The 72,089-nt window shown below is 41.2% G+C and overlaps 3 protein-coding genes across 10 annotated transcripts in view; 1 reads left to right on the top strand and 2 right to left on the bottom strand.

Moving 5' to 3' along the window:
- Positions 1-140, top strand: part of edar (ectodysplasin A receptor) — a 26,291-nt gene extending 26,151 nt beyond the window's left edge. For both annotated transcript variants that reach the window (XM_010880145.5, XM_010880146.4), the window contains one exon: positions 1-140. This exon is cut by the window's left edge and continues 529 nt beyond it. The gene's annotated coding sequence lies outside the window, so the exon portion shown is untranslated.
- A 5,026-nt stretch (positions 141-5,166) lies between these two features.
- On the bottom strand, positions 5,167-20,983 carry LOC105016365 (coiled-coil domain-containing protein 138). Of its 4 annotated transcripts, none has more exons than XM_013137811.4 (14): positions 20,711-20,983; positions 20,315-20,534; positions 19,705-19,859; positions 19,489-19,580; positions 18,973-19,241; positions 18,772-18,891; positions 17,875-17,952; positions 16,870-16,977; positions 16,248-16,403; positions 16,001-16,120; positions 14,971-15,133; positions 11,691-11,864; positions 5,762-5,900; positions 5,167-5,512 (listed from the first exon to the last, which is right to left on the bottom strand). In XM_013137811.4, the coding sequence occupies exons 3-14, from the start codon at positions 19,797-19,799 to the stop codon at positions 5,374-5,376; spliced, it is 1,653 nt and encodes a 550-aa protein (XP_012993265.1). In that variant the 5' UTR covers positions 19,800-19,859; positions 20,315-20,534; positions 20,711-20,983; the 3' UTR covers positions 5,167-5,373. The 4 variants fall into 4 exon arrangements, with proteins under 4 accessions (XP_012993265.1, XP_019910122.1, XP_012993264.1 ...); XM_020054563.3 differs by having other exon boundaries at positions 20,707-20,983; XM_013137810.4 differs by lacking the exons at positions 20,315-20,534; positions 20,711-20,983 and adding an exon at positions 20,076-20,291.
- A 4,362-nt stretch (positions 20,984-25,345) lies between these two features.
- Positions 25,346-51,389, bottom strand: htr1fa (5-hydroxytryptamine (serotonin) receptor 1Fa). Of its 4 annotated transcripts, XM_010880327.4 has the most exons (4): positions 41,769-42,278; positions 27,498-27,683; positions 27,131-27,415; positions 25,346-26,946 (listed from the first exon to the last, which is right to left on the bottom strand). In XM_010880327.4, the coding sequence occupies exons 3-4, from the start codon at positions 27,412-27,414 to the stop codon at positions 26,079-26,081; spliced, it is 1,152 nt and encodes a 383-aa protein (XP_010878629.1). In that variant the 5' UTR covers position 27,415; positions 27,498-27,683; positions 41,769-42,278; the 3' UTR covers positions 25,346-26,078. The 4 variants fall into 4 exon arrangements, with proteins under 4 accessions (XP_010878629.1, XP_034153554.1, XP_034153555.1 ...); XM_034297663.1 differs by lacking the exon at positions 41,769-42,278 and adding an exon at positions 51,341-51,389 and having other exon boundaries at positions 27,131-27,683; XM_034297664.1 differs by having other exon boundaries at positions 27,131-27,589.
- Positions 51,390-72,089: the final 20,700 nt, after the last annotated feature.

Genomic DNA, 72,089 nt, shown 5'->3' on the forward strand with positions numbered 1-72,089 from the left:
TTGTAAAATAATATGTATAATATTGATTACATTTTGTGCATTTCAGTTTTGATATTTCAAAAATGGCATGATGGACTTCTCTGCCTGGACCCCCGTGTCCTTAGACCCTCTCCTACCCCGCCTGCCAACCCCCAGTTCCCCCCCCACCCCCAACCCCCCACCCCCCACCCCCCCACCCCCAGCGGTCAGCTGCTGCAACTGGCCCTAATTGGTTGATGTGTGGTGGTGTGGCATAGTGGCAGTGTGGGTTGTGGTTTACAGTCAAGACTTTCAGCACCTAATTAACCACTAAAACCAATGAACCAGTAAAGACCAGATGCCGGCTACTATTAAAGAGACTGCTAACCGACTAGCCTGCTGCAGCCTGAGGAATGTGGGGAGACGGGAGTCCACAAGACTCAGCGCTGCTATAAGCAACAGTCTGCCAGGCTCTGACGCTGTGTAATGCCAGCGACCATTTTGTGTCAGCACATAATCAGCTAATGGTGATAAGCTCCTATCTACAGACATTTCAGGAACAGGAGAAGCCTGAGCTTCTCTAACACATGAGAATTTGTTTAGTGTTGTCTACATCATCAATGCTGTTTCTGCCGGTGAGGCACTGGTGTTTTAAGTTAGCCTTGTTTGTAAGGGCTGGACTCCGGTAGTGTGTATGAATCATAAATGTGCATGTACAATGTTTATCATTAGCATGTATCCATAACAGCTATGTTTAGTTTGTTCTCGTTCATTTTAATCTAGTGTCAACTGACAACTAGTGGTTTAGGTAGTTAGACAGCAGACAACTAACTGTATGTAATGTACAGAACCTGGTTCTTTTACCTCAGTATCACAACGCTCCGCAGATTAGACTTTAGAAAGAAACTATTTTTAAAAATATTAATGTAAGTGTATATATAACTTATTATTGTAAATATTGTATGCATCAATAAAGAAGTATAAATTTGAGTTCACATTTGACCGCTCTTTTTCCCGGTTATTGACATAAATGCTGTCATGTGATGTATTCTGGTCCGTCCAACAACTGTCTCAAGGAGGAATCTCTTGAAACATCTGATGCTGCTGAATATAAGCGATTTACGCTACAACCAGATCTTGGTGAAAATCTGATTACTCTTTATCTATTTAACTTTACATTGGGCCTTGAAGCATCCTATGTACACCAACCTGCTTTTCTGTCTGCCAATAAATGACACAGCATTGGTTTGTGAGTAGTAATGACAGCCATCTCTGTCCTGGACTGAGATGTGATGTCTGCAGAGAATAGACTGTCCGCTGTGAATAGGGTGGAGTACACTTGGATCATCAGATTTCAAACAGCTACAGAGAAACCTCTCTAGTTAGGTGGGTGTTTATGTGTATTTTAGACCCCTGAGGGCAACATAATAGCGCTTGGCTTGGTGTGAGTGAAGCAAGATGAGACAGAAAGCTGGACTCCTGAGGGCAAGGAGTGCTAACAGCTAGCTACTGTATACCTGCTTACACATCACACACACACACACACACACACACATTTGTTTTTCTATCCTTGTGGGGATCTGAAACCCAGAAATCCATGTTCCACATCCATAAACCAAACCCTAAAACCTACACTCAATAACCTAACCTTTATAACTAAACTGGACCTAGCCCTAAGAGCTGATCTGTAATGCCTAAAACAAATCCCAGTTCTAACAGTATGCCCAACTGTTTCCCCAAAGCCTGACTCTTAAAACAGAAATTGCATTTTCCCTGTTGGGGCAATGACAGAATTCAACTGATTTGTCAGGTTTTACTTTCTTTGTGGATACCTCCAATCCCCAAATGTACACATTGACTTGGATCAAACAAACTTTATTAGCAGATTCCTTCCACACTGTGAGGACATTAACAGTTTCCCACAGCAGATTTTCCACCATTAGCTCCGTACTTACTCTTAAATGGTTGAGCTTGTTTCATCTCACATACATCCTCTTAAATTGGTGTTACAGTCACAGGACTAATGTTGCTCTTACTGCTGATGGAATAATGAAAGCTGATTGAGGTCCCATCCCAGAGCGTGCAGAGACCTGTCCAACACTGTGGATGTCATTAATCAATCAGACAAATATGGGAAACATTAATTTCCCAAGCCAGCCACGGTATGCAGCATCAGAAAGATAATAACAAACAACACACTGACTTGTTATTTACCAGCTAGAGATGCACAGACCAGACATTCACCAGCTATAGATATATTGACCAAAGTCATTTACCAGCTATAGGAATATTGACTGTGTGTTCGGGGTCACTGTCATGCTGGAATACCCATCCACGACCCATTTTCCATGCCCTGGCTGAGGGAAGGAGGTTCTCACCCAAGATTTGACGGTACATAGCCCCATACATCTTTCCTTTGATGCAGTGAAGTTGTCTTGTCCTCTTAGCAGAAAAACACCCCCAAAGCATAATGTTTCCACCTCAATTTTTTACAATGGAGATGGTGTTCTTGGGGTCATAGGCAGCATTCCTCCTCCAAACACAGCGAGTTGAGTTGATGCCAAAGAGCTCGACTTTGGTCTCATCTGACCACAACACTTTCACCCAGTTCTCCCCTGAATCATTCAGATGCTCATTGGCAAACTTCCGACGGGCCTGTACATGTGCTTTCTTGAGCAGGGGGACCTTGCGGGGGCTGCAGGATTTCAGTCCTTCACGGTGTAATTTGTTGCCAATTGTTTTCTTGTAGTTCTGGGCTGATTCCTCACCGTTCTCATGTTCATTCCAACTCCAAAAGGTGAGATCTTGCCCGGAACCCCAGACCGAAGGAGACTGACATTTGCAAATAATCGCACCAACTGTTGTCACCTTCTCACCAAGCTGCTTGACAATGGTCTTGTAGCCCATTCCAGCCTTGTGTAGGTCTACAATCTTGTCCCAGACATCTTGGACAGCTCTTTGGTCTTGGCCACGGTGGAGAGTTTGGAATCTGATTGATTGATTGCTTCAGTGGACAGGTGTCTTTTATACAGGTAACAAACTCAGATTAGGAGCACTCCCTTTAAGAGTGCTCCTAATCTCAGCTCGTTACCTGTATGAAAGACACCTGGGAGCCAGAAATCTTTCTGGCTGAGAGGGGATCAAATACTTATTTGACTCATTAAAATGCAAATGAATTTATAAAAATTTGGGCATACGTTTTAATGGATTCTTTTGTTGTTATTCTGTCTCTCACTGTTCAAATAAACCTACCATTAAAATTATAGACTGATCATTTCTTTGTCAGTGGGCTAACGTACAAAATCAATCAAATACTTTTTTCCCTCACTGTACCATCTACAGATATACTGACCATAGTAATTTACCAGCTACAATGTCTAAACCACTGGCAACAAAAGTGAGTACACCCCTATGTGAAAATTTCTAAATTGGGCCCAATTAGCCATTTTCCCTCCCCGGTGTCAGGAGTGAATGGGGAGCAGGTGTTTTGAATTTGATATTATCGCTCTCACACTCCCTTATACTGGTCACTGGAAGTTCAACATGGCACCTCATGACAAAGAACTCTCTGAAGATCTGAAAAAAATAATTTTTGCTCTACATAAAGATGGTCTATAAGATTGCCAAGACCCTGAAACTGAGCTGCAGCATGGTGGCCAAGACCATACAGCGGTTTAACAGGACAGGTTCCACTCAGAACAGGCCTTGCCATGGTCGACCAAAGAATTGAGTGCACATGCTCAGCGTCATATCCAGTGGTTCTCTTTGGGAAATAGACGTATAGAGGGTAAAGGTGATGGACTGGCCAAGCATGTCTCCAGACCTAAACCCTATTGAGCATCTGTGGGGCATCCTCAAACGGAAAGTGGAGGAGCGCAAGATCTCTAACATCCACCAGCTCTGTGATGTCATCACGGACTCCAGTGGCAACCTGTGAAGCACTGGTGAACTCCATGATATTGACAATTTGGGCCCAATTTGGACATTTTCACTTAGGGGTGTACTTTGTTGCCAGTGGTTTAGACATTAATGGCTGCGTGTTGTGTTATTTTGAGGGGACAGCAAATGTGGACTGTTATACAAGCTGTACACTCACTACTTTACATTGTAGCAAAGTGTCATTTCTTTAATGTTGTCACATGAAAATATATAATCAAATATTTACAAAAATGTGAGGTGTGTACTCTATTTTGTGAGATACTGTATACTGACCATAGTAATTTACCAGCTATAGATACTGTGATTCGGTCAGGTAAAGAACAATGGGCCCATACTTTCACCCAATGACCAGAGCTCCGGTCCAGACATCCATGAATGCCCAGTTTAACAGGCTTCTCTGACCATGCTCTCTCTCACTTAACGCTGCCCAACTCATTGTTCCACTCTCTCAAAGTAGCTTTCAGGTGCAAAACTGCTGCACACATCACTACCGCACTCTTAACTCAGCCAGCCCAGATAAATATTATACAGTATATTTGATGGTCTGTAACATCCAACATGATTTACTGGCTTCATGTCTGTGGTAAAGTGCAGCCACTAACGTCAAACAGGTAAATAGCCTTCTAATGAGGTAGACTGGGCAGTTTGGAGGCCAACATTTTACTGAGTTTCCAGAGATCTGCTTCACTGGAAAACACAAACATAAATTACTGGGACCGCGGCTCAGAGCCTGTAGCTGTGGGCTGTGGAAGACACACAGCAGACCCAAAGTGTGCCCTCAGTCAGTAATGTAAGTAATGAAAGTCAATAAATCAGTTAGTGACAGGTCCTGAATCATTAAGTGTTCGGACTGTTACAGAGCCTTATTAAAGTAACTGCTACCAACACTCCCACAAGAATGTTCTACTACGCTCGTGTGCAGACTTCTGCAGGACTTATTTTGCGAGGTGCTGAAGAACTTAATGCGCAGACCAATATTTTTTGAAGTTCGTATAATAGGCAGACTTTCCTGTAAACAGGGATTGACCTGAACAGGTACCAACACCAAGAGAGTCACATTGTACTGGATGTTGACATTTATTTTCTTCAACATTCTGCCTTGATAGATCTGTCTGTGCAAAATTCACCACACAGAAACATTCTAGTTAGGAAACCCCATGAATTTTCAGCATTAGTCTATAACAAACAAACGGGCTTACAGAAAACATATGAGACATACTGTATCAAACACATGTGTCTCATAACTGTGACAGAGAAGTCAAACAGTGGTTCTGGAAATTTCTTTGTTTATTGCTGTTAAAAGCTACCTAATGAAATCATCTGATTTGCTCAGAATGCCTGGAACAAACATCATAGCCACTCCATCCCAACATGATTCTAACTTCAAAGCAAAATGGAAAATTGAAAAATTATGAATAAATAAAACACAAAGAGAATATAAAACCTACATAAACCAAAAGAACAACACACATTGTATTATAAAGTGTGTGTGTTAAGGTTGAGTAGTATAGAACTGAGGTTTATTAACAGGAAGGTGTGTGTTGGGTCAGTACTTCTGTGCATCTCCTGCAGCAGCAGATGCAGAGAGCAGAGCTCAAACAGACGTCTGTTTTTCCTGTTAAGACAGAGGTTGACATACTGTTAGTACCCCTTGAGAACTTTAACTAATACCACGCATGTTCTAGAAACCCCCTGGATCTTGTAATAATGTGTCATGGAACTTAGAGGGAAACCAGGACCTATTCCACCAACTCTTGGACAGCTACTGAGGGTGATGGTTTTACTTCTAACCTTGCAAAAACATGCCTGATTCAGCTAACAGCATTCACAGTACAAACGGAAGACCATTATCAGTTTGTCGCACCTGATCTTGGAGAGTTTCTGGAGGATGATCGAGAGTTTCTCCAAGAGAGGAAGCTCTAGTCTGGGCTTCTTCACAAGTAAAGCTGCCATTCGGAAGAAATCTTCAGTGCTGCATGCAGACAGGAACTCATGCTGATACCCTGTACAGAAGGAACCACTTAGATAGGCATACAGCCAGATTTCAGTTCCACTGAAGAACATTATCGACATTTCCACAGACGAACCCCGCACACGTGCAGGGAGCTCCACAGACGAACCCCGCACACGTGCAGGGAGCTCCACAGACGAACCCCGCACACGTGCAGGGAGCTCCACAGACGAACCCCGCACACGTGCAGGGAGCTCCACAGACGAACCCCGCACACGTGCAGGGAGCTCCACAGACGAACCCCGCACACGTGCATGAACCCTACACTTGCTAACTGCAAATTCTTGCTTATGCTTTTGGTGACCCACGTGAAACTTTCACGGTTAGCCCACCATCTCTAGGGCCGTATAAAATCAGTTATGTTTTGGACAATTCCATTTTCTTTCCAAATTCCGTGATATCCGTTTCATTTTTGGAAAACTCTTTTTCTAATATCACGCCTCCATTGTAACACCAACCACGCAATCCCATTATTCAATATCATAGAGAAAACACTGCGGAAACAAAGTTGCTTGGATAAAGAGCTTCACACTTGAGGCTGAAATGTATCTAACTGTGAGGCATACTATCGCCTAGCTCCCCGGTTTTTATTGATTGCAAAAAAACTATGAATTCAACCCATCCGCCAACCCAAATATTTTAGGAACCTAAACCCGCCAGAAACGTGGATATAACCGCAGAGGGGTTCTGACGAGTCAAATCAGCACATCACGACTATGGGCAGGTAGACCTGTTGGAGCGAGCCCTCAGTTTCTGGCAGCACGTTCCCGCAACGACGTGATGAACTTAAACACAAACTCGGCCGTTAACGTCGCTGCCAATGGAAGGGCGCGTTGAGATTTTTCAGCGAACTAACGCCATGCAGTGAGTGAAAACACGTTCCACATAGAGATCCATGTGACACTGCCACCACCGCATATACTGCATGTATAATACTACATGCGGCGACATCAGGAGGATGCAAAATGCGGTGGTAATTATTATTAATATTACAGGACTATATTAACTGGATTATTATTTTATGCAGAAAAATACTTGTTATTTTTCTGTTTTGTTGGATTCCGTCCGTGACCTCCAAAAAGAGAAATGATAAGGCCCTACATCTGGCCTATAGCTGTACAACCAATTTCAGCTGTTCGTGAACTGAAAAACGAGCAGCGATGAAGTCTTCCAGTCATACAGATGGCACTCAACTCCACTAATCCAACAAGAGTAAATCTACATGATTTCACATCAAGAAGAATCCATATTGTCAACATTAAATCTGTCATTGGGTACATAAACACAGATGAAACAAAAGGAGGGAGGCATAGATTTCAGCAGATGTGAGCTGCATAGATCTCTGAGTTGAGTCAATAAATACAGTGTATGCAGCATCAGCGCTAGTCAGGTCTATACGGGCGTCTGGACATACTACAATCACAACAATGTGCAGAATAAGAGCCAAAGTCACTACCTCAATAGAACATAGTGCTTCTCATAACCAGCCTTAGAGATACATACAGTTGTGCTCATAAGTTTCCATACCCTGACAGAAATTGTGAAATGTTGGAACTGATTTGGAAAATATGACTGATCATGCAAAAAACCTCATATTTAAGGATAGTGATCATATGAAGCAATTTATTATCACAAAGTTATTTCACCTTTTTAAATAATAATGATAACAGAAATAACCCAAATGGCCCTGATCAAAAGTTTACATAGCCTTGAATGTTTGGCCTTGTTACAGACACACAAGGGTTTTTTTAAATTACAATTAGTGTCTGTGTATAAACAGTAAATTAGTTTGTTAGCTCTCACGTGGATGCACTGAGCAGGCTAGATACTGAGCCATGGGGAGCAGAAAATAACTTTTTCTGCTCCCCAAAGACTGGCATAACTCAGTAGATGGAAAAGGATATACAGTGAATATAAGAAGTCTACACACCCCTGTTAAAATGCCAGGTTCTTGTAATGTAAAAGAATGAGACAAAGATAAATCATATCAGAACATTTTCCACCTTTAATGTGACCCATAACGTGAAAAATTCAATTGAAAAACAAACGGATATCTTTGAGGGGGGAAAATTAAAAATAAAAAACTCACAATAACCTGGTTGCATAAGTGTGCACACCCATTAACTAATACTTTGTTGAAGCACCTTTTGATTTTATTACAGCACTCAGTCTTTTTGGATAGGAGTCTATTAGCATGGCACATGTTGACGTGGCAATATTTGCCCACTCTTCGTTGCAAAAGTGCTCCAAATCTGTCAGATTGCGAGGACATCTCCTATGCACAGCCCTCTTCAGATCACCCCACAGATGTTCAATTGGATTCAGGCGTGGGCACTGGCTGGGCCATTCTAAAATGTTAATCTTCTTCTGGTGAAGCCATGCTTTTGTGGATTTGGATGTGTGCTTTGGGTCGTTGTCGTGCTGAAAGGTGAACGTCCTCTTCAACTTCATCTTTCTAACGGACGCCTGAAGGTTTTGTGCCAAAATTGCTTGGTATTTGAAACTGTTCATAATTCCCTCCACACTGACTAAGGCCCCGGTTCCAGCTGAAGGAAAACAGCCCCAAAGCATGATGCTACCACCACCATGCTTCATTGTGGGTATGGTGTTATTTGGGTGATGTGCAGTGTTGTTGTTGTGCCAAACTTAAAATTTGGGAATTATGGCCTAAAGCTCAACCTTGGTTTCATCAGACCATAACACATTTTCCCACATGCTTTTGGGAGACTTCATGCTTGTTTTTGCAAACTTCAGCCGGGCTTGGATGTTTTTCTTTGTAAGAAAAGGCTTCCATCTTGCCACCCTACTCATATGAAGAATACGGGAGATTGTTGTCACATCTAACACACAGCCAGGACTTAACAGAAATTCCTGCAGTTCCTTTAATGTTGTTGTAGGCCTCTTTGAAGCCTCCCTGACCAGTTTTCTTCATCTTTTCATCAATTCTGGAGGGACGTCCAGTTCTTGGTTATGTCTCTTTTGTGTCATATTTTCTCCACTTGATGATGACTGTCTTCACTGTGTTCCATAGTATATCTAATGCTTTGGAAATTATTTTGTACCCTTCTCCTGACTGATATCTTTCAACAATGAGATCCCTCTGATGCTTTGGAAGCTCTCTGCGGACCATGGCTTTTGCTCTGAAATGCAACTAAGAAAATGTCAGTTAAATCACACTAGAACAGATTAACTTTATTTGTGATTAATCTGAGTCACTTTAAATGATGGCAGGTGTGTAATGACTTCTATTTAACATGAGTTTGATGGTGATTGGTTAATTCTGAACACAGCCACATCCCCAGTTATAAGAGGGTGGGCACACTTATGCAACCAGGTAATTGTAAAAATATCCCCATCGAAGATTTCAGTTTGTTTTTCAATTGAATTGTTCACATTATAGGTCACATTAAAAGTGGAAAAGGTTCTGATATGATTTATCTTCGTCACATTCTTTTACATCACAAAAACCTGGCATTTGAACAGGGGTGTTTAGACTTTTTATATCCACTGAAAAAGATATCCAAAGCTGTGCAAATGCCAATTAGTACTGTTCAATTACATATTAAGAAGTGGAAAATTCAAGCATCTCTTTATACCAAGCCAAGGTCAGGTAGACCAAGAAAGATTTCAGACAAAACTGCCAGAATAATTGTTCGGGATACTATTTTCATCTCGTCACTCATGGCTTTGGAGTGACGAGAACAAAATAGAGCTTTATGGTCACAACCATAAACGCTTTGTTTGGAGAGGGGTCAAAAAGGCCTATAGTGAACAGAATACCTTCCCACTGTGAAGTATGGTGGTGGCTCACTGATGTTTTGGGGGTGTGTGAGTTCCAAAGACACAGGGAATCTTGTGAAAATGTATGGCAAGATGAATGCAGCATGTTATCATAGAATACTGCCAGACTATTTGCATTCTTCTGCACAAAAGCTGCATATGGGGCGTTCTTGGACTTTCCAGCACGAGAGTGTCTCTAAGCACAAGGCCAAGTTGACCTTCCAGTGGTTACAGCAGAAAAAGGTGAAGGCTTTGACCCTCCCAGTCTCCAGACCTTAATATAATCAAGCCACTCTGGGGAGATCTCAAACGTATGGTTCATGTAAGACGACCAAAGACTTTGTATGACCTGGAGGCATTTTGCCAAGACCGAAGGACAGCTACACCAACTGCTAGAATTCGGGGCCTAAGAGACAACTATTAAAAAGACTGCACATTGTCATTGATGCTAAAGGGGGCAATACACAGTATTAAGAACTAAGGGTATGCAGACTTTTGAACAGGGTTCAGTAAATGTTTTCCTTTTGTGTTTTATGATTGTGCCATTCTGTTATGACCTACAGTTGAATATGAATCCCATAAGAAATAAAAGATGTGTGTTTTGCCTGTTCACTCATGTTTTCTTTACAAATGGTACATATATTACCAATTCTCCAAGGGTATGCAAACTTTTGAGCACAACTGTATATCCAAATCACATTTCTTATTTTGCTAGTTCTACTGACTGAGATCACATTCTCCACAAAACCAAGCCATGGGACTGAATAAAAACACCTTTAATCCATGTATGGTGTTCAATAAGGAACAGGAGAGTAATATTCAAATTTTGGAGGTAATATTCTAATTTTGGAGGTAATTGCGCGTGAAAAAGCAGTCTGCTTTAGAAACAGTCTCATGGTGTTACCCGAGCAGACTGGCAGAGACCCAGGAGGTATATCCCTGTTACTGGAGCACAGAGCCAGACACCTGCCATCTGGTCCCTAGTGTCTCCGCTCCTCAACCTGATGAGGGACAACAACGGACACGGAAGGCCACGTCCTGATTCAGCACCCCTCTGGTTATGGTCAGCCCTCTACGGGGGTCACGTGGCGCCCGGCTACGGGGCCACGCGGAATCTGACGATAAAAGAAAACATTAAAGAGACACAAAGCATTTCGAAAGCCGGTGCTTCCACACAGGTTTTGCATTAACATCCACGCATGCATGCATGTCATGTGCAATGTTGCCCATTATCTTGGCAGCCACACCTAGACGGGATCTAAGGGCGTCTGTCGGTGTTTCCTTTATGTTGGCGGTTACTTGTAGATTAGAGTACATTAACCCAGTGATGGCGTGAACCCTGAACAGAGTTCTATGAGGGCTTTGCCTCAGGCACAGACCCTTGGCAGGCCTACAGTAGGACAGGACAGGATGCCCAGAGGAGGAGGGGCACCTTCAGCTGGGAACCAGACCCCTGGGTTTGTGTTTCAGACACTATGCAGGTGACCTTCAGTTGTAAAGTGCATGAAGGGGGCCTAGTGAAACGGGGTCTGGGACGGCTGCCTTGGGGGGGCAGACACTGAGCAGGCCTTCAGCAGACCAGGGTTTAATGGTGACCTTCAGGTGTGAACCCCAATTCTCCCCCATGGCCTTCCTCACACTCGCCTCATTACTCCCCTGTAAACCAGGCTAATCACCGCCCCCCCACGCCCCCCCCCTTCCCTCCTTTGTCAGTCTGTCCCTCCCTCATAAATCACTGTGGGGCGCTGAGATCTCCGCCTGCCACGGAAGACTTCAGGGGACAGAGCGCTTAGCTCTGCACAGTGTCACACACACGAACACAGAAAAACAGGGCGCCACCCGCAGCTCTGTTCAGTTTCAGCCAATGACACGGCTACTTGCCTCAACCAGCAGTCATTCCTCAGTCCAAATGCTAAATAAATAATAGGAGATCCGGTATGTTCTGTTCTGGAGGAATAGTGAACCGTGGTGGGACTGATTCATGTGGAGGAGCCCTACTTACGAGACTCTCCACTGAGCTGCAGCAGGATGTCTATTGAGGTTTGCAGCCCAACTTTCCCACATCGGAGCAGGGCAAGGAGGACAGACATTCCCCCATGCCGCAGAAACAGCCCTCGGACATCCACACACACCAGGTCACTGTGGAGGGAATCCAACACCTGGGCCACAACGTCAGCTGGAGGACAGGAAACACAGCACTTAGACATCACAGACACCCTGGACACTGAACCCAGCAGGACGTCCCCTTGGGCACTGAAACCAGCAGGACGTCCCCCTGGGCACTGAAACCAGCAGGACGTCCCCCTGGGCACTGAACCCAGCAGGACGTCCCCCTGGACACTGAACCCAGCAGGACGTCCCCTTGGGCACTGAAACCAGCAGGACGTCCCCCTGGGCACTGAACCCAGCAGGACGTCCCCCTGGGCACTGAACCCAGCAGGACGTCCCCCTGGACACTGAACCCAGCAGGACGTCCCCTTGGGCACTGAAACCAGCAGGACGTCCCCCTGGGCACTGAACCCAGCAGGACGTCCCCCTGGGCACTGAACCCAGCAGGACGTCCCCCTGGACACTGAACCCAGCAGGACGTCCCCTTGGGCACTGAACCCAGCAGGACGTCCCCCTGGGCACTGAAACCAGCAGGACGTCCCCCTGGGCACTGAACCCAGCAGGCCCCCACTGGACACTGACACCAACCTCCAAGCCAGAGGCTCCCTTACATCTGAGCTCACTTAAGGTCTGTATAAAGCTGGGGGATGAATCTCATGGGAGTTGAAACTGAACGGGACCGTTGCTGACAAGGAGCTGGACCCCCCCCCCCCCAGTCAGACTGTACCAACAGGAGTTGTAGTAACAGTCATAGCAGTGGAAGAGTGAACAAGGCAGTAAAAGCCAGCAGAGTGAGAGTGGCTGAGAGACGTGCTGGCAACTGAGGAGACATGTTTATGAGGCCTGGGATATTGATGCTCTCCAGACACTACTGAAGTCTGGGTCTTGCAGAGACTGGGGTGTAGGGGGACACCAGACCCCCCCCCCCCCCCAAACAAGCCTGCATTGCTGGTTCTGATCCAAACCCAAACAGGGGGCTGTCAGCAGAAAGCTTAACAGCAAACGGGCCATTTTCTAATCTCACCACCATGTATGTAGACGCAGAACTAGGAGACTCACTCCAACCCCCTTCTGTCTCTCCAGCTAAGTTTCAGGCTGAGATATTAAAAGTGTAGGTAGCATTTAGCAGAACTACAGAGCCCAGAAAGTCTCAAACATTTTCACATGTTGTCGTTTCAGTGCCTCAGTCTCATGGATTTCAATTAGGATGGTTTTCCAACTTATATACGCATCAAACTCCACACGAGGTACATTGTTTTCTTATTGTGAAAATGACATACATATTAGAAATATAAAACTGAACACACTGCCTGGAGAACTCTCCACGGCCTCCTAAATTAGGGGATTGATGTAAACTCCTTCAAAATCACACAGTAACTAAATAGGTCTCCACCTGTGTTAAATTGTAGTCATTCACGTGGTTTCAGGATAAATTCAGTGGTTTCTGTATGTTCCCTGTGTTGGGTAGTGAACTGCAAAGCAAACACTCAACCATGAGCACCTAGAAGATTTCATAAGTGCTTATGTACTGAAGTTCAGGGGATGAATATAAAAAGATTAGAAAGGCATTGAATCCCCCTTGGAGCAAGATGAAGTGGAAGGTGTGTGACACCAAGACCCTGTCAAGATCAGGCCATCACTCCAAACTGGATGAATCAGGAGACTGATCAGAGAGGCTAACAAAAGGCCAATGGCAACTTTGACAGAGCCACAGGCTTTTATAACCAAGACTGTGTGAAAAGGCGCAACAATCTGTCCTGCATGCTAGAATGTAGGGCTAACCCCATTCAGTCCACTAATCCATTGTTTGGTCAGTAGGCTGTGGAGCATTCACCAGGCCATGTGACGACTGATTGCCCCGTGTCAGCTGACATCCCTGTTGCTAAGGACACGGGGGTGGCGCAGTCCATCAATCAGAGCAATGGGTACTATAGGTGAGGCTTAGACTAACAACCATCAGGCGTTTTTTTCCACATTGTACATGAGCAGAATTGTAGCCCAACATTTCTGTCTCTGTAGCCCAGCGGTCCCCATTTGTCTGGTAGTTGTGGTATGGGCGCGTTCTCTAACATTAAACTACAGCAAGCGCATTTTCCTTTGGCGGATATCGGTTGCTTTGGTTCTAAAATAAAAGGCTCTAGTGTGCGCCGTTCAATTGATGTGCTTTGCTGTTGTGCAAGTTAAACAATATTTTTAACTGGTACTTGGATTTTACTTCTCAGATAGCTACAACCTGAATCAGCATTCCTCAACATCAGGAAAAAGAGGAGGAGTAATGTCATAGAGGCTGAATCGGTAAAGCCCAGCAGCTGCAGTCAATAAGTTAGATTTTTAGTTATCTTGTGAATACCTCTCCTTCCTAATTTATATTAACCTTATTATTTAGTCCAACAGTGCCTTAATGCATCAAAGTACTTGGTTTAATAAAAGCATGTGTTATTATTTACAGTGATTCTTTTTAATTTTGATTAGTCGATTAGTCAGAGACATTAGTCTAATCTTGGTGGGGGACTGTCCTGTGGAGAACGCCATGCTCCAGGGTCCTGTCAGCTCCAGACCGTGGGCCCGGGAACAGCCTGCCATCCACTAGGGTAGACAATAGCCTCTGACTTGGGTAGCTGGGTTCATTACAGTGCATATTAAAATGTATTGAACTTTCAAAATGAACTGTTTTAGTTATAAGGAATGGGATTTGGACTACAACTAAGTTACTAAACCTTTGACCGCACTGCGTTGTTAGTTTCGTGTGTAAAAGGTCATGCTATCCTTTAAAATTGTTTTGTTGCAAAGTGTTTTTTATAAGTTCAGACATTTTTCTGTAGTTAGTCAAATATGTTAAGGGCCAGATACCTCATTTTAATATGGTAAGTATTAAACACAATTTTAAAGAAAATAAACCTTGCTTAAGAATGTAAAGCACAAGATAAATGAAAAACCAGTTGGTTTATTTAGTTAGTGGTTATAAATTTGCACGTCCCTCTACATCTGTGAGTATCACAAAACAAAGACAATTGCTCACAAACCAAATGGAAAACCGCAATACTGCCCTCTCCTGGGGACTTCACATAAGTACACCAAAAACACAGTCACAGATATCCCTTTGCTTTAGGAAAAATAGAGTTGGACTGGATAAGAGTGTGTCTGCATTATGCAGTGTGTGTGTGTAGTCCTACCCTGGGTGATGGTCCTGAGGATGATGAGGGATGAGAGGATGCGTGTGTGGGGGCAGGGGCTCCTATACAGAGGGGGAGGATGAGGGGGGACTCCGGTCTGCTGGGTCGGACCCCTGGACATCACCTCCCCCAGACGGCGCAGAGTGGACGACAGAGCCAGGCGCTATGCACGCACGCACACACACAAACAAACACACACACACACACAGTGTTGTGATTAAACCCACAGAGATGATGTTTCTGGCTTTGTGGTTCAAACCCAGCATGTTGCAATAATACTACAGCATGTGATTCCAGTTTAAACATCAAGCTTGTCAAATAACTGCCCTGAGAGACACACACACACGCGCACAGGCACGTGCACGCAGAGACACACACAGACACAGACACGCGCACACATGCACATTTCAGCTGGGAGTTTACTGGGTCCCCTGTAGCATCCATCCTTGTTGTGGACTCTCTGGGCCAAACTTTTTTTCATAAGAACCAGACAGCAATGCTGAGGTCCACATTATCCAGCTGGGTCTGAGTCTGGTTTGGTACGACAACTGTTTCCCCAGCCTGTTCTAATGTACCCCACACTAATAAACCACATACTGGCCAGAAGAGGACATGCCAACAAGCAGGACTCAAATAAAACAAAGTTTGCCTGCTTTAAAACTAAATGAATTACATCAGGACAACAAATGTCAACAAATGGCACATATCATAAATTACACTGATTTGTATTTGGTTTTTGATTTATTTGTTTTCATTTCTCATCCAAATGGATGACATACTGCAAAATTTGTTGACTTAGTACAAAAAAAACAAGGTCTCATTTTGGCTTGTGAGCAAAAATAAGTGCCTGAAATTTAACCAAAGCTCTGGATAGCCCATTTAACTGGAAATCAAACCAAAACCTAACTCTCAGTTGGTGGTTTTGTCTCTGCTGGTGGTTTTGTCTCTGCCGGTGGTTTTGTGTGCACTTGTTCTAATGTAATGCTGCTTTGCGTAGCTTTGTGCAGTGCTGTATAGTGTTGTGTGTTACCTGTGAGCTGCGGTCAATCTCTGTCAGGCTCCAGCATATGAACCTGATCAGGGACAGGTAGACCGAAGGGTCTGATGAAGTAGAGGACTGCTGAAGTTGCTCTACCAACAGAGGCAATGCCTACACACAGGACAACAACACATCAAACTACACAAATAACACCACCAGACAAACAAAAAGCAAACACAAAGCCAGGGGCATCGTAAAGACGCATTCAAATCCCCCAGACCCAGTCCATTCCTCACACCTTAGAGCACCTGTCATGGCGTGAGACCCCTGGTGACATGGGCTTTTGGCCCGGGGCTGTTCTGCTGTCTCCTTCTACCGGAGGAGACGCCTGTCCGTCTAAAACCCAGTCCAATAGCAAAGCCTGCAGCCTTAAAGGGGCAGAACTTCTACTGACCTGTGGAACGACATTTTACATTAAGAATTTTTGTCATTTACCTGACACCCTTATCCAAAGCAACTACCAACGGCGATTGCATACATTTTCGACCCGGTCCACCATGGGGATCGAACCCACAACCTCTGGCATTGCAAGCACCATGCTCTAACAAATAAGCTACAAGGGACCGAATGAGACACGCGGAAAATACTTAACGCCCTCCTCATCAACATGTATGTTTGAGGTCTATCCAAAACTAATTAGTACGTAGTATTTTCTAAATAAACACACAAAAAGGAAATGAGGCAGTAACAAGTACAACAGCCACTGTTAATAGGGGATAGCTCTACATTAGGACTGAGGACATCAGGATATAGGGTTAGAGTGGCGGCACTTCTTACAATCACAGCTGATGAACTAATAGCTCAGCTGTCAGCACTCACCCCTGCCAGACGCACACGCATGCAATATACTATTCACCTACTTTGGCTGGTTTGGAGGTAGCAGTTGTCTGCGCTTTAGGTTTTGACTGGGTGGTTTTCAGGCAAACATCCTCTCTCCCTTTCTGTGCCATGGAGTACTCATACTTCCTCTGGAGACAGAGACAATAACATGAATATAAACCGACAGTATGTTTAGTAATGCAACCTAGGGCTGGGCAATAATTCAATAAATATCGTTATTAGTTTATTTTTATAATTCAATAATGAAAATAGCGTTGATAATGCAATATTACTACTTTGCTAATAATTTATTCCAAATAAGAAAGGATGTTTCATTCGGGTTGTAGTAATAATGCTACACACCAGTGTTATTTGATTTGCACTATTGCAATTTTTTGTTTATGTTTTAATGAAAACTATTATTAAAAGTTGAACAAAAAACCTTAAGCTTAAACAGTATATATACAACAAAAGGTTGTGTTTTTTTCAAATATATATATATAAGATTATAACGAGAACATGTTATAAAGCAACGTCCCAGGGTGGTCGTGTCTAGTACCTTGTCCGTCTCCATGGAAACGGAGGAATAGATAGATGGCAGTTATATCATACAGATACATGAAACAGGCATTCAGTGCCCCTCCAAGTAACGACTAAGAATACATCTCGGCTCCAACAGACAGTTCCGGAAAGAATTATGAGACCCCTGCACCTTTTTCTTTCCTTTCCAAAAAAGTTGAAAAGGAAGGTTTTGAGTGAGGAACAAAAGGGTTAAAATTAAGAGACCACTGCAAATTGAACGCTTCTGTTCCTCACTCAAAACTTTCCTTTTAAATTTGTTTGTGGTCTCTTAATTATTTCTGGAGCTATAGCTATCTATAGGTATCTATCTATCTATCTATCTATAGGTATATATCTATCTATCTATATATATATACACTCAATATCATATTGACAAAAAATCTGGAATATATTGTAATGTACGGTTTGGGCCATATCGCCCAGCCCTAATGCAACTCTCCTCTGTCTGTGGTCCGTTTTCTTACCTGAAGGTTCTCTAGCCGAGCTTGAACCTTTCTGAACTGGTTCTCCAGATGCTTGTTCTGCTCACTCAGATCATTCAGCTGAATACAATACAATAAAATAACATAACAGACAGTAAATATTCTGCCCTCTATTAACCATCATTAATGGCTGAAAAAGAAACCAATTCCCTTTGACCAAAACATTTCATAGCAGCACTATATAGAAAACAGAAAAGCGGGGTAGAAATATTAGAAGATTCAATCTCATGGCACAGGGTAAATGAACAGATTCATGTTACTGTATTAATATTACTGCATGTCACCAGATCTGTCAGCAGGGAAATTTGACAAACATTTGGTAAATACTCAAATATTTTGTTAAACTGACCATGAATATTTAGATCCAGGAAGGGGACAATAAATACAATAACAATTATCAGGTTTAGTGGCAGATTTATGTAATCTTGTCATCTGAGTTGATCACTTTTAATATAACAGATCAAATCAGAGAAATAATTCTCATTCTTGGCGATTACATTTCGTTTTTTCCAACAACTCTTCCCTATTTGGCCAGTGTATATACTACATATGACAATTTTTTTTACTGACAATAAGTTTATTTATTTAAGTTTGTCAAAAGGAATATAGAGAACAATCAAGCTGAAAAATATGCAATGGCAATGCATTATTATTTTTGTTTGCGGTCATAATTTACAATAAGGTACAAAAACTACCTTTGCAATTAGTTTGCATTTACATTGTTTTCTGACCAGATACTTTATCACTTAACTAGTTTCTAAGAGGTCAAAAATGACTCAGTAAAGACAATCTCAGTTACAGTAGTTATGTAAAGACCTTCCCAGCGTATAGGAGGTTATACACTGTCATAACACATGATATCATGACATAGGTGCTTGCCTGCTTCTTCATGGTGTCATTGTGTTCCTTGATGGAGTTGAAGCTAGCCATTAACCTCTTGTTTTCTCTGGTTCTCTCCTTCAGCTGGTCCTGTAGCTGTCTCGCCTCCTTAACACGGCTCTGATGGAATTTACATGAATGTGTATCAGGACCACACATACTGCATTTTAGTTGTGTGTGTGTACACACACGCAAAGGTACCTCCTGCTGTAACAGTTTGTTCTCTCTGTCCTGGAGCTGGCCCGCCCACTTCTGCTGCCTCAAATGCTCTGTTTGTAGTTGTCGGTAGATGTGCAGCATCTCCCGGTTTACTTGGCCCATCGCCGAGGGACAGAGGACAGGAGAGGAGCGTTGACTCGCCCCATTGCCCGGTCTCTCAGCCCTCACCTCCTTTTCTCTGGCCAGCCCCACAGTAGGCTCTGTCTCACAGGAGCCTGAGCTACCGGCCAGACTGGAGGGCAGGGTCACATCTGGAAAAACAGAAACACCCAATCATTGTTTTCAGCACTGTTGACATGCCCATTTTGACTGTCATATTCATGTGAAAATAATTTATCAGACCCTCTTATCCAGACTGACTGCACTGAACATGTTGTTTACCTGTGAGATTTGTTGTTGCTGTTACTTTGGGCACCTAGTGACTAAATGTTCATTGGTACCCCTGTTATCATGATGTGTTGGGACATGGGCTGAATATGATCAGACCCATGCACATACCGGTCTCTGTGTAGTGGATCTCTGTTTCCAGGAGAGGGCAGGAAGTGCTGTTCTCATCGTCACTGTCAACCTGACTGCAGTCACTGTCAAACCTAAGAAAGCAGAAAGACACTCATCATCATATCTCATCTAGCCGGTCTGCCACAGTACATTTCTGGCATTGGCCTTTCAAACTAACAGAAGCTGTAGTGTTGATGTTCTGTGGAAGAGCATGACCTGTTTGGAGGGTTGTTGACAGCCTGGAACAGTTCTTGAAGAGCCCTGTTGTAAGCACTCAACTCTTTGGTGTTGCATGGTATCACCTTCACCATTCTTTGTTCTCCCTGGTATTGTCTTCCATTCAGCCAAAATGCTTCATGCCCTGCGCAGACCTGCCAATACAGAATGACAAGTTACATAGCTAGCATATTCAGTGACTTCATTAGCTTGCAAAATATAGTATATTTAGGCACGTACTTGGTAGTTTGCGTGTTTCCTTGGTAACGAGTGGCCCAGCTGTTAGCTAGTTAGCGTGAAGTAGGTCATAAACGTTAGCTAGCTAACATGGGGCTAGCAATATAAACGATAAACTAAGCAGGACAACTAACCTTTTTTCTCTGCAGATATTTCATTTTCAACCGTTCCACCGTAATGTCGACATTGGTTTCTGGTGATTCTTTGCTCATTTTGTGTTTTTACACACACTGACTGTATTTTAACAAAATCTAAACTAAACCAACAGGTAACTTGCACATTTGAATTGTGTGCATACTTAGTAAAACCGGAAATGAAAAATCTGCAAAACCGACAGTCAACCCGAAGAGGGCACCATTACACTAACACTTACGATGACCCAACATTTGCCGCTGTGCCCCACTCACACCGAGTGCCTCCATGGTCATGTGTTGCTCACGGAACTTCCAGATAGTTGCAAACCCATCAAGGTCGGCACATACTCGTGACTGGAATGGAACTCATGTTGCACATTTCATTATTAAATGAAATCGTTTTAGACCTCAACCACCTGAAAATGTATTGGTCAGTCGGCAGGTTTTTGATGTTGTAGTCTGAAAATAAAATAAAGCTGTTAGAACTTTGTCCATATCCAAGGTCTAACAAACACATGCCTACGAATCAGGCGTATATAATAAGGCACACCTATCATTTTTTGGTATGTAAAGCACAAAAATAACATGGTGCCGTGTTGGATTCGCTTATGAAGGCTGCAACGTTACTCACTTACTGGAAGAGGCTACTGGAGAGTCTAATTAGCACTTTTCACCCCCTCAGCTTTGGGACACGGGTGGTAACGACAGGCGCATGAAGTGGAGGGTTAAGGATAGAGGGGAAAGGTAAGTGGTCCATTTGGGATTCATAAGCCATGTTCAAGGGGATTAAAATTGCATTATACACCGGGTGGTTTAAGCTTTCAATTCTGACTGCAAATATCCTTGTATATGAGACCGTTTAGCATATACATTTATTTTAGCAAAATGCTAATATAGGGTGTCCTGGCACTCTGTGCTGCCTCATGCCCTATTCCACATCACCTTGTGCCTTTTTGCTTGATTATAAACTGAGTGGTTTATATCCTGAATGCTGAAACAATTAGTCTCGAGGGGGGTGGTATAGCGAATATACCACACCCCCTTGCGCTTTTGCTAAAGTATATAATGTGAGAAATGTTTGTACATCATTCAGTCGGCAGTTATATCTGCAGTCATTTTGATCCTTGGTATCAGCCCAATTTGTTTGTAGGGTACGGCCTTATTTAAATTTCATAATCCTCGCCTGGTTTCTACTTTCTTTTCATCCATCACAAAACCAATTGGAGGAAAGGTCAAAGAAGAAGAAACTCGGGCTTTTTCCAATCAGCTTTGAGAAGGAGACGAGGAGAGAGATTCGTAGTATGCAATTTCTAAAAGGCCTGGATAGATTACTTTCATCATGGACGCTCTTGCTGATACTCATTTGTATTAAAGTAACAAATCCGAAATGTGCTTGTATTAAATGAGACGGTTCTTCTTGCGCCTTTTCAACTTGGGCATCATCAAGCAAGTGTCCATTTTGGAAAGGATGAACATGATTTCAGTCGTCTGCCAAATTACTGATCTATAAATTACTATAACAAACTATAATGTTTTTCTATAGTTGTCAATCCAAGTACTAATTTAGAATGTGTGAAGCGCATACAGGTTAGAGGAAAATTAGTGTGTTTGTTTGGATGTACTTTGTGTCTGTTTGTGTGTGCTCACAGAATCGTTACAATACAAGCAAAGTATGCCCATCACACTTTTTTTTTAAACGGGGAAAAAAACTGATCTTAAATAGAGTTTAGTGGTCTAACCCAGCCAAATCTTTATTTCCCTTATTTTACAAACCTGATTCCAAAAAAGTTGGGACACTACAAATTGTGAGTAAAAAAGGAATGGAATAATTTACAAATCTCATAAACTTATATTTAATTCACAATAGAATATAGATAACATATCGAATGTTGAAAGTGAGACATTTTGTAATGTCATGCCAAATATTGGCTCATTTTGGCAGAGGATCACCAATTCCCCCAATGCTGCGACGTAAAATAGTGGAGCAATATCAGAAAGGAGTTTCTCAGAGAAAAATTGCTAAGAGTTTGAAGTTATCATCATCTACAGTGCATAATATCATCCAAAGATTCAGAGAATCTGGAACAATCTCTGTGCGTAAGGGTCAAGGCCAGAAAACCATAATGGATGCCCGTGATCTTCGGGCCCTCAGACGGCACTGCATCCCATACAGGAATGATACTGTAATGGAAATCACAACATGGGCTCAGGAATACTTCCAGAAAACATTGTCTGTGAACACAATCCACCGTGCCATTCGCCGTTGCCGGCTAAAACTCAATAGGTCAAAAAAGAAGCTGTATCTAAACAGGATCCAGAAGCGCAGGCGTTTTCTCTGGGCCAAGGATCATTTAAAATGGACTGTGGCAAAGTGGAAAAGTGTTCTGTGGTCAGAAGAATCAAAATTTGAAAAACTGGGACGCCATGTCATCCGGACTAAAGAGGGCAAGGACAACCCAAGTTGTTATCAGCGCTCAGTTCAGAAGCCTGCATCTCTGATTGTATGGGGTTGCATGAGTGCGTGTGGCATGGGCAGCCTACACATCTGGAAAGGCACCATCAATGCTGACAGTTATATCCAAGTTTCTAGAACAACATATGCTCCCATCCAGATGTCGTCTCTTTTCAGGGAAAGACCTTGCATTTTCCAACATGACAATGCCAGACCACATACTGCATCAATTACAATGTCATGGCTGCATTGAAGAAGAATCCGGGTACTGAAATGGCCAGCCTGCAGTCCAGATCTTTCACCCATAGAAAACATTTGGCGCATCATGAAGAAGAAGGTGCGACAAAGAAGACCTAAGACAGTTGAGCAACTAGAAGCCTGTTTTAGACAAGAATGGGACAACATTCCTATTCATAAACTTGAGCAACTTGTCTCCTCAGTCCCCAGACGTTTGCAGTCTGTTATAAAAAAGAAGAGGGGATGCCACACAGTGGTGAACATGGCCTTGTCCCAACTTTTTTGAGATGTGTTGATGCCATGAAAATTAAAATCAATTATTTTTCCCTTAAAGTGATACATTTTCTCAGTTTAAACATTTTATGTCATCTATGTTGTATTCTGAATAAAATACAGAAATTTGAAACTTCCACATCATTGCATTCTGTTTTTATTCACAATTGTACAGTGTCCCAACTTTTTTGGAATCGGGTTTGTATATAAAACTAACAACATATCAGGCATGAAAATAAAAGTTTGTGCCCAGGAATCCTGGAGAGGTTGTGAAAATTGGCTGAGTTCCACCTGAATGCATCTCCCATTCTAGAGACAGCTTGTGGCAGGTTGGCCACCTGTAAGCTCATTTGTGGTTGTAGGCCTGGGAATGTGCTTTCTTCCAGTGCATATGTGTTGGCAAATACCTATTGGTTGAGCAAGCAGTGTGGTGAAAAGCAGAAGGGCTTGGTGAGATACATTGGAGGACATGTCTTGTTCGTCAACTCTTTTGAACCAGCTGTGAAACTGTTGTAAAGAGGCGAAATCATAATTGCAAATTTCACCTCGTAATTTGGTAGAGAAAAAACGTGAGAAATGTAAAGACAGAAAACTATGAATGTGATATGAATGTTGAGTTCCATATGTAAATGGATGGTGTGCAAGGCACCTTTGTATTTAGAAAAGTGCTTTGATTCAGCTTTGAAGATACTGTTCCTCTTCCCTTAGCTTATCGCAACAGTCGTCATGAAAAGGCCTAGTTAAATGTAAGATATGATTCATTCTGTATGAATCATAGAACATATCTTTACCGATTATGAATACAGAAATATCATCTGGGTGGTGGAAACCATAGTTTGACGGAACAATGAATTGTAGTAAGATAGGTAAAGGTTAAGCCCACCCATTAAACCACTCACAAAATAAATCTTAAATCTAAACTGTTGGGGTAAATTGAACCAATGGCCACAATATGCCATAACAATCATGATTAAAGTTTGCCCGTTTGTTGCATATTGTAGGCCTATTTCTTCAGCTTGTCATGCATAAGAAATGACACGCTGAAATGACAGCCCTTTACCAAAAAAACTGGAAAGGTAAGTTACATTGAACACAGATCATGGTTCTCAGCAGGAAAGCGATGGAGTGCTTCCTCTGGGTAGGGAATGAGGCGTTACCCCAAGTAAAGGAGTAGATTGCGAGTACAAGCGGCTGAAATGGGTTTTCTCAGAAGGGTGGCTGGCTTCTCCCTTAGAGATAGGGTGAGAGGCTCAGCCATCCGTGAGGAACTCGGAGTAGAGCCGCTGCTCCTTTGCATCGAAAGGAGCCAGTTGAGGTGGTTCGGGCATCTGGTAAGGATGCCCCCAGGACGTCTCCCTAGGGAGGTGTTCCAGGCACGTCCAGCTGGGAGGAGACCTCGGGGTAGGCTCAGTACTAGGTGGAGAGATTATATTTCGACACTGGCCTGGGAATGCCTTGGGATCCCCCACTCAGAGCTGGCAAATGTGGCTTGGGAAAGGGACGTTTGGGGTACCCTGCTGGAGCTGCTGTCCCTGCGACCCGATACCGGATAAGCGGATGAAGATGAGATGAGAGATGAGACAGATCTATTTCTGAATGTACGCTTACAATTAGAATATAAAATATACCACGCCCCTACATGACTTGAACTTTGACCTACCAACACCAAAACCAGTCACAGGATAGCATCACCCACTTACTGCAGCTCACAGCAGCTCAACCAAGGCACATCAATGGCAAGTTATGTTCAAGCTTGCATTCATTCCGATTCTGATTAACTGCCTGAAATATACTGTATGTACGCTATATATAACACTACATTTCTGTTGACGTAGTGATGCATATTCTAAAAAGAAATGGCTTAATCTACAACCATCTTCCTTACAACCATCTTCCTTACTTTGTATTGCCTTAGGCATCATATTATCTTCCTGGGAAACGCGCTGTATCAAATTATCAGTTTGAAACCTTGTCATTTTGTTGTTTATTTCACCACATTTGCCTCACAAAAATGCCCTCTGGACCTACAGTAAGAAAAGCATACGCTATTATAAGTGTATGAGTGGGAGTAAAATAATGAGTATTCCAGCACCTCCTCTATCAGTACCACATGCATTAACCTGCATTATGTGCTGGAAGAGCTGGGAGCTACAGCGAGAGGACAAGAGTGGAACTCTTACCACCTCAAGATACAGAGATCTTTTTTTTATTAAGACCACAGATTAAGTGGCCATAATCATCGGGGACATACACTGGCTGAGTAGCATAACAGTATCTTTAATCAGTACTTTTGTAGGTTCAACAAAAACAATTGATCACAACATAGATTGTCCTTGCAAGATATATATATTTTTAAATATACAAGCATGTTGTTTTTCAGATACAGTATGTCTACAGAGCAGACCAACTTGGTGATGCTGATGACGACTGAACAGACCAAAATACCACGGTCGGCTATTCTGAGACACTGAAATGATCAAGGCTGATCCTTCACTTCATCCTAGAGAAGGACGGCCGCCCATGTGAACATCATCCCTTCAATGCCGTTAAACACCATCCAGGCCTGGTCAATAACCCATCCAAAAATCCAGGTTTTCTATAAAAAGACTCTTATGGATTTTGAGGTTCTCACACAAACTTTCCTCCAGAGCTCAGCAATGTACCATTAGACAGATGTGGCTGGACTGGTTCTTTATCTTGACAGTGTCCTTCACTCCTTGTCGATAGTCTCTGATCTAAGGCAGTCAGATGCCACCGCATTTTCCAATGCAATTCAGAACTGAAATGTGTGCACATGTTTGTGTGTGTGTGTATATGTGTGTACAGGTTTAACCATACTCGTGTGGTTGGTTTTTCTGTCAGTGTAGGCATTAGGTTTAGGATATAGCTTACATTTGGGTTAAAATTAAGGTTAACTGGTGGAGGATTCCCACAAGGGGGTGTGTGTGTGTGTGTGTGTGTGTGCGCGCGTGTGTGCGTGCGTGTGTCCATGTGTACGTGTGTGTGTATGTGTGTGTGTACGTGTACCCTTTTGGTCCACATCAGAGGCGATGACTACACCTGACCATTTTCTGGAAGGCCTTCTTAAAGTCCTTGTTGAATATGGTGTAGATGAGAGGGTTGATGAGAGAGTTGAGATACCCCAGCCAGGTTAGGAAGTCGGCCAGCTGTACGGAGGTGCTGCAGGAGCCACAGGTGTTGACGATCACCTCCTTCAGGAAGAAAGGCAGCCAGCATACCACGAAGGCCCCCAGAATGAGCCCTAGTGTGGATGCGGCCCGCCGCTCCCTGGTCCCCGAGATGCGCTGCCGCCTCAACGAGCGCTCGCGCTCCCGCCGCGACTCGCTCTGGTGGCTCTTCATGGTGAAGCGCACGCGGTCGCCCTCTATCGACGGGTCCGAGTTGGACTTCTCCGGAGGGTTCTGGTTCTCGGGGTTCTTGGGGTCCTCGTCGGGGGGATAGGATGGCAGGGAGGTTCCGTTGACCATGGAGGAGTGCTGGCTGCCCTTGCTGGCCCCCCTGCGGAGATACAGAGTCTGAGCCGCTCTGTAGATCTTATAGTAGAGGCTGAGGATGAGGAGCAGGGGTATGTAGAAGGCCCCCAGGGTTGAATACAGGGTGAAGGCAATGTGGTGGTGGGTTATCAGACACTGGTCCGGTTCTGGCTCGCCGCCGTGGTTCCTCCACAACAGAGGGGGAAGGGATATGAGGATGGACAGTAACCAGACCACGGCGACGGTGATCCCGGCCCTGAGGCCGGTGCGTTTCTGTGAGTACTCCACGGCGTCGGTAATGGCCCGGTATCGGTCCAGTGCGATGGCGGCCAGGTGGAGGATGGAGCAGGTGCAGCAGGTGATGTCAACGCTCAGCCACACGTAACACATGGCCTCGCCCATCACCCAGCTCTCCCTGAGGACACAATGATGAATTAACTACTCTCCATTGCTATCAACTACTTTAGTATTGCGCTCACATACAGATAACTGGTGTATTCTATGCCTACATGGGCATCTGAAACACAGTAAGAATCTATGCTGTCAAGAAAACCAATCTGTTGTGCACAAACTGATTGAATGCATGTAGCTGACATTACCTCTGTATGTAGAGGATGCTGAAGGGCATGACCAAGATGGCCACCAGCAGGTCCGTCACTGCCAGAGAGCAGATCAGATAGTTGGCTGGGTGATGCAACTTCCTGGTTACGATGATGGCCGTGATCACCAGGGAGTTGATGGCTGTTGTCATGACAGCGATCAGGGAGAGGGTAAGGGTGAGGAGGATCTTGCTTGGGGGGGTTATGAGAAAACCCTCCCCATCTTCACCCCCGCCCACCGTGTCCAGGGAGAAAATCCCCTCGGTACAATTAGATAATTCCATCCTAGAGAGGAGTGGAGGGTGATTGTCTGCACCAAGGCCAGAAGTAGAGATGAACGATGTTGCGGAGTTCACAGGGTACTCACCCTCAGACCATTTAGGCACATAAGGACTTCAGAGAGACCAGCCTGATAAAACATGAAGCTCAGTCCTCCATAGCTGTTGGAGCTGCGTCTTCCTGTGGGAGAGGTATGTTCATTGGTGAGCCCTCTAATGTATCCCAGCAGGTTTTCCCCATCAGCATCTCCCTGTGCACTATGTCCAACACATATCTGGAGGCAGGGAGGAGAGAGAGAGGGAGATGGGGGAGGGCGGGGGGGGGGGGGGGTGTAGAGAATCACCAATGAGTCCGGACGCTGATATTTCATAAACGCCAGTCCCCCCGCACCCACCCACCCACCCACCCACACACACCCATGATGCGATCACTGATCAAAGTCGTGACCCTCATCTCACGCACGGAGAGCACACCCATACACTGGGTTCAATCACTGATGAAAAGGATTACAATCTGCACAAAAGCACACGCTCATTGGTGTGTGTGTGTGTGTGTGTGTGTGTGTTCGTCCTTGAAATGAGTGTCTCTATCTGGCTGCCACTTCTTATTAGTTAATCAGTCAAGAAGTAAAACGATGTGCGTTCAGCTTCAGCAGCTTTCATATATGTTGACAACACTCAATCATGCTGATTTCCTTGTGTCCCCACAGTCCTCAAGCTAGCTAAGAGAAACCTGTTTCAGCATGTGACAGGTATAAAATTACAGACACAGTTGAATACCAAATGACACTTAAGTAAACGTGAGATATGAAGTATATTGAAAGCAGGAAGTAACAATCCCTTAGTGCTTATTAATGCATAGGAATACTGGGTAGGTCCTTATTTGTGGCCTGTAATTTGACTAACATGGCTAGAAAGTGATATCAGTGACTGAATGAAGTGTGATTGTTGTGGCACATTTGGCAGGAGTTTCAGTTACTAAGACTTTTTGATGTTTCATGACATGAAATGATCATTCAGACGCCAGATCTCAATTAAAGGGAGTGGTACCACCCACACAAAAACAAAATATGATGGAATTTGTCTTGGAAGAAAGGTGTTGCTTCCCTCACATAAAGTTACATGTACCTGTAGAATCTGTAGCAATGTGTATTGACGCTGTTCTGGCTACTTGTGCTGTCTAATGCCCTATTAAAAGACTATGGAATTTCCTTTATTTTGGCAGAAACTGTACTTTCATTCTCTCATTCTGCAGGCATGAAATGGAACAGTTGTCATAGCAACTCTGACTTTCTTTTTGTCAAGGACGGATGGAGGAAAAGCACAACTCAAGACAGTAACTCAAATACCATTAAATACACACATGAATGCAAACACACACACGCCAGCACACACACCACATACAAACAGACATCCAGTGAAACATTGCCTAGCTACACATTGGATCTCTCCTAAACCTTTCTTTTGTCTGTCAGCATATACCCTGGCAGTTATTTACAGAATTGATTCAATATATAGGTGATGAAGTTCACTCACCCTCTGGCGGTACATACAGTTGCTGACAGAAGTAAATAGCTACTTGGAGGGCATCTATTGACTGAGATAGAACACTTCTATTCAAACAGCATGTATATTAGGAATGTGACCTGCTGTATTTACCTACTGTTTGTGCTGATGATCAACTGTGATGTTCATTTAACTGTGTGGTCACCAACCACTGTGGATGTTTTTGGGCACAACAACTTTTTTGTTCGGATCTCATAAACTCTTGAGCCCATTTGGACCTTTTATTGCTTCCTCAATTTTGAAATGTATTCACAACACTGTCTTATTTCAAAGACTCTGAACTGAATTGTAGAAGTTTGACATTGCCTTGCCTTTGTCCTTTGGCATGCTTTTTTCCTTTGCAACTGTGCCAAGCCATTCTGCTTTTTCTGCACTGCTCGTCCAACCAGGGAGACACGTTTTTTTCCTGAGAGTATACCAATTGCAAAATACTACTGTGGATCCCAGTATAACCGTTCAAACAGGAAGTGCCATTTAAAAGCATAATTACCAGTGAAAATAAATTGGACATGATTATATTAATGTAAGTGGAGAATTTAACACAGATCTGAAGTGTTATTGGTTAGATGTAATCAAGTCAAAGCTCTGTCAAAGTCACCACAGTATTTCAGTTACAGTATGTAGACTAGTTTAAATTAAGAGCCTCCTATGTTATTTGGGCAACTATTAAAATGTTATAAGGTCATTAGACTACATGCAGTCTATTGAAACCAACCTTTAATTGATTGGTTATCTTTTGAGGATGTGGCTGTCCATTCTTTATGATAACACACGTATGTTGGTGATTTTGAGAGAGGGAAATATCTGATTGTCCACATTTAACCCATCTGGTGGAGATTCAAAACCATATATAGCATTGCATTTTATCAGTTTTGCCAAATCTAAAACCGCCGCTATGTCATTATCTGTAGGCTTTTTTTGCATCTGATATATTTAATTTAAAATTTGATTATTTAAACAATGATAATATTTCAATTCGAGTCATTGATCAACTCTTCCCTGGTCTTAGACGTTTATTAAAATGCTATCATACAGTAAATGAAACATAAGCCTTCTGCTTACACAAACCTGAGCAAACCGGCTTAATAAAATGTAATAAATAGCCAAGAACACCCTTCTGCATTTGCTTCCATTTGTTGGGGGTGTAGGTCTGCAGAATGACAGAGCAATACATTTGTGAAAATGGCTGTATATTTATACTTGCATGTTTTGCATTACTCTTCTGTGGCATTTCATTTTGTAACGCTTCGACACACCCATTACATTTTTGTAAGGTACAGTGCATTTTCAAAATATTCAGAACCCTAACTTCCACGTTGTTACATTACAGCCTTAGTCTAAAATGAATTTAACTGAATTTTTTCTCATCAATCTACAAACCATAACCCATAATGAGAAAGCAAAAACAAGCTTAACATTTCTATTTAAAAAAAATCACATTTACATAGGTATTCAGACCCTCTACAAAAGCACTCAAAATTGTTCTTATATATCCAAAAACATCCTGACTATCTTACAAAGGAAATGAGTTAACGAACACACTCTCAAGACTGAACAATGTTGGATATACTGCAGACCTATTCAGAACTGGGTAAAACTGCTCATTCGAAATGAACTCATGGAATGCCGTTTATTGTGATCTTAAGGTAAATCATTTTGTTATAAAGGATCATTTTAATGCCAGTTGTGATTGTTTTTCTTAATGTATGTTTTAATTCCATGTTTTTATTGTTGTAATACAGGACTCCGCTGTGAAAGGGCGGGGAATCGCATTCATCTCTTTTGTTTTCAACTCCCTGCTGCCAGGAGCTGCTTTCCTAGGGGTCCTTCTAGCACCCCCTGATGAGACCTGATTGGGGACAGGTGTGCGTGAATACTTTCCAAATACACAGGATACTAGTAACTCAAATGTTGGATCGTATTTGACTGCATAACATGTTAGGGTATTTCTATTGCTTGTGTAGTTTCAATAAAAACACTGTGCGCTTTGAATTCATGACAACGTAAAGAAGGTCCTGGACAACTCTTAACGAGGTGTGAGAGGTGTTTACTGATAACTAAACAGTTTCTGTACTGTTTTGGGGGAAATCCCAGTAAATCGTGGTAACCCGGGTTCCTTTTAAACCCCCGTCAGCATTATTTGGGGTCATGCTCACTCATCTGACAATCTCAATAAGATTGTTTGCAGGTGCACTAGGAATCTGAGGGAATCCTTGCCGAAGACTGGCCAATGAGAATCACCCATGGGGGCTTCCCAGCTATTCGAAAAAAGGAGAAAATGGGCGGAGTTGTCGGCTTACGCGGATGGACCATGTATCGTAGCGCGTGACGTTCGTAAGGACGAGCGATGCGTGCCATCGGTGTGTGTGACGGCCGTCACGGAGACAGACGGGCCCATACCAACTGGAAAGGGCACCATATAGCAAAGGGGCATGTTCTCTGGCCAGATTGAGCCTTACCAGGGACTGGTGGTCAGCTTGGTGCTGTGACAGAATGTCTTACAGGATACCTGAGAGGGTCTTTGTTGGGATTTGTAATTTGTAAGGCTAAAAAGGTCAATAAATGCATCTGAAATTCAGCTAAGTTAAGGTTAATTTAGGAAATGTGTCCAAATTATTCTCGTTAATAAATTAAGAGATTATGTGACTGTGATATATTGTAATCAAAGTATCAAATTATTGAAATTATAAAATACAATCTATTTTGGGGCTTATGTCTGGTGAATTTGCAGTGTACAAATATATTAGATCATAATTATTATAATTATGTTATGTTACTGCCTCCCAACCATCTGCTCTGACAAATCCCAGCCCACGGCTAAATCTAGATGCCTGCCCTGTTAAAACCTGTCAGCTTAAGTCTGTCAATGCTTGTTTTTTTCAGCCTTATTTTACCAGGTATGACTGGCTAACATATCCTCACTGCAGCAACAACATGGCAGCAATTAGCGTTAACTGCCTTGTTCAGGGACAGAACATATTACTGTTCTCCATTGCTTCTCTATTGTTCCAAAAAACACATTTTCTCTCAAAACATATTATTTCTCCTTTTTAATGTGTGTACTTTGCTATATTCAACTTGGACTATTGATTTTCATCAAGAAAATAAAAAACACTAGAGGTCACAGTAATTATACTGATGAGTCAAGGAGAGAGATGTTCCAGCATCAGGAAGTGATGAGGCTTGATACCTGGTTCTGTGTAACTGGAATGCGGACATTTAAACAACCATCTGTGGATTCAAGCGCTAGGACTCGGAGAGTAACTAGGGTGTTCCTATGGAGATGCAAAGCTGAGGATGACAAATGTACCAGGCTGCAGGTACTGCAAGTATTCCTTTAGACCCACTGCAGCCAAAGCTTTGGGGTGTGCAATAATGTATCAATGTTTCAAGCAATGTCTGAACCCTTCCTCCTTCCTTCCATGTCCCTTCTCTCCATACGTCATTCAACCATCCATCCGTCTATGTCTATATGCTCGTGTGTCTGTTGTCCGTCCGTTGGTGTGTCTGTCTAATCTAATCTAATCATCAGGTGTGGGGATGTAATTGCCTTATATAAAGCACTCAGAATACAGTCAGAGCCGACGGGGAACCCAGACAGGGTGTGACACTGGGTGATAAACATAAGGCTTTTTATTACTGTAATTTCAACCGTCAATTACACACCCAGAGAAGTTGTAAGTCACCCATCAATCATCCCACCGACACATGACCACTACTAACAACCCCCACTTCCTCCATCACTACCACCTCCACCATGACCACCACTAACAACCCCCACTTCCTCCATCACTACCACCTCCACCATCACCACTACTAACAACCCCCACTTCCTCCATCACTACCACCTCCACCATCACCACTACCAACAACCCCCACTTCCTCCATCACTACCACTAACAACCCCCACTTCCTCCATCACTACCACCTCCACCATCTCCACTACTAACAACCCCCACTTCCTCCATCACTACCACCTCCACCATCTCCACTACCAACAACCCCAACTTCCTCCATCACTATCACCTCCACCATCACCACTACTAACAACCCCCACTTCCTCCATCACTACCACCTCCACCATCACCACTACTAACAACCCCCACCTCCACCATCACTACCACCTCCACCATCACCACTACTAACAACCCCCACTTCCTCCATCACTACCACCTCCACCATCTCCACTACTAACAACCCCCACTTCCACCATCACTACCACCTCCACCATCACCACTACTAACAACCAGCCCTTCCTCCATCACTATCACCTCCACCATCACCACTACTAACAACCCCCACTTCCTCCATCACTACCACCTCCACCATCACCACTACTAACAACCCCCACCTCCACCATCACTACCACCTCCACCATCACCACTACTAACAACCCCCACTTCCTCCATCACTATCACCTCCACCATCACCACTACTAACAACCCCCACTTCCTCCATCACTATCACCTCCACCATCACCACTACTAACAACCCCCACCTCCACCATCACTACCACCTCCACCATCACCACTACTAACAACCCCCACTTCCACCATCACTACCACCTCCACCATGACCACTACTAACAACCCCCACCATCACCATCACTACCACCTCCACCATCACCACTACTAACAACCCCCATTCCACCATCACTACCACCTCCACCATCACCACTACTAATAACCCCCACTTCCTCCATCACTACCACCTCCACCATCTCCACTACTAACAACCCCCATTCCACAATCACTACCACCTCCACCATCACCACTACTAACAACCCCCACTTCCTCCATCACTACCACCTCCACCATCACCACTACTAATAACCCCCACTTCCTCCATCACTATCACCTTCACCATCACCACTACTAACAACCCCCATTCCACCATCACTACTGCCACCACTACCATCACCACCATCATTACCTTTACCATCACCACTACTAACAACCAGCACTTCTACCATCGTCACCAACATCACCATCATGATTACTATTACCATTGTCACCACCACCAACATCACCACCATTATTACCATTACCATCGTCACCACCTCCACTACCACCACCACCAACATCACCACCATCATTACCATTACCAACAACACCACAACCACTACCACCACCATCGCCATCACTAGCAAGTTACAAGTCTGATTCTCTAGCCAATATGGAATGAGATTCCCCTTTAAAGTGGGGAGAACAAGTATTTGATACACTGTCGATTTTGCAGATGTTCCTACTTACAAAGCATGTAGAGGTCTGTAATTTTTATCAAAGGTACACTCACAACTGTGAGAGACAGAATTTAAAACAAAAAAAATATTAATTTGCATTTCATTGCATGACATTAGTATTTGATCACCTACCAACCAGTAAGAATTCCGGCTCTCACAGACCTGTTAGTTTTTCTTTAAGAAGCCCTCCTGTTCTCCACTCATTACCTGTATTAACTGCACCTGTTTGAAATCGTTACCTGTATAAAAGATACCTGTCCACACACTCAATCAAACAGACTCCAACCTCTCCACAATGGCCAAGACCAGAGAGCTGTGTAAAGACATCAGGGAGAAAATTGTAGACCTGCACAAGGCTGGGATGGGCTACAGAACAACAGGCAAGCAGCTTGGTGAGAAGGCAACAACTGTTGGCGCAATTATTAGAAAATGGAAGAAGTTCAAGATGACGGTAAATCCCCCTCGGTCTGGGGCTCTATGCAAGATCTCACCTCGTGGGGCATCAATGATCATGAGGAAGGTGAGGGATCAGCCCAGAACTACACAGCAGGACCTGGTCAATGACCTGAAGAGAGCTGGGACCACAGTCTTAAAGAAAACCATTAGTAACACACTACGCCGTCATGGATTAAAATCATGCAGCGCACGCAAGGTCCCCCTGCTCAAGCCAGCGCATGTCCAGGCCTGTCTGAAGTTTGCCAATGACCATTTGGATGATCCAGAGGAGGAATGGGAGAAGGTCATGTGGTCTGATGAAACAAAAATAGAGCTTTTTGGTCTAAACTCCACTCGCCGTGTTTGGAGGAAGAAGAAGGATGAGTACAACCCCAAGAACACCATCCCAACCGTGAAGCATGGAGGTAGAAACATCATTCTTTGGGGATGCTTTTCTGCAAAGGAGACAAGACGACTGCACCGTATTGAGGGGAGGATGGATAGGGCCAGGTATCGCGAGATCTTGGCCAACAACCTCCTTCCCTCAGTAAGAGCATTGAAGATGGGTCATGGCTTCCAGCATGACAACAACTCAAAACACACAGCCAGGGCAACTAAGGAGTGGATCCGTAAGAAGCATCTCAAGGTCCTGGAGTGGCCTAGCCAGTCTCCAGACCTGAACCCAATAGAAAATCTTTGGAGGGAGCTGAAAGATGGTATTGCCCAGCGACAGCCCCGAAACCTGAAGGATCTAGAGAAGGTCTGTATGGAGGAGTGGGCCAAAATCCCTGCTGCAGTGTGTGCAAACCTTGTCAAGAACTACAGGAAACATCTGATCTCTGTAATTGCAAACAAATGTTTCTGTACCAAATATTAAGTTCTGCTTTTGTGATGTATCAAATACTTATTGTCATGCAATAACATGCAAATTAATTACTTTAAAATCCTACAATGTGATTTTCTTGTTTTTTACAGACTTCTACATGCTTTGTAAGTGGGAAAACCTGCAAAATCAGCAGTGTATCAAATACTTGTTCTCCCCACCGTATATCGGGAAGGACAACAGAGGAGAGAGTGGTGGTGAAAAGAACAAAAGGCAATTTTGAACAGATGTTTCATCCTGACAGAAAGGGCAGTTTGATGAACCTCCATAAAGGCCAAAAGGTTAACAGGAGAACACTTGTGACCTATTCAAGTCATAAAGATTTGTAACATTGTAAACAATGTCTCCACCAGCACGGGCCACTATATTATCTTTTACAGAGTTCACTATTAAAAAGGATGAGACCGTGCTAACACAATATGGAGTTCATGGTTTAAGTACAACCTTAAGACATAAATATTATCACAAGATAATAAAGTACTATTCTGAAAAATTTGAAAAAAGCTAAATTTCCCCATATGTCTAAGGTGACTGTATTAGGGTGAACCAAAGCCTGTCTAACGTGATTGTTTTACCACCACCATCATCTGCATTTCCTCCACCACACCTTTAGTACAGTGCCTTTGAAAATTACTGAAGGAACCAAAAATGTCAATTCTATGTTCATGTTTAGACATGTATACCTATGTACTTACTTTATGTTCTAGTAAGCTATCATTGGAATATTAATGGTTAACAGATGTTTCTGTAAGATGTGAATGCAGGGACAAAAGGGTTGCTTTTAACTGCCTAGCTTGCTTGATCCTCAAGTTAACACCACTTTGTTTTATAAGATGGCCCCAGGAACAGATTGGAAAGTGTCTAACTGATAAAGGGTCTATTCTGCAGGACTAGTCTTGGTTATCTTGTTAGCTAACCAATTTCAGTGTTGCGATGTAAACCAGAGTGGGATTTGGAAAGCTTTCTCTTGCATTTTCCTCACTTCTGCATGCATTTCTGCTCTTGCAACTTCTTAAATCTTTTATCTTTGATAATTGTACTGGTATTGTAATACTCTCTGTATATATTAAATTAATTTGTGACATTAATTCATTGACTATTTGGAATTAATCTAAAGCGGGTCAAAATCCAGTTCCATCAGTATTCAGACCCCTTCACTTTCTCCACATTTTGTTGTGTTATAGACTTGGGGAATAACAAAAGGCAATGTTTTTGTAATCGGTTATAAATTAAAGGGAATAACGACAAATGCATACAATTTGTCTAAGTATGCTTGAGGTAATCATTGGACTGTCTGTCTTTGCATACAACCCACTCACTCTAGGAGACCCTGGTTGAGTTACGGCCAAGGGAGCGTTTTCTGACGCACTCTATATTTGCTGGTAGGAGTAGGAGGAGTTTGGTGTTGTGGAATACCCAGAGGCCAATCAGAGGCTTGAGGGCTCATCGACAGGTGATTCATCTCCTTGGCCGGGCTCATTACCTCCTACAGTAGGCCTGGCGTGTTCACATTCACATTGAAGTCCTTTTGCAAACAGTCTTTTCGACAGTGATCTACGGCGGTGGGCGGAGCCCCCCCCCCCGTGTCATTGCGAGAAGCTCATGTGACAGACGTTTGATTTAAAAGTAAATTTTTTTGTGTTTGTGAATAATGTCTGGTCTGCATTCAGTGTAGATAATTTTTTATTTATGACAAAAAGTAGAACTGTACTCTTAAACGGGAGTATTTGCTGATCTCTCCCTATTGTATTTACATAAAGGGTTTTTTCTGTGGATTGAAATAAGCCGGACCATTACACTTCCATAATGAATTATTTAATCCATGCAGGCAGATATAAGGGTGCCATTCATATGTCATTCACCAAAAACCGTGGGGTTAAAGCTAGCCTTTATGCATTTCTCATGGGCAATATGTAATATATTAAGTAAGTCTTCAAATCTGGCCCCTCATGCATTGGTTGTACAACGGAAATGTGTTCTCCATCAGCCCATCTGCTAGTATTTAGTGGATGAATGTGCCATTTTCTTACTCCTTCTCCCTCAGGAGTAGCAAGAGCAGTCCAAGCTTTTTCTAATTAGATGTAAACATGTTTGCTTCAGCTTTTGTGGCTTTTTCAATCGATGAAGTCTCATTGAAAGCTGGACACCTAACTAAAATAGAGACATGAAGGCCTGCTGCCTAGCTAGTACTGTATATATATAAACAGGCATCACAGATCCCCAAGTTAAAATACCATAATTCCTGTCAGAAAGACCACCAGGGCCCTTAATGCAGTGTAAACACTCTGACACCCCCAAGCCCCAGAGTGGACACAGACCACATTCCACTTTCCGGGAGAAAGATAACAACCTGGACCTGAAATGGTGACCAAGGTCCGCTGCTCCAGTAACATGACTCCAGCCATGTGGAGGAGTCTTTAGGTAATAGTTAAGGTGACTGTGTTAGGGTGAGAGTTGGGCAGTGTCTAAAGAGACTGTGTTAGGGTGAGAGTTGAGTCCTGTCTAAAGTGGCTGTGTTAGAGTGAGAGTTGATTCCTGTCTAAAGAGACTGTGTTAGGGTGAGTGTTAGATACTGCCTAAAGTGACTGTGTTAGGGTGAGAGTTGAGTCCTGTCTAAAGTGACTGTGTTAGAGTGAGAGTTGATTCCTGTCTAAAGAGACTGTGTTAGGGTGAGTGTTAGATACTGCCAAAAGTGACTGTGTTAGGGTGAGAGTTGAGTCCTGTCTAAAGTGACTGTGTTAGGGTGAGAGTCAAGTCCTGTCTAAAGTGACTGTGTTAGGATGAGAGTTGAGTCCTGTCTAAAGTGACTGTGTAAGGGTGAGAGTTGAGTCCTGTCTAAAGTGACTGTGTTAGGGTGAGAGTTGAGTCCTGTCTAAAGTGACTGTGTTAGGGTGAGAGTTGAGTCCTGTCTAAAGTGACTGTGTTAGGGTGAGAGTTGAGTCCTGTCTAAAGTGATTGTGTTAGGGTGAGAGTTGAGTCCTGTCTAAAGTGACTGTGTTAGGGTGAGAGTTGAGTCCTGTCTAAAGTGACTGTGTTAGGGTGAGAGTTGAGTCCTGTCTAAAGTGACTGTGTTAGGGTGAGAGTCGGGTCCTGTCTAAAGTGACTGTGTTAGGGTGAGAGTCGGGTCCTGTCTAAAGTGACTGTGTTAGGGTGAGAGTCGGGTCCTGTCTAAAGTGACTGTGTTAGGGTGAGAGTCGGGTCCTGTCTAAAGTGACTGTGTTAGGGTGAGAGTCGGGTCCTGTCTTAAGTGACTGTGATAGGGTGAGAGTCGGGTCCTGTCTAAAGTGACTGTGTTAGGGTGAGAGTTGAGTCCTGTCTAAAGTGACTGTGATAGGGTGAGAGTCGGGTCCTGTCTAAAGTGACTGTGTAAGGGTGAGAGTCGGGTCCTGTCTAAGCAGACAGTTTGAGGGTGAGACAGAGCCCTCTCTGATACCCAGCCTGTCCCAGACCAATACTGCAGCGATGGTGGCCTGGTAATGAAGAGGTGTAGCTACAAGCCATTGTAGTGGATAATGTGTGTGCACAGGCTACTGACCCTGTCACAGAATGACAAACCTCTGGAGACATTGGCAGACACAGCGATGGGGGGCGGGGGGAGGGAGTAAAAGGTGAATGAGATGGTGAAGAGTGATGATGCTGTATAGAAAGAGAGAGGGCAAGAGACATAAAGGGGTAGAGAAGAGAAAATATTGAACCAGCAGAGAAGGATCAGAACTCAACATCCACTAGCCTTTCCCTCATAGCAGTACACATTAGTCTGATGGAGAAATGCAAGAGAACGAGAGACGGACTGCAACTGATAGCGAGAGGAAGATATACAGTAGAGAAACAGAGAGAGAGGAAGAGAGATAAATAGAGAGGGGTACTATGATACTATGGGTTAGGAGAGGGACACCGGGCAAATACTATTTCCACCATCTGCCCCAATGATTGACGTAAAGTAATTAGGTATTTCATTCTGAAGCAGACCTGTTATCAAGACAGACGCTTTAGAGCAGACGGGTAATTGGTGGTCTTATGAAGTAAATCGCAGAAGGCTGGGGGAGAGACCCTGCGCTGTGTGTGTAAAGGGAATAGGCCCTAGGAGAGATCAGTATTCACACCACGTTGCTATCTGCCATGGGACCCTGGGAGTCCCGTTAAACAGTCTCTTAACTGTGAGACCGTAGAGGTGCCTTTGGGCCGGCTGGGTATGTGTTTCATTACAAACGATAGAGTGGTACGCCAGGAGAGAGGAGGGGAGTGATGGTAATGTCCCTCCCTCAGTCCCTTTCATTGGTTTGAGAATGTAATGTGTCACGATATGAAACAATGGCTGTTCTTTCTGGTTCCCTTGACTGAAGACAAACCCTGTTGCTGTTTAATCCCACTTTCCAGACTAAACCCAGTGGGGAAAAATATGTCGTCTTCAGTTTTGTTGCCACATAATTTCAAATACAAAGTTTAATGTTACGAGGCTGAATCAACATGGCAAATGTATTGGGTTTGGAAAAGGCACTAAATGTATGGGAATGTCATAATGTTCTTCAACATCTGTAGTCTTTTTTTTTTTGTGTATTCAAAAGGAATCCATGTTAGTTGAGGCCGCCCTAAACCCCCCCGCCACCGCCCCCCTCCCACCCCCCCCACCACACACACACACCAAACACAAACATATACACACACAATGAGTGTGCTGTTCCCATCAGCCTGTCCACTCTCTTCTCCTCGTCACAGTTTGAATCCTGTTGACAGGTGAGGCAGGCTAAGCAGTGCATGACCGTCTGCATGACTCTGAAGACCTCCTCCAGGCTGTTAGAAGGTGATATCCAAGTACCAACGTTGTCAAGTAATCACACTAAACAGTTACAAAACAGTATTTTGGTGTGCAGAATAATGTTTTAGACACATAGGCCAAATGGACATTATTTTCCTTCCACCTTCTCCCACTACCCTCTCCCCTTTTTCCCCCTCTCCTCTTCTTTTCTCCTTCTCACCCTAGTCTTTCACCCCTCCCTCTCTGTCTTCCCTTGGATCCTCCTTACTGCTCACACATCCTTTTGCTACACACCTGTGTCAGGAAACTGCTAATAGTTCCTTGGTAAAGTTGCTCCAAGTCATGTCTAATGTTTAATATCTTGGTAAAGGATCTGTTCTCTAACTTGTTCCTTTTGTCTTAACACTCTTTCTTTGAATCATCATCCCATTCACATCATAAACATGTAAGACGCTGGCTGGCTATGATGTCATATAAAAGTATAGTTCATATAATCATCATGATAATTAAGAATGAACAGTCTGTCTGTCATCCAGAACTGCTCAGAATGCTAAGCCTGATTGGAATGTGTGAAAAAAGACCAAGAAAAAGCTGGCATTTGAAGGGAACAAGAGGAAGAGGAGACGAGGAAGGGAAGAAGGGAGGAGGTGAAGGAGGAAGATGAAAAGAGAAAGAGAAGGGAGGAGGAGGAAGAAGAGAAGAGGTAGATGAGAAGGGAGAAGAGTAGAAGAGGAAGAGATGAGAGAAAAGAGGAAGAAGAGAAGGGATGAAAAGAGGAAGAGGAGAAGAAAAGAAAGGTGAGAAGGGAGGAGAAGAGGAAGAAAAGAGAGAGAAGAGGAAGAGGAGGGAGCAGGAGATAAGGCGTTTTTAAGGATTCTTCTCTCCCTGCCCCTGACAGTCTAATTTACCAATGGACAGGAGCATCCTGGGAGCTAAATCCCAATGGAACAGATGCAGCTCCCCTATTTTCATTAGTGGTGAGACCAAAGCAGGCAAGATAACAAAATAAATATTGTGCCCATGAGCAATTTTTTACCCTATTGCTTAAGTTCACCATAAGCTGTGATCTTTTGGTCTTGACCCCACTCTCCCAGTTGTTCAGGGACATTTAGGATATGCAAAACATATTTCCAATGCACACATCTCTGAAATAGAAAAAACACGAGCACGCACCAGCCCTTCCTTAATAATGCTTAACAGGACCAGGGACGATCATATGAAATGCTGTCATCAGAAGACTACTATCCTGGGTAAATTAATTTAAATCCTTCCAAGCCCAAGGGAAAACAATGCTGTGAATGAAGCAAATGTTTCCAAGGCAACCTGCATTGGCAAGTTAATCTACCATTAGGATTCCGATACATTAAACTTATTTGTTCGTTGCAAATCGCGCATTACGAAAAGTGAAATTATTTCTCATTTGCAATACCAAGTGAGTAAACAAGCAGACTGTGAATAAATAAATATAATCTCCTTACCTGCGTTCTTAACTGCTATGAAGATGTCCGTCGTCTGATAATTTGATGAATAGTCACATTAACCTGTCATATCCTCCTGCTCGTGTCCCGGTTTCTCGGTACCTGGTCAGGGTTTGGGGAGTTGAAAGCGGCGGAGGTGGTGAGGAGGAGGGAATATAGATCCATCCCACAACAACCCTCTTGCAATTCGGTTGTACACAAAAGTCCGACCTGTCCAACCTCGAATGTACAATTGGCCGCCCGCACGTGTGGTCCTAATCTCGGCTGCACTGAATGGGCACCATGGACAGCGCCCTACACAGCCATTGCAACGCTGCTGTGAATGAAGCCTAACACACAGTTTTCCTGACAAAAAAACGCTTAGTTAATGCTGAAAGTAGACTAGCTATTCATGCTAAGTAAAATACTTCACGTCAGTTTGATAACAATACCGATCAAGTAAGAATGCAATGAAACGTATGTTGCCAAGGATGGGCAAGATATCAGATCAAAATATCTACAAACGCAGTAAATAAAAAGAGATTGCAGGTCTAACTGATAAATGTTGCCCACAGTCTACAACTGTGTGATGCATACATTGTCACAGAAAAATAAAATATTAGCAACCCGTTGTAAAACGGCACAATTTGCACACACTTCGGTGAATAAAGATTCGATCCACGTAATCAATTAAGCTATGCCAGCCAATTACATACACTTTTTCCAATAATCATATTTACAGTTCAGTGTGTTTTTACCAAATATGGACCTGAATACCAATGTAGCCAATAACACCTATCGTTTACAAAATGACACAGCTCAAATCAGGACTCATGTACCCATCCCAGTTACAAACAATCACAATCTGATTAGACTTTAGTGGCATGTTTAGACAAGCACGTAAAGGGTTAATCTCATATTTATTCAAGAGTTACATAACCCATGAATTGTAAAGGAAATTGCATGCTGTAAAAATAAATTATTTGGCATTAGAAAGTAGTATTTCATTAGAATCCCTATCATCTGTCTTATGCCATTGTGCCTCTTAACCACGGCCATCAACAAACCCAGAGCCATACTGCTATTATAAACCAGCTATGCAATTAGAACAGTATGACATATTGTTTGTAATCCCCTTCCATGGAACTGTATAGGGTCCCATATGCCACCACTCAGAATTCAGGGTTGTGTGTCTATGTTTACCATACATAGTCACACAAGCTTTCAAGGGTTGTTCAATGTTGTCTTTATATAGGCCTCTTTTAAAATCAACTTCATGGCTAACTCCAGGTCTAGGGCAGACAGTTTCCTGTAGGTGTAGATTAAAGGTATGGCAAATGGGAGAATCAATAAGGTCTGCTACTCTCCCTTATTTAACATCCAGGAGGTTATTACCGAGTTTGTCCTCACTGATAGTAATTAATATTATTATAATAACGGGAGCAGAAATAAAGTAAACTCTTTGTTTCTGGCATATTATTATTACATTTGTTTGAGGAATTCCTGAGCATTTTTGCTAACATTCTTTTTAATTTATCATCGTTTCATAGTATAGCTTCTATTTCCTCATGTTTAGTTTAGTAGGGCAGTTTCTCAATCAACAGTAGCCATGTTTACCATTCATCTGTGTTTGCAGACTGGCTTCAAGTGACACATTGTTAAAGCGACAAAAATAAGTCCTTTGTGTCCATACATGACTGACTTTTTCAGTCAAATCCTTCTGTATTTTGTTTGATGTGGATCTAGTTGAATACACTCAACTTGTTAGATCTCAAGTTGAGGAGTGATTAATGTTAATGGGATTTGCTAGAAACAGCAATCAACACTGAGTCCATGTATTCTAGAAATCTCTTAAACATGTTACCTTGTTTACCTCTGCTGAAGATTGAAAAAGTCATTTTTCAGCACCTTTGGAAAGGAATGACCAGTTCTCCTTAAAAATGCTTATAACACATTGTGTTTCTCAAATCACAATTCAAACAACACGTGAGTTAGACTTTTGAATATTTTTGAAAGTAAAGATGAACCAATGGATTTAACTTCACAAATGTCAGAGATATTTATATTGACTCACTTGGCTTTTCGAAAGAGGAGGCTGAAAAATAATACCTGCAAATGCATGATGGCTTGCACATGCAGATGATTTGAAAACACAAACTATTCCATTTATTTCTATTGAAAAATCGACATGACAGGGTCCTCCAGGATTGTGGACCCCTCTGCATTGTGGGCACTGCAGGGGTGTCCACTATGCCAGCATTAGCAGCACACCGTTCACTAGGAACCAATGAATTACAAGTAGCCTATAAAAGGAAAGTGAAATAGACCTTTAGCAATGATTATGCATGAGTGATGCATGACCCTGTAAAGGGAGCGACATGTTGCTGTAGTTAACCTATGATTAACCCCCAGAACAACCTGGCGGAACCTGCATCATAATTGGCATCAAAATGCAAAGCTAACATAATAGAGACAAGTTAGAAAACATGTGAAAGTTAACAAAATGAATGCGAACTGCCATATTTATACTTAAACAGATTTACTAATCAGATCTACAATCAGATGCTGTATGTTCCAGAACACACATACAGAAGAACAAACACAAACATGCACGCATGCAAGCAAGTGCATGTACGCACACACACACACACACACACACACACACACCAACACACACATACAAGCACATCCACACAACACTGTTTATTGTGCTGCTATAAACATAATTAAATTAATTATAGTGTTGCTTAAAACATAATTAAATCCATCATAATGTTGCTATAAACATAATTTATTCCATGCAAGGTTGTTTGAACAGAATTTAAATCTCCATATTGACTTTTCAATACATAAATTACAGGGATAAATCATGTTTGAAGTCTGATAGCCTCTTAGAGCAGGCCATGAAACACAAGGCTTGGTGAACTTACATTGAACAAAATGTATTCAATGTCATTTCTAAATACATGTATAATATTATTTTTTTTAATCGGTTTGTATGCTTACTTTGTTTAATCCTAAAACTCGAAATAAATGGTGGATGACCATCTTCAAAAATTCCATACGTTAGCTTAGTAGGAAATGCAAATGAAGGGCAAAGAAGGACAATGTTCCCAGTGTGTACCTGTGTGTCTGTATATTTCAGTGACTTCACAGACAGCAGTGACCATTTCTCTCTGACAGACCTGTAAGCACCCTCATGTGTTCAGTAATACGTCCTACTAGACTATTATTAGAGGGTTTCTGGTAGGGGGCATATTAATACACACACACACCCCAAACTGGTGCAGTGCACACTGGTAAGCGTTATGTGCTAGCCGAGGATTTCAGAACAACGTTGCCTCAACGTGACATTCACTCCTGTGCTACAGGATTCGAGGACTACATCGAAAATATAAAAAGACTCAATACACCACGAGTGTGTAAACCGCAATGAGTAGTGCAAAAAAAAACTAAACTCTTTACTAAAATCAAATATTTAGTATTTCATCCATTTTACTCCAACTGAGTGGCAGCTTTAATTACCCACATAGTGAAGAACTTCCTCCCACTTCTTGTGATATTCCTCATGAATGCGGATGGCTAGGAAGTCCTACCACAACGAGCAGTGTTTATGTCGTTTACAACGTGATTTGCATATCTGATTGGGCAATTTGCACCTAAAAGCTGGCATCCTGCCAGAACAGCCATTTTCAATTTGGATGTCTGCCTGCCTGATGATAACTCTGGGCTATCAGGAGAGCTACAGGGCAGCGTGGGCTTCTCTCCAAGGTCAGCTGAGAGGGTGATGGAACAAGCATCTGCACTTGTCGAATACTTCAATAATTCAACTATTTGATAAGGAATGTCTTGTCTTGCATTTGAATGGCTTTGGCCAGGTCTTCCTCTGAAAAATGAAAGGTGACTTATGTGGTTAAATAAAGGATGAAAAATATAATAAACTACACAGCGAAGTGTGTTGGCACCTGTTCAGCCTTCATCTGCAATTTGGGGTATGAATGCTGTCTACTGTGTCTGTGTGGGTCTGTTATGTCTAGAATTATTGGCACCCTTTTCATGATATGCAAAAAAGTTAATAAAAACTGAAATCCATTTAGCTCATTATTTATATTACTTGTATTGCTAAAGAAATGTTTCCCTCATTTTTGTCAAGGGTACCAATATTTTTGGATCTGACTGTATGTGGGTGTCTGAGTGTTTCACTGAGTGTGCAGAACTAAGCACGCGTGTGTGTGTGTGTGTGTGTGTGTGTTTGTACTGTGTTTATACTTTGTGTGTGTATGTTGCATAGAGTATGTGTGTGTCTGTGTGCACACTTGATTGGGATAGCCAGATTGTATAAGGTACACAGCTAAAATATACAGCTCTGGAAAAAAAATTACAAAATTAAGAGACCACTGCACCTTTGTCTTTCCTTTCCAAAAAAGTTGAAAAGGAATGTTTTGAGTGAATAACAGAAGTGTTTAATTTGCAGTGGTCTCTTAATTTTAACCCCTCTGCTCCTCCCTCAAAACCTTCCTGTATATTATTCTCCACCAGTCCTTGTGGTGTAGAGTAACACACTATATTCTCTATATGTGTCGCCCCTGCTAGAGGCTGCGGGGCCTCAACTGAGGAACTCCTGGCCCAACACCTTGACATGCCAGGCCCAGCCCCACCTGACTCATCTCTTACTCAATCTGCCTGTTGCTGCCTCCACTGGTCCTGCCTCCCCCTCAAGCCAGTGACCCAAACACATCCAGACAAGTGGATGTTTTCTTCCTTGCAATGATGTGGTTCTAAAAGCCATCTGACAATTGAGTCTTGAAGCGTTCGTACTCTTGAGATGTGGATTTTGACTAACTTTGTCTGAAATATACGCCCCTGATTTAGTACTTGGTGGGAAACATACTGTGAATATCCATTTTGTGTTTTACAAATCCTTAATAAAATGTATTTGACTAGGCAACAGTATTACAGGCCTATTTCATTAATTTACATTTAAATAATTTAATATATACTCTCATTCAGACAGACTTACAGTAGTGGGTGCATGTATTTTCATACTGGTCTGCCATGAGAATTGAGCTTCACAGAAGCATGATAATGTTTTTATAGAACTCCCAGCCTAAAGTTCAAATTGCTAAAATATCCATATTATGAACATTACAAAATGAAAAACACATTATATCTCTGTTGCTTTATACCATTAATTTACCAGACAAGAGTATAATAAGAACACACTGTTATTACAGAAAAGACCTGGGAGTAGTTAGGGTTAACTGTCTTTCTCTCAGAGACAGAACAACAGTTCATTTCATCTTTTTTTTTGGGATTAAAATCAGTGACTTCTGGTTTACTGGCTTAATACACTTGACCGCTAGGCTACCCTGCCCCCTGTAGAATAGTGTTGTTGTGTGAAATCTTTCCCAGGGTTTAAGATATTTTTTCATCTGGTATTTCTTTTATTTCACTGTAATTTATCCAAGGAAGTCATTTGAGCACACAGAGGACAGGACAACCCACAGAACAAAATAAATCATTTAAAAGGTATAAATAAAAATAAACAATGTTTATTGTCTAATACTTCAAATTATTTACTGCAATAAATTCAGATGGATTTGGTGCTCAGGTTAATTAGGCTTTGAAGGACTGTGGTGAGATGGAAATTAAATGAAGTGAAGGAATGTTTATGAATCAAACCTTCACAAACCCCTGTAGATACAGCTAAAGGTTTAAACAGAAGGCCCTAAGATTTGATACACAGTATGTAGGTCAGAGAAGTCGTTTTCAAACCAGGCTGGACAGTCCTTCGGGAATCCTAATTTGATTCAATTTATTAAGACAAAAATGTTGGCAGAAACAAAGAATCAAAGCCAAATCAATGAAAACAGGTGGGCAAGAATGTTTGTAGTCTAAAGCACATATGATGTCATTTACAACCTTTGCTGTTTGCTCAGGTGCAGCCATGCTCAGCTTTGTAGCCTGATTGCAGCACAGAGAGACCTTAACCCTAACACCAAGGGAGTCAAAATTACAAGTTAACAGTTTGTTGGCCATATCTTCAAGAACATAAAAAGCAGAGAAAGATAGAGATGTTAAGAGGTTGAACAAGTTGGTAGTAAGGGCTGCAATAAGAAGCAGATTCAGAATAAAAGCGTTCCAATCATTAAGTCCAGTAGATTTGTAAGCGTCCAGATTTTGAAGTTCTGTACACTCCACACTCATGTTCACTGGCTGAATGGAGAAATGGAGGGTGAGTGTGGCATGCTAACTGTGGGTGTGGCAGATTCATTTTGTTGATTGTTGCACTTTTGTCAGAGGTGACAGTGTTCAAAAAGTTGAGTTTGCATTCCTGAAATGTTTCGGGTCAGAAACAAAACCCTGCCTTTTCTTTCTTGACTGCACTGGCTCCAAGTTTCCCTATATAAAGGGACTTTTGGAGGCCAGGGCTATGCACCAGATTGGGTGTTTTTTTTTTGATAAACCCAGAAAATTCAGCTCTAAATGAGGTGATGCAGTAGGTTTTGGTTCAGACGTTCTTGATTGGGACATGATTATTAAGGAATGTGAAGACACATTACACATTAAACCAAGGCTAGCGTATAACTAATAGATAGTATTGCTTTATCAACGTGTGTGTGCGTGCTCTGTCTCCAAACAAACAACCATTCCATAAGACAGGGCGTAGGATGAATAAAAGAGTACATAGAACATATGTAGGTATCTCCTCTTTTCTTTCTCTGAGTGGACACTTCATTCTTCCCTCTAAAACAAAACATTAGTCACAGGGGAGCCAGGTAGATAACAAAGGAAGCCAACAGGAACGAGAGAGTAGAAGAGGTGTGTACAGACTGTAGATGTGATCCAACAGACTGTAAATGTGATATAACCAGTAGACAACCTGGTGACTTTCCCTTGCCCCTTAATGCCACTTTCAAATCAGTTAAGGCAACCTTTTCAAAGAAGCAACTAATTTCAAGCTCTAGTAGATTAAAATAAATAGGGCACAAAAGAATGTAAATAACTCATGTTAACAGCATTAAACTAATGCAAGATAATATAGTGTTCTCTCCTCAAATGTACAATCCTTTTCATGCTTTAAACGTGTTTTGTTCTTTGCAAAGTGCCCTCGACAATTATTGGCACCCCTAGTAAAGATGAGTATAAAAAGGGTTATAAAAAATTCACCTTTTGGTAAATCAGCTTAATGTGAAATTTGAAACATCCAACCTTTAATTGAAGTAAATTATTCTGAGAAAAGAAAATCTGTCATCAAGAAATAATAATTTCTAACAAAACCACAAATTCAGCCCTGAGACCACGGCGTCCATGGTTCCCAAAAACTATTTCAAATTTGGATTTGTCAGAACACAGAGCAGTTTTCCACTTCACCTCATTCCATCTTAAGCTTGGGCCCAGAGAACATGGCGGTAGAGGTTCTTTTGCATGGTAGACTATTAACTGTCATTTGTGGATGCAGCGACAAACTGTGTTCACAGACAATGGTTTTCGGAAGTGTTCCTGAGCCCATCTGTTTTTAATGCAGTTCGCCTGGCCTTGTCCCTTGCATACAGAGATTTCTCTGGATTTCTCTGAATCTTTTAATGATATTATGTACCGTAGATGATGAGATCCTCAAACTCTTTGGAATTTAATTTTGAGAAAATTCTTAAATTGTTGCACTATTTGCCTGCACAGTCTTTCACAGAGTGATGAACCCCACCCCACCTTTACTTCTGAAAGCCTCATTCTCTCTGGGATGCTCTTTACCAAATCATGTTACTGACCTGTTGCCAATTAAGCTAATTAGTTATGAGATGTTCCACCAGGTTCTTTTTTGTATTACACAACTTTTTCAGTCTTTTGTTGCCACTGTCCCAACTTTTTAGAAATGTGTTGCTGGGATCAAAGTGGGCATATATTTTTCAAAGAAATATGCAGTAGACATGCAGACAGATTTGCAGTAATCTTCTTTTAATAACAATGGCCTTTTACATTTGGCCTAATACATTTAAGATTCCTAGCCACATGTCTTAATAGTTAATTCCCAAAGCACTTATTTCAATAAGTTAGAGCGAGGCTCAAACCAACTGATTTTCTATGACAGTTAGAATAATATACATTATAATGTAAGGAATGGTAACAACAGATCAATATAGTTGAATACTTAACCTAGCCAAAAGATGGAGTAAGATAATTCCTACAGTCACTAGCAAGAAGCTAGGCACAGATAATTAGAATGAATGTACTTATTTGTCGTTTTGGCTCTAATAAAACTGCTGTGATACAAATGCGAATCTTCAATTTGTATTTCAATGCGCTGCAACAGGATATTGGCAGCAAAAGCAGGTGATGCAGTTTTCACTCTCTTGAATCTACTTTGTTAGTTAACTCCAGTTAAAACATTTATGGAACAACATCACCTTCAGATCACTTACAAAAAATCACTGAACTGACCTCAGACTTGATGAGAAGCCATTGTATTGTGTTAGTTAGCTCGCTAACTTTCTGCTGCGGATTTAAACAAACTAAAAAAGATGAAATTCAAGATTATGGAAAACCTTTGACACCTTGTAAATGTATCAATAAATATCTTCTGATACTAACATCACTAAAAGATATGGCAGATGCTATTTGCACCCAGGTGTCCGTAGCCAACAACGATATTTGCAAATTCTCAAACGAATGACAACCCAATACTATTTGCATCGATCTACATTTACTTTGATTATTACATGCTATGATTTGGTGAGGTAATGACTTCATTCATCTGTTAGTTTCAGGTTTATTACTACAGCTTGTGTATGCATGTCACTAAAACACCCAGAATACACAGTATTAGTTCTACCTGTAATTTTTTGCATGATGCACACAAGCACTATATTCACATGCATATAAGGGTTGAGCCTTTTAATTATTAATCATATATGTCACAGGAACCAATGTATAAAGTCAAATTCAGGTCATCAAATGCACCTTTGAAACTTTGATAATATGCATGTAAATTCCCCATTCCCCAATGTCTCCATCTAACTTTAGCTAGCTAACATCATTGGATTAATCTGTTACTACAGTCTAAAATCAAACGTTTAGCCCTATTTTTGGTGGTTAAAAACTTAATATAGCTATATGACAACACAGCAGTATTTCGATTAACTGTAGGAGATGTGAAAGTTTCATATTTTGCCCAACCATGTTCAGCTGTAGCCAGTTAGAGCTAGCTAGTTAGCACTAACGCTAATAGTTAGCAAAATTACTGTATGCCTTCATCATTGCAGGCGAACGTTTGCTAAATTACTTGGCTAACGGCTAACATTTGCTAAATTAGCTGGGCATAGCTAACCATTTAAGTTTGCACATTGGATCATTTTAGTTTAATTATACAAACAGGGAGAAAACAAAATTTTTGAAAAATATATATTTTGTGTTTAATGTAGCCTACCTTTTTTAATTAAATCCTCTTTGGCACCTGCAACCGTTGAGGCACATGGCTATCGACTTTCGAATAATTTTAACTTTGTCATCGAACAAGAACAAGTACAATACGAAATGCAGTAAAACCATGTGAGGACTGAACACACAAACTAGAGATTATGAGACTGACGCCCTACCTACTGCACGAAATAATCTGCTGCCGATGCCGAGGGACCTGTACCCTTTGGCGGCTGCTTCCGTTGACGCACGTAGCTATTCGTCACATATTGCGTCATTTATTTGGGTGGGCGTAAAAAGCGGATCAGTTGGTGTGTGTGAATAAATTGCACCCAGGTGCAAATAGACACTCAGAAAATATATTCAATGGCTATTTCAAACAAAGACAACCATGGCAGAGAATATTACTTTTAGTGCAATAACATGAAGTTTTTGCTAAATGAAACAAACATGACTAGATTTATTTGTTATATTTGGCTCAGTTTTCAGTATACTGGTATACTAGAGTGTGTTGATTAGCATACATGCCCGCGCTCCTTCTGCCTAATTATGTGTGAAACAAATCTAACAGACCTATAAACCTCTTAAGCATGATACAGACCTCCAAAGGGTTCCCCAGTGTGAAATGGCCCTTTAAACCCTTTCTAAGCTGCGTGTTACATTGTATTATGTTTTGGAAAAATGCTACAAAATCGTTCTGAACATTTTGTGTTTCTGTCCCTTACGATCAAAGCATACAATGCCTGGAAATTAATACACTACGTTTTTGTTGGAAAAAATATTTATTTGGGGCATTTGTTTTCGAAATAAAAAATACCTGACGATTTCAGCTGCCACTGTGCTGACACCTCCCCCCTGCCCCGTGTTGTCCCTGTCCTTGTCCATCTGGTCATGCTTCTAACCTGGAATAAGTTTAAATAGACTCTGGACTCAGCCCACATGCATTTATTAATTATTACAATTTGTACTCTTAATATGTTCACCCGGCACAGCCAGAAGAGGACTGGTCACCCTTCTGAGCATAGGTCCTCTCTAGGTTTCTTCCAAAATTCCAGCCTTCTTAGGGAGTTTTTCCTAGCCACTGAAATTCAACCCTATTGTTGTTTGCTCCTTGGGGTTTAAGGCCGGGTGTTTTGTAAAAGCACTGTGACAACTGCTGATGTAAAAAGGCTTTATAGATACATTTGATTGATTGATTGATAAAAAAAAAACGTAATACATTACTATATTAATATTAGGCAGATTGTTTTGAATGAATGAATTGATTTTGATATCAGTTCCTTCAGTGATAATACATTCCTACATTTACACCTAATATCATCAAATACATCTGTAGAACTTATTACTGTTGGTGAATTTTGTTACGTGCAATATATTTTAAAGTGGGTTAAACTGGCAAATTATCCGATAAATAAATCAATATCAAACATTCAAATAAGAATTAGATAAGAATGTATTTAATTCCAAATTTAGGGTTAGGGTTAATAATAATATTTCCAGCCAAATAATATTTTCAACTTTTTCTGGTAGTGCTTGCAGTCCTTGGTAAAGTGTTAAACAACCCTCGATTAAGGGTTTTTACAACTCACCACATAATGTTTCAAAACATCTCAGGATTATGTTTCATTACACCAGCAAAAAATTGATTTTCACTCAGTGTGCTGCCACAAAGACAGGATAGAAAATCATATTTTTGCTGGTGTATTGAAATTGGGTCATTTTACACTGTTTAGAAAATAATTTATTTGACACTTTTTCCAGAGGCAGTCATTTTACACTGTTTAGAGAGGCAGTCATTTTACATTGTTTAGAGAGCCAGTCAGTGTTTGAAGGGCAGAGTCATTTCACTCTGTTTAGAGGGGCTGAGCCATTTTACACTGCATGGTAGCGCATCATTATTTTACATTGTTTACATGGTCAGAATTTACATTGTTTGGACAGGCAGAACTATTTTAACATATTTTGATGGGCAGTCCGGATCTGGCGAGAAGTAATAAAAAATGCACTTAATTTTGAGTTAGTTTACTTCAGAATCAGTTGTTTGACAGTGGGAGATACATCTCTGACTGATGCATTTAAGATGAGATGTCATTAGCTAGTGTGTGAAATCTAAACCAAGCTCTGAGGCACAGTTATTTCTATCCTGTCTTATTGAAGTACAAGTACAATTACAAGTGCTTACAAAATTAGACAAATGTTTTTCCTTCCCTAAAATGGTAATTAGGTATGTAATGTGCTTCTCTTTGTTGGAATGGTGTAATAAAACTTTATTTCAGACACAGGGGAATCCATATCACAATAAAAATTTATAAAAAAAACACACAGAGTATAACGTAAACTACAAAATACAAAACCTTCCACAATGTTCAGTGTCTGACATAAAGACATGTTCGCCAATGGTTCCACAGTCTGGAAGTAAATCTGACAGAACTGCTTACAGCGTAACCAGAACATTAATCAAGTCATTTTCCGACTCGGATATCCTACACATAAATCTATACATCAAGTTACGTAAAACAGCAAAGCAGGTAGGTACCCCGACACTGACAATCAAATGGCTTGCACTGGAGCTTCTTGGGGCTCTCAGCAGCAGCCTCATGCTGTCATTATAAGCCACTATGAGTTTTCTAACGCTGCCTTGCTTATAACGACACCACAGGTAGGCAGTATACAAGGGTGTACAATAAGCTCTGAATAGTGAGATCTTCACAGATACAGAGCAGATGCTAAACTTACGACACAGCATATTCGCTTGAGCATACAGCTTCCGACGCTGCCTATAGATTTCCTTATCATCAGACAGGTAATTTGCAATAATATGGCCCAAATATGTAATCTCACTGCACACCCTAAGTGCAGTGCCAGACAGACAGAAGTCAGGGAAGGTTGACTGTCTGTCTTCTCTACTCCTGATCTTACTCTTTTTGGCATTGTATTTTATGTCAAAATCGGCACCATACTGTGTGCATAATCTCACAAGCTGTTGGATACCGGCACTATATGGGCTAAAGATGACCAAATCATCTGCATACATAAGGTGATTAATTAGTGAGTCACCAACCCTACAGCCTGTACCACATGCATTTAAAATCAACGACAAATCATTCATGTACATATTGAAAAGAAAAGGAGACAGAATTCCGCCCTGGCGGACACCATTGGTCACTAGGAAGGGAACAGATGTTACATTCCCCCATCTCACTCTCATTGTCTGATGCGAGTACCAATACACTAAGATTCTTATAAGAAAAACAGGGACTCCACTTTTAGACAATTTAAAAAATAAGTTATCGTGATTAACACGATCGAATGCTTTAGAAGCATCAATGAAACTCATGAACATTGTGGAATTTTGCCTATTATATTTCTCAAAAAATGTCCTATGGTGCATAAATACATAAATCAGTGCCATGCTTTCTTTTAAAACCAAACTGGTTATCGGTAGACAGGAAGTAGTCTACACAATAGAAATGTCTCCAGCACTTTGGACATAACACTGGACATAACACTGGACATAACAGTTGTTCAGCTTCCCCACTTTGTAAAAGTGTACCCCAACAAAAGAATGACATGGGTGTACAATGGTCATTAAAAATATTAATGTTAGTGAATCGCTGATTGGCCAATTCATTCTTATCCAGCCCTATGATTTGCTCATCCTCCACAGTAGAATTACAGCATAGTCCATGCCATTTTTTTAACAGTGAGAATAGAGGTAAACTTTTAAAAGTGAGATTTACATTAATGAGTATGCTCCTTGTGTGATTTTCACATAACCTGTCATTTTCACACCCAATCCTAAATGAAATCGATGATTCACCCACTTTACAGAATTGAACGTTGGTTTACATACCCAGTAAGTTCTATAAACAAGGTATGACTGCAATCCATTCTTTGGTTACATTTTCCTGGCACTGTTTCTTGGCACAAATCCAATCAAAGTCCTAGTACCAAAATATATTTATTTGTTCGAATAACCTGAAAGTGTTTGAATTTGATGGTGAAACTCAACAAAAGCACTTAACAGTGATTTGAACACGATGTGCTAAATATCATGTGAAACAGGCCCACTTCAGTTGAACTTATTCAGTAGCACTTAGTATTCAAACATACCTGCCACAACATTGCTGCCAAAAAAATCCAATCAAAGTTAAAATGTTGCAATCCTAGGCACCAAACTAAAGGCAATTCTATAGTCGGTCACAGAGCTGTTGTCACTAATATAATCCATATAGATAATTACACCCGTATTTGACAGTATTGCATCTCGGCTGCATGTAAATTAGCTAATTTACTTGAAAACAGGCAATATACCTTCCAAAATGAACTGTGTTTTGATAAGAGTGCTTACATTATGCCAAGGCAAGAGATAAGTCCAGGAGACTGAGAGGCATGCATATACGTCTCAGAGTACAAGCACAGTGGATCTAATGACAATCGGTGAATTTCAATTGTATGCTTTTCTGCAGCAGATGTCTCTTTTCAGTACACAGTATATACTCTCCTTGGAATGGAATAATGTTTTGGACTGCACAGGTGGCCAACAGGAGCACATTGAAGGAATTGTTTGACCCAAGTATTTAGTGTTGTCATAAAGTAAATGCGGTATAATATTATTTGAATTTAAAAACGTTCAAAGCAAATATCTCTGGCAAATTCACAATTTAGGCTGTGAGCTTTTTCTAAGGGCCAGAGTGTCCTTGGTAAGCACCTGTAGCAGAAGTGTTCAGGCTACAAAGCAAGGACTGATAACATAGTACAGCTTAGTTTACAAATACTGAGAATACTACCACATTCTTCAAAAAAATCTATATATATTTATGTTACATTAGTAGAGACATCAATAAACACAACTTAATGAATGTTCATAAAACAATCCTATATGAAAGGTGTGTATTTGCCCGTTGGATTGTTATAATACATCTTTGGTTCAGAAGGGGGTCAGCAAAGCAGTGGACTCAGAATTAGAATCAGCGGTCAGACCAGCTTAAATCTGTCTGTTATTTAAGTGGGCTGTGTTCTGGTCGATTGAAACAATTATCCCAACTTAATCCTCTTGTCCTCCTGCGCGCTGTCACAGCCAAACACCTTCTATCACAATGTGGACAAGGCAGGGGAAAGGCGTGTCGTGGTCGTGGTTACTCTGTCACTCTGACATAAATCCAAGCCATCCAGCCACCGTACAGGGCAGAGTCACGCTATCTGACCGCCGGTAGCAGAGAGATCCTGAAAGAGGCAGGTGAGTACCAGGTAAACCTTGAGACAACACACATGCTGCTATTTTTGGAATGCCTGCTTCTCATATTTGCTCAGGCAAATGTTGTGCTATTCCGACAAATATTTATTTTCTTTAGGGAGTGCAAGGCGATTTCTAATTCAGATAAAATGGTAAATGTTCTGTTTAGTCCCAAAAAAAAAATTATGGATTGGGCAAAAAGCTATATCTAGAAATGTTGTCATTGGCGTAGATTGTCCAATGAAACAGTGATGATCCAATTAGTTTTGTATAATGCCACTCATTATGATGTCCGCTAAATGACAACAATGTAAGGAGTCTCAGGCTGAAAAGACAACCATAGTGCAGCTGAATATTTCAGTTTCCAAACGTTTTCTGGAATTTTAACAAATCTCAGACACTTGCCAGCTTTTCAGAATGTGTAGGCTAGGCGTTCTGAGTCGTAATGTATTGTGTAACATTCTACAGATACGCGTGAGTCAGAAAGGTGGCCTCTATAACCAGATACAGAATTGATGGGACTGAAAGAGTACGGGGTATTACAAATGCCAACCACAACAGCACTCAGTTAAACAAATAACTTGCTGTAGACAAATAACAAAGTGCACTATGATGTGTATTAATATACAATACAATACAATACAATATGTGTTAATAATCTTCAACAGCATGCAATATGTGTTAAAAATCGAAAACAGTATACAATATGTGTTAATAATCTACAACAGTATACAATATGTGTTAATAATCTACTACAGTAAATACAATGTGTTAATAATCTACTACCGTATACAATGTGTGCTAATAATCTACAACAGCATACAATATGTGTTAAAAATCTAAAACAGTATACAGTATGTGTTAATAATCTACAACAGTATACAATAAATATTAATAATCTACAACAGTATACAATAAATATTAATAATCTACAACAGTATACAATAAGTGTTAATAATCTACAACAGTATACAATAAGTGTTAATATTCTACAACAGTATACACTGTGTTAATAATCTACAACAGTATACAATAAGTGTTAATATTCTACAACAGTATACACTGTGTTAATAATCTACTACCGTATACAATGTGTGCTAATAATCTTCAACAGTGTACAGAATGTGGCAAAACCCCAGCTGTTGTAATATACTGGTAGTAATCAAAATCTCCACAAAGATAGTAAAACACAAAACATTCAACCTTAATTCTACATTTTCCCAGTTCACTGGTTATTTTATGATTTAGGGTTATGTTTAGGATGAAGGATAGAATTAGGGTAATGTTTTAGGGTTAGGGAGAAGTTAACAATTCTGGATAAATCTCAGGGTCATCACTGTGCAGATATCAGATCTGTTATTACAACGCTTGCTCCGTATTCACTTGATTTATCTACAAAATGTGAAAATGCAGAAAGGTGATGAAGGAAACAGTTTTAAATGCTTGGCACTGTAAACAAATGACTCACACTCCAGCTCTACTGAGCCCAGATCCACGGTTTGCCACAGCTTAAACATGAAAGTAACCCCAATTCTTATACAATGGCCAGGTTGAAACTTTCCCCTAAACATAACCCCCCAGCTGAAAAATAAATTTTCCCCCAAACAAACAATTGTGGACTGATTTTTCAGAATTACTATCTTCGTAGGGACTTCAGGTGTAGGTTTTGACATAGATAACACACAAAGACAAACACTGCGCTAGCAACCATTTAATCAGGGAAGGAATATTATATTACTTCCCAGTCAGTGAATCAACAACCTTTTTTCAGACATTTATGCCCGTATGCGCAGAAGGTCTGGTTGATCCCTCTGTCAAACGTGTTCTCCATCCGCCTTTCAGAAAGTAATGCAATATTCCTGGTTCATATTGGTTTAATCAGCTTAGTTTACCAACAAATCGTATCCTATAACACCTTCCCCATGTGCCCAAACACCAATCTTGTAAGGTTGTAGTGGGACAGCTGACCAATTTTGCAGTGTTTTGGTTTGCTAAAAATAATAATTTTCTCAGGTCACTCATATACAATAATACTGTCCCTTTCCACTAAGGCTAATTTTGTAAGGTCATGCCAGGCTTGCATACTGTATATGTATTTTGCACTATTACCTGGGGATGAGGTCACTGAACCAACAGCTTCAGGCATACTTTAACCATACAGTATTTACATCTCCAACTAATCACATCAGACACAGCCTCCTCAATGATTATATTTTATGATAAAGAGGTTCTGTTATGAGTAACTTTATCCCCAGGCTCAACTGCCAGTGAGCTGTCTGGAGAGGACATTACGTGACTGGGGCGGGTGAACTGGTTGGAGGTGGGAAACCATCATGATATTCCAAAATGGAGATCTCATAAACAAGTCTTTATGTAAGAATGAGTTTCATATACCATTTTACAGGCTCCTCCTAAGGACCTACACAATAGCCCATTGTGTTCCTGTCATTCTCTCATCAGATGAAACCTCCTACGACATAAGGACCCTGTTCTCTTTTGTCAGCAATAACCTTGAAAGTAGAGAAAGTATGGCTCTCTGTTGCAGCAAAGAACTGGAAAACTTTCTCCGTTTACCATAGTAACGATGCATCACCTGAAACGCTGCTGTAAATGTTTATGAATAAAGTCAATTGATTCGTCTGTGAGTCATCCTATGACATCATCAGATCTTAATAAATAGCTATCTGTATTAACCCGTTACCCTGTGTGTCCTTCTATGGCTCAAAAATGTTTGTACTCGAGACTTCCTGTTTCTCTATATGAAAGTCTAATGAGGTAAATGGGAACTGCCTTTTACTTATCCCATCATCTGGGGCTTGTAACCAGTCTTTTTGCAGACACTACAGGGTCACACAATATATTTTCACAAAATAGCCTGTACAAGCCGATAACCCAATGAGTCCCAAAGATGCGCTTGGCGTGCCATCACCTTTAAACTCTCATTAAACATTCTGTGTTAATGCCAAAGGCTTGTGTTGTACCATTGATTTAATTCAGTTCTAATCTTTGTGATTAATGGGGGCTGAGCTGGAATGGTGTTTCTGAGACAAGGATGGATGTAGAAGAGCTTTATTTTAAAAAAACTACAATGTCTGTATAATCTGAATGGTTTCAGGTACATGACAAAAATAGATGTGAAAGCATGACGATCAAAAGTCGTATAAGAGCAGTTTAAATGGAAGAATGTATTCAAAATTAGGGCTGTCACTAATGATTATTTAGATATTCAAGTATTCCGTCGATCATTGTGATGATTATTTTAGTTATTTGGATAACACTTATGTTGTTTTCGAAAACACTGCTTTTTTTTACTTACAGTACAGCTATGCTATCAGAATATTTTTTTATTTTGTTTGCATGAACTTCACTTTGACACTGGGGTTGACTGAAAACAAAATGAAACAGAATTTGTGGTTGAATGCATCATTAGAACAATTTAGCTTAATTTGCAAAGTTGCGAAGAAAATTTATAATTTCAATTCTATTATATACAGTTATATCAAATAAAATGTGATTTAGTTGTAAATATTCCCCTTTCTGTTAGATTTATTTTCATTAGTCTACACACTAAGCTAACAAAAAATGATTTTATGAAATCTTATAAACAACTGAGATTGACCGCAATATGTTGTGTATTCATTTTCTCATTTAATCTCATTTGACCCTATATTTATGTAAGAATATTGCACCTTAGTGGGAAATAGATCTCTTACTGCTCGAGTGCAGGTGTTAGTAGAGAGTATGTTAGCAAGTCATCTGAAACTCTATAGAACCACATAAATGATCTAGTCAGTTCCACAAGCTAATGATACATTATCTGCCCTTTCTCACAGTAGACTGCACAAAGGCTGCAAACTCCCAGGGCTTACATAAACAGAAACCTGCCTCAGTGAAAATGCTACATCATTGAAACCAGGTTCAATTTAGCTTTCAGCGAAAAAATTCGCCATTTCTATGCGTTTTGTCCTGGGACCAGGACAGAGTCAATGCACTCTGGCCACTCTGCAGTGATGATTACGAGCTTTGAGGCAATAAATTCTTACTCAATGATTTGCGACAGCCCTGTCGTATATGAGATCATAGGAAATCTAAAGACATGGTGTCCATAATATTGTATCAAGCACACATATTTGTATTGATGATTGTGTCTATACATCGTTGTCACTGATCATTTACAGTGGATATTCATCAGGTTTATTAGGGCATATTTTGTTAGTTTATAGAAAATGAAATCACTAAAATAATTACCAACCAAATAAACGTTTTTTTAATTTGTTTATGCCTACATGTTTAATATTATGATATGATATCGATATTGAATTTCTATATTAATTCTCATTCAGAAAAAAATAAACACCTCTGCAGGCCAACCTACAGCAGCTAAACGGGATAACATCTTGGTTCATTCTGAGTTCCAAAAACACACACACGCAAGACAACAGACACAGCTGTGTGGAGGAACACCCGGACCCACATGTTTCTGTCAAAGAGAAGGCCAATGCCAGTCAACCCAGCCAAGCAAGCAAACCCTTAGTTAGCCAGACCCAGCGAGCTGGGCAAAAACAGACCAACATGAATCTGACAGAGCCAGATGGTGGGAGTGAATGATAATGAGGGAAAAAAGCGTCTCAAAAAGCAGCACAATGTGGCAGAATGTTTACAAGCAGTATGTGATCAAAATAAATGTACCTTAAGAATAATTAAATGACACAGAATCATAATATGTAATATGTAATATGATATGATAATCATTTGGATGTGGAAGCGGATAACATGAACTCTATGTTTGTTTTTCTGAGTTTCATTGGCTGCAGGGAAAACACAAGTTAGCTCTGTCATGAATTACACTGGACTTGAAGTTGAAGATAAAGTATCTCTTTGCGTGATTGGTTTTAGTAATATTAAATACGCAGTTAACGGGTTAGTCAGTCAGCCAGTTGGTCAGTCAGATTGTCATTTGTAAGTAAAAAAATTATTAGTAATTACACTGAAATGTACTGCTGTCTTATAGAAATGCATGCAATATGGAATTCAAACATTGCAAAACAGATGTATATTTAAAAAGAAAAATCATAAGAGACTGGTGTTTAAGTGCATTTTTAAATCTATCTGAAAGGTATAAGAACATTTATATACAGAGGGTATTTCTATAGTCACCACCACCTTTAGAAATGTTCACCTTTTGCTGCCTTACAGCATTTAATGAAAACACATAAAATTGGCCAGCATTTTTTTACACAAAGGAATCTACATTATCCATGGGAAAATAATATTTAGAAAATGCTGAAAATGAATTGCAATTAAAACAGTAAAATACCCTATTTGGATGTGTTTTCATTTCAGGCTGTAAAGCAACAAAACATGATCATTTTGAAAGGTCATTTTCTATACCCACTGTATTGTCTCTAGACAATATTCCAATTTTAATGTTTTGATAAAAAATTTGAGGTCTGCACTCAAATGGCTCCTCAGATGTTTTTGTGCTTTAGTAAGGCAAACTTTATACAACACATTGTTCTTAGGAATATATATATATATATATATATATATATATATATATATATATATATATATATATATATATATATATATATATATATATATATGTATATATATACTGTACATGTATATATGTTTGTATTCCTAAGAACAATGTGTTGTAAAAATGTTGCCTTTGTAAGTTATATAGTTAAATTAAGAGACCACTGCACCTTTTTCTTTACTTTCCATAAAAGCTGAAAAGGAAAGTTTGAGTGAGGAACAGAAGCATTCACTTTGCAGCAGTCTCTTAATTATAACCCTTCTGTTCCTCACTCAAAACATTCCTTTTCAACTTTTTTGGAAAAGAAAGAAAAAGGTACAGTGGTCTCTTAATTTTATCCGAAATAGTATATATAATCTGCCTTCGGGAAAATATTCAGGCACCTTCACATTCTACACATTTTGTCAAATTAACCAACTATAAAATGTATATTATTTTGCGATCAATTTACACACAAACCCTATGAATTCAGAGCCAAAACATGTTTCACTGCCAATATATTGGAAATGAAAAACTGAAATATCTCCTGTACATAAGTACCTTTGCCAGGACATATTTAGCTTTGATGCATCCTTTGTCCCGTGATTAAATGTATCTAGTTTAATGGAATTCACAGGTGGCAAATTCAATTAATTGGACATGATTTAGGAACGCACACACCTGTAAGGTCTATATGGGTCTACACTCACCTAAAGGATTTTTAGGAACACCTGTTCAATTTCTCATAAATGCAATTATCTAATCAACCAATCACATGGCAGTTGCTTCAATGCATTTAGGGGTGTGGTCCTGGTCAAGACAATCTCCTGAACTCCAAACTGAATGTCAGAATGGGAAAGAAAGGTGATTTAAGCAATTTTGAGCGTGGCATGGATGTTGGTGCCAGACGGGCCGGTCTGAGTATTTCACAATCTGCTCAGTTACTGCACGCACAACCATTTCTAGGGTTTACAAAGAATGGTGTGAAAAGGGAAAAACATCCAGTATGCAGCAGTCCTGTGGGCGAAAATGCCCTGTTGATGCTAAAGGTCAGAGGAGAATGGGCCGACTGATTCAAGATAGATAGAAGATCAACTTTGACTGAAATAACCACTCATTACAACCGAGGTATGCAGCAAAGCATTTGTGAAGCCACAACACGCACAACCTTGAGGCGGAAGACTCATCTCCACTACAAATAGGAAAAAGAGGCTAGATTTGCACGAGCTCCCCCCAATATTGGACAGTTGAAGACTGGAAGAATGTTGCCTGGTCTGATGAGTCTCGATTTCTGTTGAGACATTCAGATGGTAGAGTCAGAATTTGGCGTAAACAGAATGAGAACATGGATCCATGTTTATGACCACCATGTACCCATCCTCTGATGGCTACTTCCAGCAGGATAATGCACCATGTCACAAAGCTTGAATCATTTCAAATTGGTTTCTTGAACCTGACAATGAGTTCACTGTACTGAAATGGCCCCCACAGTCACCAGATCTCAACCCAATAGAGCATCTTTGGGATGTGGTGGAACGGGAGCTTCGTGCCCTGAATGTGCATCCCACAAATCTCCATCAACTGCAAGATGCTATCCTATCAATATGGGCCAACATTTCTAAAGAATGCTTTCAGCACCTTGTTGAATCAGTGCCACGTAGAATTAAGGCAGTTCTGAAGGCGAAAGGGGGTCAAACACAGTATTAGTATGGTGTTCCTAATAATCCTTTAGGTGAGTGTATATGGGTCTACATGGGTCTACATGGGTCGTGTGGTTCTTATAGTCTGTAAGCTTCTGGCATGATTGAGGATGAAACTGACCCAAACACATGGGGCTAAGCTACTATTGACAGCCAGATAGACAGTCAGGAGAAAAATTCCAAACACAATCAAATCAAAGATACCGAGGCCCGCAGCCATGTAACAGTCGGAGTAGCAGTGTGGAACATAAAAGTCAGGTAAACAGTATAGAGTACTAGTCAAACGAGTAGTTCGACTGGTACTGTATAGAAATGAATGGAGAGATCAGTGGACCTGAATTCAGTACCAGAGTGCAGAATATCAATGGAGCAGCCGTCGACTGAGTGTGAGTGAGAGAGACCGTGTCCCCCTGGAGACCGTGTGTGATTGAATATGCGCCAAGTGAGTGTGCGTGAATGAGCTGAGGTGTGTGTTTGGTGTGTGAGTATGCAACAGGGCTCGAAGGTGCAGATAAGAGAGCAGGGCAGATAGCAAGTTGGTTTAACAGTCTGATGGCCTAGGGGTAGAAGCTTCTTCTCAGTCTCCGTTCTGGTTGAGATGCTTATGTCTCTGCTTGCTACAAGCACCCGGACAAAATAGCAGAAACACCACATAGAAAAGGACTGTGACTTTGAAGCAAATGAATCACAATTGCATACGCAGCTTCAGAGTTAGCGTAAGGTGGATTGCCAATGTGCGGTACATATGTGTCAGCCATAAAAAAGGTCAAACAATCATCACATTGGTATTTGAGTTCTCAAAGCAACATAAGGTAGCTAACAGAATTCCAAAGAGGCCAAATAAAAACGGCAAACAATGATTCAATGTGTCAAGGGGAACAGTCTAAAACATCATGGCACCATACAGTATGCCGAACATGGACAAATGACATCGGCAAAGAGGAATGGAGGTAACAAGTCTAAGCTGACTGACAGGGATGGATGGATACTTAACAGGATAGTTGCTCGATGCCATAAAAGTACAGACTCAAAAATTACCACAGCTCAGCCTCAAGAAAAACTGTACATCGTCAGCTTCACAAAGCTGGAATTGATGGCAGGTCTTCCAGTCAGAAAGTGTTTGCATCCCAGGACAATGAACATAGAAGCATAAGTTGTTTCAAAGAGCATGAAACTTAGACCCCTGAGCAATGGAAAAAACGTAATATGGTCTGATGAGTCATCTTCCCCCCTATTTCCTACACCCGGATTGGTTTATGCTTAGAGAAAGACAAAGGTTGGCAGCAGCCTACAATTTCTGCTGCCAACAGTAAAGGCAGCCATCTTGAGGGAGTCATTGGGTCAGATGATTCTCCGCATGGTTGATAACAGCCAAGGAATATGAAGCCATTTTACAGGGGGGCTGGTGAATCCTATGGTGCAAAACACTGTTACCACATGACGTTCCAATATTCCAGGATGGTAATGCCCCCATACACACTGTAAAAGGAATTCAAAAGTGGTTTTATGAACACCAGGATGATGTCAAACACCATCCCTGGGCTCCCCACTCACCAGGTCTGAGCATCATCGAAACTTGGGACATTCTAGAGTTTAAAGTGTGAAGCAGATTTCTGCCATCTTCATCCCTTTAAAATCAAGATTTTTCTTCTTGAAGAATGGTGCAATATCCCAGTAAACAAAGTTCAGGACTTGTATGATAGCGTTCCACAAAGGATTGGAGCTGTTCTGAGAGCTGTCATTGATATATTGTTGTGTTTCTGTTATTTTGTCCACCCTTGTCAGTACGAACAGCCCATATTCTTACTGATACCGTCTGAGCTCAGTTGCCAGAAGTCCATGATCAACTCTAATGCCTTTTCGCTTCAAAGTGTTTATATTCTATAGGGGAGGCAGTGGTGCATTGGGCTTATCTTACTACATTCCAGAGCCATTCTATGGTGGTACAGTAGGTCCAGTAGCTGTCCTCAGGATTCTCTGGGACATGCTTCAAAAAATCTCTTGTCTAAGGTCAAAACGGAAGTGTGTGTGTGTGTGTTTGTGTGTGGTGTGACTACAATGTCAATAACTCATGTGAATCGTGTAATGATCAGCAGGCAGTCAGGATGTGACATGGGAATTATACAAGCAACATCATAATCATATTAGGCTAACCAACTGTGATTCCTATACACAATTAAACAACAACACTCACCCTCTTAGCTCCTCTTCTGCCATATCCTATGATTCATTTAAACCTGCCATAGAAATGTTTACTCCGTCTTTATTGTGTCCACACCTCTAATTCCGAAAACTGATGCATAACTGTTGGAGAGTCGGCATGGTACATTAGTAGCCTAGAGGTGGGTTTTTATTCAGCGTCCAAGAGAATTTGACAACTGGTTAAAGATGTACTACTTAAATACAGCATTGCATGTTTGATTGAATTGAACCCTTGATGCCATCTTTAATGCAACTAGAGATATTAGCTCAATCTAAAAATGTCTCCAAAACTTCAATGCTTCCAACCTGCTAATGGACTGAATCCAGGCCTTGATCTGTTATCCATTAGTGTGGTGGTAGCAGGGAGGGAGCCTGGCAGATTCAGGGAGCTAATAGGTGATAGAACACACAGTGAATTCCAAACTACCCTGTCTCCCTTACCATCTTACTGAGATGGTGATTTCCTTTATGGTGGTCCAAATGTGTCATATCATTAAAAACATATACATTTGTATTTGCATTGTGTTCGGGCATCGCATTGCAAATGCAACAGGAAGGTGGGACTGTTAGTGTGTGTATGGTGTACAGTATGTGCATTGCAAATTTAATAGGGGGGTGGTACTTTTGGTTAGGATGAACTGTTCAGAATGGGCTGCAGTGTTACACTACTATATTCTTACAAAATTGGATTTTTAGGGGTTACTTAAAAATTGCGTAGCGGCTTTTCATTGCCTTTGAAAATTTATTCATAACTTGACAATATATACAGTATGCTGTTACTGACTGTGCTTTGGAGAGGGAAGGGACAGACAGAGGGGTGTGTGTGTCTGTGTAGCACCAGCCCAGTTCTTCTATAGCTTAATGGCCAGCATGCATTAAGACAAAGGATTCCTCAGAGCCTTCCTCTGGAGAGACAGCATTTGTCACAGCACAATTGATTTACTATCCAATGAAAATAAAAATGCAATGTGTTAAAACAGGGGATATTGTACAACCCCCCCCCCCCCCCCAAAAAAAAAAAAGAAGAAGTGCAGTGATGTACACATCAGTTAAACCCTACATTCAATAGGAAATAGTAGATCATTACAGATAGGATGGGTCTGTCAGAACTCAGGATGGGTTTACCATTGTGTGAAAGACTGCACAGGCAAATAGTGCCACAATTTAAGAATAACGTTTCTCAAACTAAAATTGCAAGTTTGAGGATCTCATCTTCTACAGTATATAATATAATTAAAAGACTCATGCATTTTTCATTTTTGAGCCTCGGCACCATCCAGTAAGAGCTTGACATCTGTGGGAGCTGACAAGATCGCGCTACTATCACGCGATCTATTGTTTACCAGTAACTTTACTGGCGGATGACTTGACCTGAGCGCTTCACAAGCATTTTTTCCAATATATCATTGGAGAATTTGCGTTCATGTCGTGGATACTAGTTTACCAACAACAGCCTAAAAACGCGTTAGTAGGCTACACATCCGATGGATGTGAGCAAATGGGAATATCGCTCATTGCATCCCGCACCCCAGTCTCACTACAAAAACGTCTCAAGAGAATGCTAGCCATAGCTCCCCTAGCTCTGTTGCAAGACTCCACCTGCTAACACTTTGCTTGTAGCATGGTAAGTTGACATTATTTAATGTTTTTGCTTATCTAAGCTAAGCATTAATGTTTACACCAAAGCATATTCTCATAGTGGAATAAGCAAACAACTGTGCTCTGAATGAATTACAGATGTACCCTGATTTAATGTTTGTATATAACATCTCTAACCACCGTTACCGTATGTCATTGCCTTTTCAAGTAGCCTACCTCATGCATTTGTTTGAATTTGGTTTTTCAATTGAATCTTTAACATTATAGGTCACATTAAAAGTGGAAACATTTCCGACATGATTTATCTTTGTCTCATTCTTTTGCATCACAAAAACCTGGCATTTTAAAAGGGGTGTGTAAACTTTTTATATCCACTGTATGGCTTCCTGTATAATCATACAAACACAGGTCAGATCTGTGTTCAGTTAAGCATTGGTGAATTTGGCAGTGCATTTGTTTTTGTTTTCGCCAGACATAACTCATTTGTTTCATATAAATGGGCCAAGGCAATTTTAGAATTACTTTATTTTCCTTATGATCAGATGTGTTTTGGTAGAATTGGTAGAATTAAATTTTGTTTTATAAAAGGACCCATTCTATGAACATCCAGCTCCATAGCAATCTGCTTTTGCAGTTGTTTAAAAATTCTTTGTGACCTAATTTAAGAGAAGTTACCGCAAAAGTAGCTTTGATGTAGTGAATCACTTCTTCAAAGTAACTTTAGTTTAGTAAACAATTTTTTATTTTTTCTTAAAGGTGTAGGTTAACCAATTCCAGTGTAAAGTAATTTGCAAGTAATCTTGCTTGTTTTTTTGGGGGAAAAACTTCCCCAACACTGACAACAACCTATTTATATTTACAGGGCAAAATACCAAGAAACTGGTCAATTATACACTACACATCCATTGCTAGATGGGGGGCAAGCAATGGCAAGCTTTCCATAATTCGCAAGCCCATGCTGCACTGCTTTTCTTGGCCTATGGGCAGAGCTACAACTCTCCTGAATTATTGCAAATGATTTGGAACTAATATTAATTCTGCTCATTCTCTCTAGCCTTTTGTATAGAATATATGGCCTTGTCTCATTGCAACAACATCTCCCACATGATTTGAGAGTTTAAAATTGCTGCAAACGTTCCTCAAAGGCATCAACACCCAACTGCTTTTCTGATTCCCCTTCAAAACAGGCTTTCTAACAGCCTTCTGAGCCTACCAGTAGGCCAGCATGCCCCTTCAGACCCATATCTATGAGGCTGATAACCACTGATAACGCCCATTCAATACAATGAAAACATTCGAAACTGCCTGTGTTATCACTCTCACACTCCCTCATACTGGTCACTGGAAGTTCAACATGGCACCTCATGGCAAATAACTCTCTGAGGATCTGAAAAAAAGAATTGTTGCTCTACATAAAGATGGCCTAGGCTATGTGAAGATTTACAAGACCCTGAAACTGAGCTGCAGCATGGTGGCCAAGACCATACAGTAGTTTAACAGGACAGGTTCCACTCAGAACAGGCCTTGCCGTGGTCGACCAAAGAAGTTGAGTGCACATGCTCAGCGTCATGTCCTGTGGTCTGATGAGACCAAGATAAACTTATAGATGGTGTCAAGCGTGTGTGGCGGCAACCAGGTGAGGAGTACAAAGACAATTGTGTCTTGCCTACAGTCAAGCATGGTTGTGGGAGTGTCATGGTCTGGGGCTGCATGAGTGCTGTCAGCAATGGGGAGCAACAGTTCATTGAGGGAACCATGAATGCCAACATGTACTGTGACATACTGAAGCAGAGCATGACACAGGGCAGTATTCCAACATGATAACGACCCCAAACACACCTCCAAGACGACCACTGCCTTGCTAAAGAAGATGAGGGTATAGGTGATGGACTGGCCAAGCATGTCTCCAGACCTAAGGCCCATTGAGCATCTGTGGGGCATCCTCAAATGGAAGGTGGAGGAGCGCAAGGTCTCTAACTTCAACCAGCTCTGTGATGTCGTCATGGAGAAGTGGAAAAGGACTCCATTGGCAACCTGTGAAGCTGTGGTGAACTCCATGCCCAAGAGGGTTAAGGCAGTGCTGGAAAATAATGGTGGCAACACAAAATATTAACACTTTGGGCCCAATTTGGACATTTTCACTTAAGGGTGTACTCACTTTTGTTGCCTTTAATGGCTGTGTGTTGAGTTATTTTGAGGGGACAGCAAATTTACACTGTTATACAAGCTGTACACTCACTACTTTACATTGTAGCAAAGTGTCATTTCTTCAGTGTTGTCACATGAAAAGATTCAATCAAATATTTGCTTTTGTGAGATACTGTATATTTGCCCTCATGTTGTCTAGAATGGTTACCAACAGAGAAAGAATCTGAAGCACAGACAGTAAAGACAGTAACAAAACACTGAAACAAAATAGTGCAGGACAGAAAAGGCCCATGTGGTATATTTTGAATAATTTCTGCAGAAGATGACAACGTAAGTGGAATTGAGGTTAAACAGAAAAAATAACTACAAGTTGGTCATCTAAACAAAAAACACCACAGAAATAAAAAAGACTTCCATTAGATTAGATTAGTTTCAATTCAGCAGATTCCTGTACCTAACACTAAAACACAATACAATTATAAACTATAGACCTACACCAGTAGCTAAATAATAAGAATGTACACTCACCTAAAGGATTATTATGAACACCATACTAATACTGTGTTTGACCCCCTTTCGCCTTCAGAACTGCCTTCATTCTACGTGGCATTGATTCAATAAGGTGCTGAAAGCATTCTTTAGAAATGTTGGCCCATATTGATAGGAAAGCATCTTGCAGTTGATGGAGACCATGCCATGCTCAAAATTGCTTGAATCACCCTTTCTTTCCCATTCTGATATTCAGTTTGGAGTTCAGGAGATTGTCTTTACCAGGACCACACCCCTAAATGCATTGAAGCAACTGCCATGTGATTGATTGATTAGATAATTGCATTAATGAGAAATTGAACAGGTGTTCCTAATAATCCTTTAGGTGAGTGTATATACAGGTGCTGTTCATAAAATTAGAATATCATCAAAAAGTTGATTCATTTCAGTAATTCCATTCAAAAAGTGAAACTTGTATAATGTATACATTCCACACAGACTGATATATTTCAAATGTTTCAAATGTTCAAATATTTATTTTAATTGTGATGATTATAACTGACAACTAATGAAAATCACAAATTCATTATCTCTGAAAATTTGAATATTACTTAAGACCAATAAAAAAAAGGATTTTTAGAAATGTTGGCCAACTGAAAAGTATGAACATGAAAAGTATGAGCATGTACAGCATTCAATACTTAGTTGGGGCTCCTTTTGCCTGAATTACTGCAGCAATGCGGCGTGGCATGGAGTCGATCTGTTTGTGGCACTGCTCAGGTGTTATGAGAGCCCAGGTTGCTCTGATAGTGGCCTTCAGCTCTTCTGCATTGTTGGGTCTGGCGTATCGCATCTTCCTCTTCACAATACCCCATAGATTTTCTATAGGGTTAATGTCAGGCGAGTTTGTTGGCCAATTAAGAAAAGGGATACCATGGTCCTTAAACCAGGTACTGGTAGCTTTGGCACTGTGTGCAGGTGCCAAGTCCAGTTGGAAAACGAAATCTGCATCTCCATAAAGTTGGTCAGCAGCAGGAAGCATGAAGTGCTCTAAAACGTCCTGGTAGATGGCTGCGTTGACCTTGGACCTCAGAAAACACAGTGGACCAACACCAGCAGATGACATGGCACCCCAAACCATCACTGACTGTGGAAACTTTACACTGGACTTCAAGCAACATGGATTCTGTGCCTCTCCTCTCTTCCTCCAGACTTTGGGACCTTGAAATTTACTTTCATCAGAGAACATAACTTTGGACCACTCAGCCTTTTCCAGTCCAGTCCTTTTTGTCTTTAGCCCAGGCGAGATGCTTCTGATGCTGTGTCTTGTTCAAGAGTGGCTTGACACAAGGAATGCGACAGCTGAAACCCATGTCTTGCATACGTCTGTGCGTGGTGGTTCTTGAAGCACTGACTCCAGCTGCAGTCCACTCTTTGTGAATCTCCCCCACATTTTTGAATGGGTTTTGTATCACAATCCTCTCCAGGGTGCGGTTATCCCTATTGCTTGTAAACTTTTTTCTACCACATCTTTTCCTTCCCTTCGCCTCTATATTAATGTGCTTGGACACAGAGCTCTGTGAACAGCCAGCCTCTTTAGCAATGACCTTTTGTGTCTTGCCCTCCTTGTGCAAGGTGTCAATGGTCGTCTTTTGGACAGCTGTCTTCCCCATGATTGTGTAGCCTACAGAACTAGACTGAGAGACCATTTAAAGGCCTTTGCAGGTGTTTTGGGTTAATTAGCTGATTAGAGTGTAGCACCAGGTGTCTTCAATATTGAACCTATTCACAATATTCAAATTTTCTGATATACTGAATTTGGGGTTTTCATTAGTTGTCAGTTATAATCATCAAAATTAAAAGAAATAAACACTTGAAACATATCAGTCTGTGTGGAATGTATACATTATACAAGTTTCACATTTTTAATGGAATTACTGAAATAAATCAACTTTTTGATGATATTCTAATTTCATGACCAGCACCTGTACACTAAATTAAACTGGAACTACACAGAGTTTTAAATAAAAATG

The sequence above is a fragment of the Esox lucius genome, chromosome 16 (assembly GCF_011004845.1).
Source record: "Esox lucius isolate fEsoLuc1 chromosome 16, fEsoLuc1.pri, whole genome shotgun sequence".
Taxonomy (NCBI): domain Eukaryota; kingdom Metazoa; phylum Chordata; class Actinopteri; order Esociformes; family Esocidae; genus Esox; species Esox lucius.

Bases quoted from the DNA above. Each gene is read 5' to 3' on its own strand.
- LOC105016365 (XM_013137810.4), bottom strand. From the start codon at position 20,153: ATGAGCAAAGAATCACCAGAAACCAATGTCGACATTACGGTGGAACGG. The intron at 15,134-16,000 runs GTAACACACAAC...GTGCGTGCATAG, and splicing joins AGATTGACCGCAGCTCACAG to CGCCTGGCTCTGTCGTCCAC. The intron at 5,901-11,690 runs GTAAGTAGGGCT...CCTTCTGTACAG, and splicing joins GCAGCTCAGTGGAGAGTCTC to GGTATCAGCATGAGTTCCTG.
- htr1fa (XM_034297663.1), bottom strand. From the start codon at position 27,414: ATGGAATTATCTAATTGTACCGAGGGGATTTTCTCCCTGGACACGGTG. The intron at 26,947-27,130 runs GTAATGTCAGCT...TTGTGTCCTCAG, and splicing joins AGCATCCTCTACATACAGAG to GGAGAGCTGGGTGATGGGCG.